The 61,236-nt window shown below is 33.1% G+C and overlaps 8 protein-coding genes and 1 pseudogene across 10 annotated transcripts; 4 read left to right on the forward strand and 5 right to left on the reverse strand.

Annotated features, from left to right (window-relative positions):
• Positions 1-11,369: 11,369 nt before the first annotated feature.
• Positions 11,370-14,491, forward strand: LOC102612322 (oxalate--CoA ligase). The gene is made up of 4 exons (XM_006490331.4): positions 11,370-11,715; positions 12,123-13,170; positions 13,535-13,638; positions 14,121-14,491. Exons 1-4 carry the CDS (start codon positions 11,515-11,517, stop codon positions 14,337-14,339), a joined length of 1,572 nt encoding a protein of 523 aa, XP_006490394.1. The 5' UTR covers positions 11,370-11,514; the 3' UTR covers positions 14,340-14,491.
• An 808-nt stretch (positions 14,492-15,299) lies between these two features.
• Positions 15,300-17,987, reverse strand: LOC102612022 (tubulin beta-1 chain). The gene is made up of 3 exons (XM_006490330.3): positions 17,478-17,987; positions 16,769-17,038; positions 15,300-16,254 (listed from the first exon to the last, which is right to left on the reverse strand). The coding sequence occupies exons 1-3, from the start codon at positions 17,869-17,871 to the stop codon at positions 15,578-15,580; spliced, it is 1,341 nt and encodes a 446-aa protein (XP_006490393.1). The 5' UTR covers positions 17,872-17,987; the 3' UTR covers positions 15,300-15,577.
• Positions 17,988-20,908: 2,921 nt separating this feature from the next.
• LOC102611732 (hypothetical protein) lies at positions 20,909-26,377 on the forward strand. The gene is made up of 7 exons (XM_006490329.4): positions 20,909-21,345; positions 21,451-21,592; positions 22,517-22,608; positions 22,825-22,918; positions 23,580-23,704; positions 25,487-25,746; positions 26,190-26,377. Exons 1-7 carry the CDS (start codon positions 21,037-21,039, stop codon positions 26,338-26,340), a joined length of 1,173 nt encoding a protein of 390 aa, XP_006490392.2. The 5' UTR covers positions 20,909-21,036; the 3' UTR covers positions 26,341-26,377.
• A 374-nt stretch (positions 26,378-26,751) lies between these two features.
• Positions 26,752-30,335, reverse strand: LOC102611146 (uncharacterized). Its single transcript, XM_006490327.4, has 6 exons — positions 29,739-30,335; positions 28,353-28,939; positions 28,054-28,246; positions 27,903-27,967; positions 27,589-27,799; positions 26,752-27,269 (listed from the first exon to the last, which is right to left on the reverse strand). The coding sequence occupies exons 1-6, from the start codon at positions 29,928-29,930 to the stop codon at positions 26,907-26,909; spliced, it is 1,611 nt and encodes a 536-aa protein (XP_006490390.1). The 5' UTR covers positions 29,931-30,335; the 3' UTR covers positions 26,752-26,906.
• Positions 30,336-33,092: 2,757 nt separating this feature from the next.
• LOC102610840 (uncharacterized) lies at positions 33,093-36,854 on the reverse strand. Its single transcript, XM_006490326.4, has 6 exons — positions 36,388-36,854; positions 35,225-35,802; positions 34,505-34,697; positions 34,296-34,360; positions 33,988-34,198; positions 33,093-33,715 (listed from the first exon to the last, which is right to left on the reverse strand). Exons 1-6 carry the CDS (start codon positions 36,556-36,558, stop codon positions 33,353-33,355), a joined length of 1,581 nt encoding a protein of 526 aa, XP_006490389.1. The 5' UTR covers positions 36,559-36,854; the 3' UTR covers positions 33,093-33,352.
• A 2,176-nt stretch (positions 36,855-39,030) lies between these two features.
• On the reverse strand, positions 39,031-42,878 carry LOC102610842 (uncharacterized; annotated as a pseudogene).
• Positions 42,879-48,269: 5,391 nt separating this feature from the next.
• LOC102610345 (heavy metal-associated isoprenylated plant protein 31) lies at positions 48,270-49,785 on the forward strand. 2 transcript variants are annotated; one of them, XM_015534012.3, is made up of 3 exons: positions 48,270-48,452; positions 48,573-48,654; positions 49,324-49,785. In XM_015534012.3, the coding sequence occupies exons 2-3, from the start codon at positions 48,576-48,578 to the stop codon at positions 49,644-49,646; spliced, it is 402 nt and encodes a 133-aa protein (XP_015389498.1). In that variant the 5' UTR covers positions 48,270-48,452; positions 48,573-48,575; the 3' UTR covers positions 49,647-49,785. The 2 variants fall into 2 exon arrangements, with proteins under 2 accessions (XP_015389498.1, XP_006490387.1); XM_006490324.4 differs by having other exon boundaries at positions 48,272-48,456.
• Positions 49,786-51,517: 1,732 nt separating this feature from the next.
• Positions 51,518-52,389, forward strand: LOC102609619 (heavy metal-associated isoprenylated plant protein 39). 2 transcript variants are annotated; one of them, XM_006490321.4, is made up of 3 exons: positions 51,518-51,672; positions 51,757-51,838; positions 52,008-52,389. In XM_006490321.4, exons 1-3 carry the CDS (start codon positions 51,664-51,666, stop codon positions 52,211-52,213), a joined length of 297 nt encoding a protein of 98 aa, XP_006490384.1. In that variant the 5' UTR covers positions 51,518-51,663; the 3' UTR covers positions 52,214-52,389. The 2 variants fall into 2 exon arrangements, with proteins under 2 accessions (XP_006490384.1, XP_006490386.1); XM_006490323.4 differs by having other exon boundaries at positions 51,541-51,672; positions 51,760-51,838.
• Positions 52,390-55,748: 3,359 nt separating this feature from the next.
• On the reverse strand, positions 55,749-59,591 carry LOC102609350 (pentatricopeptide repeat-containing protein At1g55630-like). Its single transcript, XM_006490320.4, has 2 exons — positions 57,597-59,591; positions 55,749-56,464 (listed from the first exon to the last, which is right to left on the reverse strand). The coding sequence occupies exon 1, from the start codon at positions 59,183-59,185 to the stop codon at positions 57,722-57,724; it is 1,464 nt and encodes a 487-aa protein (XP_006490383.1). The 5' UTR covers positions 59,186-59,591; the 3' UTR covers positions 55,749-56,464; positions 57,597-57,721.
• Positions 59,592-61,236: the final 1,645 nt, after the last annotated feature.

The raw sequence follows: 61,236 nt of genomic DNA on the forward strand, positions 1-61,236 counted from the left end.
TAATAAATTATTTGTAAAATTGTAATAATTTCAAAAATCTTAATATCAATATTAATTATGTTTGAATTGATAAAGTTGGGTTTAGTGTTCCATGAAATTGCGTTTGAATTTTTTTTTTTGAAAGCTCCATCTAAATCGTATATTAGTTTTAAATATTTTTCTCAATATTTTACAAGTTAAATATATTCACAATTTCTTATTCTATTCACGTATTCCAACCACAAATTAAATATTTTCTCTTCAATTCAAACTGAGCTATCAATTGTAACTAATAGAACATTCGCAAATCGCACAGGCTATATAAACGGGAAAAAAAAATCATATAAGTAATTATCTTAGGGCGGTACATTTGGGATTGATTCTAAAAAGTTAAAAAGTGATTTTAAAAAATTAAAAATTAATTTTTATTTTTTTATAAATCACTTTTTGACAGAATCACTTCGTTCTACATAAGATTTTTAGAAGGTAAGATGGAGTACCCTTTTAAAATCTAATTTTAAAAATTAGTTTTGTACTTAGGGCCCATTTGAGATTGATTTTGAGAAACTTCAACGTGATTTTGAAAATCTAAAAGTTAATTTTAGTGTTTGGTAAAAAAAAATCAAAATTACTTTTGTCAAAATCAGTTCCTTCTATAGTTGATTTTGAAAAGAATGGAAGGAGTAGTTTTTATATTCTGATTTTAATACTCAATTTTATCCTTTAATACAATTTCGTAAATATCCTTAAAATTATTACCTAAACCCAAAATTATCCTTATTCAAATTGGAAACAAAATCAACATTTTAATAAATTTTTGTTATAATTCATGTATATAAATTTATTTATATCAATTTGTTGGTCGAATTATTATTAAATTTACTTTACTATATTATAAATTTAATCATAAATTGTTTTAAGATAAAAAAAATTAAAATCAATATATTATAGATTTTATTTTTAGTTAGAATTATTATAATACACGATTAAAAATGTTTTACGTTCATGTTTTTATATGTATAAGTAAAATTTATCCTACATTATGTACATTTTAGTCATTTGTTTTCTCTTATCAGTTTAATAGTAAAATTTACCAAACTTTCATAATTGCTTTCAAAACTTACAGTACTTTTGAAAACAAAATTTACCAAACACTTAACTGATTCTCTTCATAGTTGATTATTTTTACAGCACAGCTAACACCAATTATTTTAAAAGTTACAGCATTCCCAAACTGACCCTTAATACAATTCTACGTATATCCTCACCTCATATATATTATAAAAATCCAAAATCATTCTTATTAATTAGAAAATAAAATAATTAAGTTTAAAGAGATTATCATCATCATGATCATGATCACGATCGTCATCGTCATCGTCATCATCATTATTATTATTAACAATTATTTTTGAGTCTACAAAATAAAAAAAATTAATATTATAAAATATGCATTTTAGTTATCAATTATTATATAATCAATAAAAAATTTTATATAGATGTTTATAAATGAGTAAATAAATTTTATTCAATATTATGTTCAATTTAGTCATTTACAATCTTACAATAGTTTAATAATAAAATTTACCAAACACATAAAACTGTCTTTAAAACTCATAACACTTATAGAAACAAATTTTACAGAATGTTTAAATGATTCTCTTCTTAATTGATAATTTTTATAGTACCACTAATAGCAATTATTTTAAAAACTACAATATTACCAAATCAACCCTTAATCACATCCACTTTATATGAGCCTGAGTATAGTATTAAAATTTTCTTTTAATACCGTAACAAATTAAGTTTTTTTTTAAAAAAAATGATTTATTGAAATAAATTTAAGAATAGAGGAAATGCATGCATTATGTATGGATGCATGCATCATGTATGGTTTCCTTTCTTGACTTTATCAATTACCATGAGTTCATTGTTTCCTTTCTTGACTTGATCAATGCATGCATTAATTATGTTTGAATTGATCAAGTTGGGTTTAGTGTTCCATGAAATTGCGTTTGAATCTTTCTTCGAAAGCTCCATCTAAATCGTATATTAGTTTTAAATATTTCTCTCAATATTTTACAAGTTAAATATATTCACAATTTCTCATCCTACTCTCGTATTCCAACCACAAATTAAATATTATCTCTTCAATTCAAACTGAGCTATCAATTGTAACTAATAGAACATTCGCGAATGGCACATGCTATATAAACGGGAAAAAAAAATCATATAAGTAATTATCTTAGGGCGGTACATTTGGGATTGATTCTAAAAAGTTTAAAAGTGATTTTAAAAAAGTAAAAATTAATTTTTATTTTTTTATAAATCACGTTTTGACAGAATCACTCCGTTCTACATAAGATTTTTAGAAGGTAAGATGGAGTACCCTTTTAAAATCTAATTTTAAAAATTAGTTTTGTACTTAGGGCCCATTTGAGATTGATTTTGAGAAACTTCAACGTGATTTTGAAAATCTAAAATTTAATTTTAGTGTTTGGTTAAAAAAAAAATCAAAATCACTTTTGTAAAAATCAGTTCTTTCTATAGTTGATTTTGAAAAGAATGGAAGGTGTAGTTTTTATATTCTGATTTTAATACTCAATTTTATCCTTTAATACAATTTCGTAAATATCCTTAAAATTATTACCTAAACCCAAAATTATCCTTATTCAAATTGGAAACAAAATCAACATTTTAATAAATTTTTGTTATAATTCATGTATATAAATTTATTTATATCAATTTGTTGGTCGAATTATTATTAAATTTATTTTACCATATTATAAATTTAATCATAAATTCTTTTAAGACAAAAAAAAATTAAAATCAATATATTATAGATTTTATTTTTAGTTAGAATTATTATAATACACGTTTAAAAATGTTTTACGTTCATGTTTTTATATGTATAAGTAAAATTTATCATACATTATGTACATTTTAGTCATTTGTTTTCTCTCATCGGTTTAATAGTAAAATTTACCAAACTTTCATAATTGCTTTCAAAACTTACAGTACTTTTGAAAACAAAATTTACCAAACACTTAACTGATTCTCTTCATAGTTGATTATTTTTACAGCACAGCTAACACCAATTATTTTAAAAGTTACAGCATTCCCAAACTGACCCTTAATACAATTCTACGTATATCCTCACCTCATATATATTATAAAAATCCAAAATCATTCTTATTAATTAGAAAATAAAATAATTAAGTTTAAAGAGATTATCATCATCATGATCATGATCACGATCGTCATCGTCATCGTCATCATCATTATTATTATTAACAATTATTTTTGAGTCTACAAAATAAAAAAAAAATTAATATTATAAAATATGCATTTTAGTTATCAATTATTATATAATCAATAAAAAAATTTTATATAGATGTTTATAAATGAGTAAATAAATTTTATTCAATATTATGTTCAATTTAGTCATTTACAATCTTACAATAGTTTAATAATAAAATTTACCAAACACATAAAACTGTCTTTAAAACTCATAACACTTATAGAAACAAATTTTACAGAATGTCTAAATGATTCTCTTCTTAATTGATAATTTTTATAGTACCACTAATAGCAATTATTTTAAAAACTACAATATTACCAAATCAACCCTTAATCACATCCACTTTATATGAGCCTGAGTATAGTATTAAAATTTTCTTTTAATACCGTAACAAATTAAGTTTTTTTTTTAAAAAAATGATTTATTGAAATAAATTTAAGAATAGAGGAAATGCATGCATTATGTATGGATGCATGCATCATGTATGGTTTCCTTTCTTGACTTTATCAATTACCATGAGTTCATTGTTTCCTTTCTTGACTTGATCAATGCATGCATTAATTATGTTTGAATTGATCAAGTTGGGTTTAGTGTTCCATGAAATTGCGTTTGAATCTTTCTTCGAAAGCTCCATCTAAATCGTATATTAGTTTTAAATATTTCTCTCAATATTTTACAAGTTAAATATATTCACAATTTCTCATCCTACTCTCGTATTCCAACCACAAATTAAATATTATCTCTTCAATTCAAACTGAGTTATCAATTGTAACTAATAGAACATTCGCGAATGGCACATGCTATATAAACGGGAAAAAAAAATCATATAAGTAATTATCTTAGGGCGGTACATTTGGGATTGATTCTAAAAAGTTTAAAAGTGATTTTAAAAAAGTAAAAATTAATTTTTATTTTTTTATAAATCACGTTTTGACAGAATCACTCCGTTCTACATAAGATTTTTAGAAGGTAAGATGGAGTACCCTTTTAAAATCTAATTTTAAAAATTAGTTTTGTACTTAGGGCCCATTTGAGATTGATTTTGAGAAACTTCAACGTGATTTTGAAAACCTAAAAGTTAATTTTAGTGTTTGGTTAAAAAAAAAATCAAAATCACTTTTGTAAAAATCAGTTCTTTCTATAGTTGATTTTGAAAAGAATGGAAGGTGTAGTTTTTATATTCTGATTTTAATACTCAATTTTATCCTTTAATACAATTTCGTAAATATCCTTAAAATTATTACCTAAACCCAAAATTATCCTTATTCAAATTGGAAACAAAATCAACATTTTAATAAATTTTTGTTATAATTCATGTATATAAATTTATTTATATCAATTTGTTGGTCGAATTATTATTAAATTTATTTTACCATATTATAAATTTAATCATAAATTCTTTTAAGACAAAAAAAATTAAAATCAATATATTATAGATTTTATTTTTAGTTAGAATTATTATAATACACGTTTAAAAATGTTTTACGTTCATGTTTTTATATGTATAAGTAAATTTTATCATACATTATGTACATTTTAGTCATTTGTTTTCTCTCATCGGTTTAATAGTAAAATTTACCAAACTTTCATAATTGCTTTCAAAACTTACAGTACTTTTGAAAATAAAATTTACCAAACACTTAACTGACTCTCTTCATAGTTGATTATTTTTACAGCACAGCTAACACCAATTATTTTAAAAGTTACAGCATTCCCAAACTGACCCTTAATACAATTCTACGTATATCCTCACCTCATATATATTATAAAAATCCAAAATCATTCTTATTAAATAGAAAATAAAATAATTAAGTTTAAAGAGATTATCATCATCATGATCATGATCACGATCGTCATCGTCATCGTCATCATCATTATTATTATTAACAATTATTTTTGAGTCTACAAAATAAAAAAAAAATAATATTATAAAATATGCATTTTAGTTATCAATTATTATATAATCAATAAAAAAAATTTTATATAGATGTTTATAAATGAGTAAATAAATTTTATTCAATATTATGTTCAATTCAGTCATTTACAATCTTACAATAGTTTAATAATAAAATTTACCAAACACATAAAACTGTCTTTAAAACTCATAACACTTATAGAAACAAATTTTACAGAATGTTTAAATGATTCTCTTCTTAATTGATAATTTTTATAGTACCACTAATAGCAATTATTTTAAAAACTACAATATTACCAAATCAACCCTTAATCACATCCACTTTATATGAGCCTGAGTATAGTATTAAAATTTTCTTTTAATACCGTAACAAATTAAATTTTTTTTTTAAAAAATGATTTATTGAAATAAATTTAAGAATAGAGGAAATGCATGCATTATGTATGGATGCATGCATCATGTATGGTTTCCTTTCTTGACTTTATCAATTACCATGAGTTCATTGTTTCCTTTCTTGACTTGATCAATGCATGCATTAATTATGTTTGAATTGATCAAGTTGGGTTTAGTGTTCCATGAAATTGCGTTTGAATCTTTCTTCGAAAGCTCCATCTAAATCGTATATTAGTTTTAAATATTTCTCTCAATATTTTACAAGTTAAATATATTCACAATTTCTCATCCTACTCTCGTATTCCAACCACAAATTAAATATTATCTCTTCAATTCAAACTGAGCTATCAATTGTAACTAATAGAACATTCGCGAATGGCACATGCTATATAAACGGGAAAAAAAAATCATATAAGTAATTATCTTAGGGCGGTACATTTGGGATTGATTCTAAAAAGTTTAAAAGTGATTTTAAAAAAGTAAAAATTAATTTTTATTTTTTTATAAATCACGTTTTGACAGAATCACTCCGTTCTACATAAGATTTTTAGAAGGTAAGATGGAGTATCCTTTTAAAATCTAATTTTAAAAATTAGTTTTGTACTTAGGGCCCATTTGAGATTGATTTTGAGAAACTTCAACGTGATTTTGAAAATCTAAAAGTTAATTTTAGTGTTTGGTTAAAAAAAAAATCAAAATCACTTTTGTAAAAATCAGTTCTTTCTATAGTTGATTTTGAAAAAAATGGAAGGTGTAGTTTTTATATTCTGATTTTAATACTCAATTTTATCCTTTAATACAATTTCGTAAATATCCTTAAAATTATTACCTAAACCCAAAATTATCCTTATTCAAATTGGAAACAAAATCAACATTTTAATAAATTTTTGTTAAAATTCATGTATATAAATTTATTTATATCAATTTGTTGGTCGAATTATTATTAAATTTATTTTACCATATTATAAATTTAATCATAAATTCTTTTAAGACAAAAAAAATTAAAATCAATATATTATAGATTTTATTTTTGGTTAGAATTATTATAATACACGTTTAAAAATGTTTTACGTTCATGTTTTTATATGTATAAGTAAATTTTATCATACATTATGTACATTTTAGTCATTTGTTTTCTCTCATCGGTTTAATAGTAAAATTTACCAAACTTTCATAATTGCTTTCAAAACTTACAGTACTTTTGAAAATAAAATTTACCAAACACTTAACTGATTCTCTTCATAGTTGATTATTTTTACAGCACAGCTAACACCAATTATTTTAAAAGTTACAGCATTCCCAAACTGACCCTTAATACAATTCTACGCATATCCTCACCTCATATATATTATAAAAATCCAAAATCATTCTTATTAATTAGAAAATAAAATAATTAAGTTTAAAGAGATTATCATCATCATGATCATGATCACGATCGTCATCGTCATCGTCATCATCATTATTATTATTAACAATTATTTTTGAGTCTACAAAATAAAAAAAAATTAATATTATAAAATATGCATTTTAGTTATCAATTATTATATAATCAATAGAAAAAATTTTATATAGATGTTTATAAATGAGTAAATAAATTTTATTCAATATTATGTTCAATTCAGTCATTTACAATCTTACAATAGTTTAATAATAAAATTTACCAAACACATAAAACTGTCTTTAAAACTCATAACACTTATAGAAACAAATTTTACAGAATGTTTAAATGATTCTCTTCTTAATTGATAATTTTTATAGTACCACTAATAGCAATTATTTTAAAAACTACAATATTACCAAATCAACCCTTAATCACATCCACTTTATATGAGCCTGAGTATAGTATTAAAATTTTCTTTTAATACCGTAACAAATTAAATTTTTTTTTTAAAAAAATGATTTATTGAAATAAATTTAAGAATAGAGGAAATGCATGCATTATGTATGGATGCATGCATCATGTATGGTTTCCTTTCTTGACTTTATCAATTACCATGAGTTCATTGTTTCCTTTCTTGACTTGATCAATGCATGCATTAATTATGTTTGAATTGATCAAGTTGGGTTTAGTGTTCCATGAAATTGCGTTTGAATCTTTCTTCGAAAGCTCCATCTAAATCGTATATTAGTTTTAAATATTTCTCTCAATATTTTACAAGTTAAATATATTCACAATTTCTCATCCTACTCTCGTATTCCAACCACAAATTAAATATTATCTCTTCAATTCAAACTGAGCTATCAATTGTAACTAATAGAACATTCGCGAATGGCACATGCTATATAAACGGGAAAAAAAAATCATATAAGTAATTATCTTAGGGCGGTACATTTGGGATTGATTCTAAAAAGTTTAAAAGTGATTTTAAAAAAGTAAAAATTAATTTTTATTTTTTTATAAGTCACTTTTTGACAGAATCACTCCGTTCTACACAAGAGTTTTAGAAGGTAAGATGGAGTACCCTTTTAAAATCTAATTTTAAAAATTAGTTTTGTACTTAGGGCCCATTTGAGATTGATTTTGAGAAACTTCAACGTGATTTTGAAAATCTAAAAGTTAATTTTAGTGTTTGGTTAAAAAAAAAATCAAAATCACTTTTGTAAAAATCAGTTCTTTCTATAGTTGATTTTGAAAAAAATGGAAGGTGTAGTTTTTCTATTCTGATTTTAATACTCAATTTTATCCTTTAATACAATTTCGTAAATATCCTTAAAATTATTACCTAAACCCAAAATTATCCTTATTCAAATTGGAAACAAAATCAACATTTTAATAAATTTTTGTTATAATTCATGTATATAAATTTATTAATATCAATTTGTTGGTCGAATTATTATTAAATTTATTTTACCATATTATAAATTTAATCATAAATTCTTTTAAGACAAAAAAAATTAAAATCAATATATTATAGATTTTATTTTTAGTTAGAATTATTATAATACACGTTTAAAAATGTTTTACGTTCATGTTTTTATATGTATAAGTAAATTTTATCATACATTATGTACATTTTAGTCATTTGTTTTCTCTCATCGGTTTAATAGTAAAATTTACCAAACTTTCATAATTGCTTTCAAAACTTACAGTACTTTTGAAAATAAAATTTACCAAACACTTAACTGACTCTTTTCATAGTTGATTATTTTTACAGCACAGCTAACACCAATTATTTTAAAAGTTACAGCATTCCCAAACTGACCCTTAATACAATTCTACGTATATCCTCACCTCATATATATTATAAAAATCCAAAATCATTCTTATTAAATAGAAAATAAAATAATTAAGTTTAAAGAGATTATCATCATCATGATCATGATCACGATCGTCATCGTCATCGTCATCATCATTATTATTATTAACAATTATTTTTGAGTCTACAAAATAAAAAAAAAATAATATTATAAAATATGCATTTTAGTTATCAATTATTATATAATCAATAAAAAAAATTTTATATAGATGTTTATAAATGAGTAAATAAATTTTATTCAATATTATGTTCAATTCAGTCATTTACAATCTTACAATAGTTTAATAATAAAATTTACCAAACACATAAAACTGTCTTTAAAACTCATAACACTTATAGAAACAAATTTTACAGAATGTTTAAATGATTCTCTTCTTAATTGATAATTTTTATAGTACCACTAATAGCAATTATTTTAAAAACTACAATATTACCAAATCAACCCTTAATCACATCCACTTTATATGAGCCTGAGTATAGTATTAAAATTTTCTTTTAATACCGTAACAAATTAAGTTTTTTTTTTTAAAATGATTTATTGAAATAAATTTAAGAATAGAGGAAATGCATGCATTATGTATGGATGCATGCATCATGTATGGTATCCTTTCTTGACTTTATCAATTACCATGAGTTCATTGTTTCCTTTCTTGACTTGATCAATGCATGCATTAATTATGTTTGAATTGATCAAGTTGGGTTTAGTGTTCCATGAAATTGCGTTTGAATCTTTCTTCGAAAGCTCCATCTAAATCGTATATTAGTTTTAAATATTTCTCTCAATATTTTACAAGTTAAATATATTCACAATTTCTCATTCTACTCTCGTATTCCAACCACAAATTAAATATTCTCTCTTCAATTCAAACTGAGCTGTCAATTGTAACTAATAGAACATTCGCAAATGGCACATGCTATATAAACGTGAAAAAAAAATCATATAAGTAATTATCTTAGGGCGGTACATTTGGGATTCTTAGGGCGGTACATTTGGGATTGATTCTAAAAAGTTTAAAAGTGATTTTAAAAAACTAAAAATTAGTTTTTATTTTTTAATAAATCACTTTTTGACAGAATCACTCCGTTCTACATAAGATTTTTAGAAGGTAAGATGGAGTATCCTTTTAAAATCTAATTTGAAAAATTAGTTTTGTACTTAGGGCCCATTTGGATTGATTTTGAGAAACTTAAACGTGATTTTGAAAATCTAAAAGTTAATTTTAGTGTTTGGTAAAAAAAAATCAAAATCACTTTTGTCAAAATCTGTTCCGTCTATAGTGGATTTTGAAAAGAATGGAAGGAGTAGTTTTTATATTCTGATTTTAATACTCAATTTTATCATTTAATACAATTTCATAAATATCCTTAAAATTATTACCTAAACCCAAAATTATCCTTATTTAAATTGGAAACAAAATCAAAATTTTTATAAATTTATTAATATCAATTTGTTTCCAAGTGAAATTAAAATCAATATTTTAATCAATGTATATAAAATTATTACCATGAGTTCATTGTTTCCAAGTTGAGCTGATCTTCAACCACCCCCCCCCCCCCCACCCAACCACATGAACTTCTCTGTAATTAAGGAAGCAAAATTGTGTTGTGCCGCTGACCGGAAAAAGCAAAAAATTAAAATGAAAATTAAAAAAAAAATTGATGTGCTTATTATTTTTTGCGCTCATAATCATAACAGTAACACTATTCGCGAATCATTTGCCGCCACATATGCAAGCAGTCCCCACTTCTGATAATTTATTTATTCAAAAAAGGTTTGCGCGTCACGCATGACAGCAACAGTTTCGGATGAAGAAAACGACACGTGTAAGCAGTCCACCGGCTAAAAGTGCAACTCTCGAGGCTTAACCGAATAGTTTCTGATCACATTATCATCGCCTGCCCCAATCTTCTACTACGCTTCCTACCTTACACCTCCTGACCTCCCTCAAACATGCATCTTAGAGCTGTACTCTTCACATTGATAATTCTACAAAACAATTATAAATTAACATATTTGTTTTAAAATAATTTGATTAAAAATTCACCCATTTAGTTGGGAAAGCAAGAAAGTTACTTAGGCCAGCAAGATCTTTTTATAATGTTAAACAATTAGAAGCTTATTTTGCCATAATAAAAATTTAAGGAGATTGAATAGAATCTTTTAATTTCTTTTATAACACATTTATTATTATTACCACTAAAATATTTGAGCGTAAAAGTTACCGATACATTGACTATTAAATTGTATAAAATCAATTCCATGGATGATAATTTAGCATACTTGAGGATCTATTTCTCACTGAAGCCACGAATTATAATTTGGCAATTTTCCTAGAGTCGAACGTACAAAGATAAGAAGCACAAAACTTTCCTCCTTATAGTGAGCAAGGCAGCAGCAAATAGAAAAAGAAAAACAAAAGTAGCAGCCAATATAGACTAACCACGTGGTAAACCGACCCCTACTCTGGCCTACACCGAAAAGATAGTAACCAAAAGATTAGCCAACGCGGACAGACTCAGAGACCCCCCACTTATGTAATAAGACGTGCTCGCCTTTGCCAAATCCTCACAGCTCCTAAAATTCTCTTCTTTAACATATATCGGTGCTCTCATCTCTTTTATCGATCAAACAAACGCCGAAAATTTAAAAAAAAAAAAAATCAAATCAAATGGAGGGCGTTACGTTGATTGGATTGCTGAATCAGGTGATCGATCAATTTTCTTCGAAGAGAGCTCTGTCAGTTTCGGGGAAATTTGATTTAACGTACTCAAGGATTCATGAACTCGTCGAACGTGCCGCGTCGAGGCTTGTTGCGGCCGGAATTAACGCCGGCGACGTCGTTGCACTCACCTTCCCAAACACCGTCGAGGTTTGAGTTTTTTAATTTTATTTTATTTATATTCATAATTTCATTGTATTTGTTCAATTTAATTATTCAAAGTTCTTCAAACCGTCAAGCGCATGTTACGTGTCGGTCCTATCTATTACAATATTTAAAAATAAATAAATAAATAAATACATAAAGAATTTATTAAATGTTTACGTTATTCATATTAGTAATTATTTTATGTCGAACCTAATTTAACAATCGGGCGTTTTCTGTCCTTTCTTCTGGAATCGAGTTGGGTACTTATTTGTTTTTTGAGAAGAGAGTTGGGTACTTATTTGATACAAATGTATTATGTTTGTCCTAGTCTGAGAAATCGTAAAATTACAAGGCACATTGTTATTATTTGAAGAAAAATGACGTAATTTATTTTCTTATGACAATTGCAGTTTGTAATTATGTTCTTGGCCGTAATTCGAGCACGAGCCACAGCTGCGCCGCTCAACGCCGCTTACACGCCAGATGAGTTTGAGTTCTATCTATCGGACTCGGAGTCTAAGCTCTTGTTGACCCCAGCTGAAGGAAACGCGGCGGCTCAAGCCGCGGCTTCAAAGCTCAACATCTCACACGCCACGGCTACTCTCCTAGACGCCGACTCGGAACTCACTCTTTCCCTCGCTCACTCCGAGTCAGACACCAACGCGATCAGCAAACTCACCAACGACCCGTCTGACGTGGCGCTCTTTTTGCACACTTCGGGCACCACGAGCCGTCCTAAAGGCGTGCCGCTGACTCAGAATAATTTGGCTGCTTCTGTTAGCAACATCAAATCGGTTTATAAACTCACCGAGTCGGACTCGACCGTTATAGTCCTCCCCCTATTTCACGTCCACGGCATGTTAGCCGGCTTGCTGAGCTCTTTTGCAGCGGGAGCCGCTGTCACTCTTCCAGCCGCTGGCAGATTCTCGGCTTCAACATTTTGGCAGGACATGATTAAATACAACGCAACGTGGTACACCGCGGTCCCCACCATCCACCAAATCGTCCTTGACCGCCACGTGGCAAAACCGGAACCAGTTTACCCAAAGCTCCGTTTTATTCGGAGCTGCAGTGCCTCGTTGGCGCCGGTTATATTGTCTCGGCTCGAGGAGGCATTTGGCGCGCCAGTATTAGAAGCTTATGCAATGACTGAGGCAACCCATTTAATGTCATCCAATCCGCTACCCGAAGATGGCCCGCACAAGCCCGGATCCGTGGGTCGACCCGTGGGTCAAGAAATTGCGATTTTGGATGAAATTGGTGTGCCACAGGAGGGAGGAGCTAAGGGTGAGGTGTGTATTAGGGGACCAAATGTGACTAAGGGTTACAAAAACAACCCGGAGGCCAATAAATCCGCTTTCCTATTCGGGTGGTTCCATACCGGAGATATTGGGTATTTTGATTCGGATGGGTATTTGCATCTCGTGGGTCGGATCAAGGAGCTTATTAACCGTGGAGGTAATTTACATGAATCCATTTCTTTATTTTTGGCGAAATTTATCTAAATTTTGTCCTGAATTTTCTACTTTATGGCTTTGACTATCGAATGCAGTTTAGCCTTATTATAGTTGATCATGTGAAAAGCTCAGTTGTGATCCCAGAAATTCATTGCCATCTTGGTTAAGCTTAGGAGTCTAATTTGGTGAATAGTCAATTTAAGTTTTAATTGAATGTTTTAGTATTGTTATAATTGCACTCACCTGCCGATATGTTATTTCTATTTTTATTTTCTAATTTCATTAAAGTTACCTATGTAGAAACAGCTGATGCCCAATTGAAAATTATGAAAAAAATTTGACCTTTTGTTTACATTCAATATCAGGTGAGAAAATATCACCAATTGAAGTGGATGCAGTTCTCCTGTCTCATCCCGACATTGCTCAAGCTGTAGCTTTTGGAGTCCCCGATGACAAATATGGTGAAGAGGTAAAGCTTCTTAAAACTAAAAATTTGACCTACTCTTTTGTTTTGACAAATGTCTTCTTATATCATCAATGTTGATGACCCCACGCCAGCACAAGTAATGTTGAAGTGGAGCCACACACGTTGCTTGCACAAACATATAGATAAAATGGTGACAAAATATTTGAAGCCCCACTTTCATACATCATACATTCATACATTCGCCTGAAAGCAACCACAGTTCTAGAAAGTTAGTGGTTTTAAGGATCCGTGTGATTTTGTATTGTTATGAGGCAAGAAAGCTTTTTCGGTGTGCGGTGGTTCACCAAAAATATATATTCTGGCAGAAACTTTAGATTATGTCGAAGAATATTTTGAGGGTATATTCGAGCAAAGAATTTGTGAGGTCACTAAAAAAATAAAAATAAAAACCTTGTAGATTTATTCATTTAATTTAACGTATTCCTGATTATGTTTTGTTTCGGATGGCTGCCTGTCACCAACAGATAAACTGTGCTATAATTCCTAGAGAAGGATCAAACATTGATGAGGAAGAGGTGCTGAGGTTTTGCAAGAAAAATGTTGCTGCTTTTAAGGTTCCGAAAAGAGTTTTCATCACCAATGAACTCCCGAAGACAGCCAGTGGGAAGATTCAACGGCGAATTGTATCCGAGCACTTCCTCGCTCAGGTATCAGCAGCCAAGGTTCCCAAATTTGGAGCTTAAGCAGATATATGCCAGAAAGGGAGAAATTTTGCTTTACTCTTTGGCAGACACGCTTGGGAAATTTGATGTGATTTCTGTTCTTGTTCACTGTGTAATCATCACATTCAGAGAATAATTCATTCATTATTTAAATGAAGGTGAAATTCGTCTCAGCATTTTTAATTTTTTATCATGCAATGGAAAGGCCTACATTGCTTTTGGAATATTTATCCCATTATCATTACTTTGTAAATTGAAAGGACAAAACTAAGAACCATTGGAATTAAACGTCGGCATCTACAATTGAACCAGTCATATTGCAACCAAAACCCAAAGTGCCACTACAATAACACGAACAAAAAGAGACTTGTATCCTTTTATCCGAGCTTCTTCTAAATAAAATTTAATTTATTCAATATCAATCATAAATTTTTAATGTAAAATACACGACATAAGATCCAATCATTGTTTGCTATTTATATGCTTTAAGCCTTTAAGATCCAATCATTATAATTTGCATACATACATGACAAACAATAAATGCTCTAAAAATACCACCAGAGATCTTCTCCTAATCCTAATAAAAACCTGTAGCACCATAAAATACTAGAAAAAACTGGTATATTGCTAAGCTGCATAATGTGGTGCCCAATAACACAAAAGAGACAGCTACACTACACCTCAGTTATAGAATTAGCCATCCAAGAGGATTAAGGCCAAAGGGGGCGTTTGAGGCAGCTGCCCTTCACCCTATATTCTAGGGAATATTTCCCTAGAATATAGCACGGGGAGCAGCTGCGCGGTGGCAGCACAGCAGCCCCAAACGCACTAAAAATCCTGTTAAATAAACCTCCATCAACTAAAACACCAAGGAGATTATCATGGGAACCCAGCAACAAGAAATATTCCATGGAAATTACTCTGAGACATTGCACAAATAGCACACAAAAAGATGATGTAGAAGAAAAAAGCACAAGCATATAGAAGCAGAATATCATCTAATTGTAAATCCCACTTCACCAGCCAGTCACTAACTATGGTAAACAAGATTATAATTGATACTCTCTAAACTACAACACCATTACCAAACAGAAAAAACACAGGCCAAGAAGGCAGCAACATCCCCATAATCTAACACCCAAACAAGGTGTTCAGGTTAAAAGGGTTAAAAAAGGAGAAAAAAAAAAAAAAAACATAAACTCCACAACTTAAATTGCAACAAACTGAACGGCAATACACAGATCATATATCAAACATTATTAGACTTCCTCTTGTGCTTCCTCTTCATCATCATACTCATAATCCTCCTCTGCAGTTGCATCTTGATACTGTTGGTACTCAGAAACCAGATCGTTCATATTGCTCTCTGCCTCGGTAAACTCCATCTCATCCATACCCTCTCCAGTGTACCAATGCAGAAAAGCCTTTCTGCGGAACATGGCAGTGAACTGTTCACTCACCCTCCTGAACATTTCCTGAATTGAGGTGGAGTTACCAATGAAGGTGGATGCCATTTTGAGACCAGTCGGAGGGATGTCACAAACAGTAGACTTCACATTGTTGGGAATCCACTCAACAAAGTATGATGAGTTCTTGTTCTGCACATTGATCATCTGTTCGTCAACCTCCTTGGTGCTCATCTTGCCACGGAACATCGCAGAAGCAGTCAAGTACCGACCGTGTCGAGGATCAGCAGCACACATCATGTTCTTAGCATCCCACATTTGTTGAGTGAGCTCAGGAACAGTGAGAGCCCTGTATTGCTGTGATCCACGAGAGGTGAGGGGAGCGAATCCAACCATGAAGAAATGCAGACGAGGGAATGGGATCAAATTAACAGCTAGCTTCCGAAGATCTGAGTTGAGCTGACCCGGAAAACGAAGGCAACAGGTCACACCACTCATGGTGGCAGAAATAAGGTGATTCAAGTCTCCAACTGAATTCAAACATTAAAAAAAAACTTATTAGGTTCAATATAACTTTGACAATAACATTACACAAATAAAAAAAATCATGAACTGATGTAACTTCTATGAGAGTAAAACTGCAAGTCATTAGTAGAGCGCTAATACATGTTAACAGATAAATGAATCTTGTTTTTGGATACAAAAATTACCAAATTCTCAGATTCTTTATAACAACTAATTGATCAGAAAGAAAAAGAAAACTATCCACACATGTTACAATTGAGACCCAAGTAGATTCCAGACCCAAGATTCAGGGATCAACAAGTGGAAAACAACCATATATTTTTAATATGCCAACAAGATCCCACAAAAATTATTAGTCTACACAAAGAATTATGATTTTATGAGCCATCACGTTCATGAGTAACGAGAAACAGACAACAAAAAATTGACAACCGACACTAGGCACAAATCCTTCATCAGTTTCAGTAGCTATTTCAAAACACAACAGTTTACAGAAAAGAAAAATAACATAAAACTTACAGCTAGGAGTGGTGAGCTTGAGGGTCCTGAAGCAGATATCATAGAGAGCCTCGTTATCCAAAACCATACATTCATCAGCATTTTCAACCAGCTGGTGAACAGAGAGTGTTGCATTGTATGGTTCAACAACAGTGTCCGACACCTTCGGGGATGGAAACACTGAGAAAGTGAGCATCATTCGATCTGGATACTCCTCCCTGATCTTTGAAATGAGAAGTGTTCCCATTCCCGACCCCGTACCACCTCCCAGGGAGTGACACACTTGAAATCCTGAAAACAGCAACAAAATGCTTAGAATTCTACAAACTAACAAACAACATACATAAGTAGCAACCAGTTTATATTTATTCAAAAACTTGCTCAAAATTATTGTAATAATACAAAAATAAAAATAAACTTGCTCGAGATAATTATAATCGCACAATAGGGGACAATTGAACAATTAATTCTAAAATTCCTGTTTGGTTTTTCATTTCAAGGGAGAAATAAAAGCATTCAACAATGAAATAAAACTCCGTCCAAACAAGGCCTTAACTGAATGCATCTGTGACATAATTCAGGTAACAGAACTCCAATTTTCTTCAAAATAATCAATACACGTAGATCCACTATTTTTAGTTCGTTTTTTAAGCAAAATCAAGTTTTAAAATTCCAAACAAGCCTTGACCAAAAAACACGTTATACAAAAAGTACTTCCACTAAAAAGTACCTTGCAAGCAGTCACAGTTCTCAGCTTCCTTGCGAACAACATCAAGCACGGAGTCAATCAACTCAGCGCCTTCAGTGTAGTGACCTTTGGCCCAGTTATTTCCGGCCCCGGACTGCCCGAAAACGAAGTTGTCGGGCCTGAAAATCTGCCCGTACGGCCCGGATCTGACGCTGTCCATGGTCCCTGGCTCCAGATCCATGAGGACGGCGCGTGGCACAAACCGCCCGCAGCTCGCTTCGTTGTAGTAAACATTCACTCTCTCCAACTGCAGGTCGTTGTCGCCGTTGTACCTCCCCGTTGAGTCGATGCCGTGCTCGGCGCACACCACCTCCCAGAACTTGGCTCCGATCTGGTTGCCGCATTGGCCTCCTTGAATGTGAAGAATCTCACGCATCTTGTCGAGCGAGTGAGAGCGAAGTCGAGAGTTTTGCAATTTGGTTTGTTTGTTTTTTTGTTTGAGAGTGAAGTAAGCAATAGAAGAGAGATGACTTCTGCAGAGAGAGGAGAGAGGGGAGAGGGGGTATTTATGGTGGGGAGATGACGGAGTGAGGTTTGCCGTTAGTTTTGGAGTGGGTTGACGGAGATGGTGACCGGGACGTTATGTTTAAGTGGGAATTTTGAATTTTGAAATTTTCGGAATAGGAGAAATGGAAAATATTTTGGTGTGGTTTTAGGGGGGTTCACGCGCTCTGAAATGGGGAGTGGGGTGAACGCGATCGTAGCATGTGGGGAAAGGAAGGAAAGGAGAGTGGATGGGGCTTTATCTCTCTGTACTTGCACATGACGCAGCAAAAGCGGGCACGTGATTTATCATGTGACCAACACTTTGAATAAATTCTCAATTTCTCATAAAGAAGCAAGTTTATTATTCTTCTTTGAAAAATAAAATTATTTCCGTGAAATAAAAAAATAACAACGAATTTCTGTTCTCAACAAAATAAAAAGTTACATTATTACTCAGATATTATTAGAATGGGGTATTTTAATTAAGGAGTATTTTATAATTTAAATTTTATCAATTTAACGAACAATGATTCAAATTTTAAAGAGTCGCTGAATTAAAAATATTATACGTCGTCATTTTATTTTATTATTAGAATATTATAAAGAATAAATGGACAGTTGAGAATTAATGTTATTATTTTTTGTGCCTAAATTCATGTTGTAATATTATAATCCTTTGATCCGTTAGGTCCATTTAGTATAGATGTTTTTTTTTTTAACCATATTTTATATGATAAAGATATCATATTTTTAAAAAAAATGTAGGACAACGCATGTATTATTAACAAAAGAAAAATGATAACAAATAAAATGAAAATAAATGCACATTAATAAAATAAGAGTTTTTATATTTAAATTTAACTCTTGTGGTTACCATTTACTTCAACTCATAAAATATCTTAGAATGGTATATAAATTATGCGATTTGAATTCTGTTTACATAAAGATGATAAACATTTGGTTTTTACCTATAATGCATGAATGATTGACCCCAAAAAAAATCATTGAATAGAAACAAAATCTTTTTAATTATTTGTGGGATTACTATTTAGTAATGATTAAATTATTCTAAGATACAGTATAAATCATAATTATATATAAAAAATAATAAATAATAAAAATATATATTATAATTTTAATTATATAACCATGAATACGTGTTCTACTTTAAAACGCTTTCAACGTAACGGACCCTTACTATTTTTTAAATAATGAATTGATTGCATCATTTTCTTTAGACATAATACAAAAGATACATTTAGTTTGTGAAAAATAATAATAATAATATAATAATCAAAAGTTTATGATACCTTTGACAAAGACATGTAAATAGCAGCTTTATGGAGGAAAACACCATGCCAAACGTGTCCTTTACTCGAGCTAGAATTGGCTAAGCGAAATGGCTGTGGGCCTGACGGGAAGTGGCCCACTGTATTCAGAAATTAGAAGAAAGCAAGGGCTTGCTTCAATGGACAAAAAAAACAGAAGCAAAGTTGTCATCAATTCTGACGTGAATCAAGTGAGAGCAGACGTATCCATCGCCGTAGATGCCTTCATCACAAAGCTAAGAATGTCACCCTTCGTAAATGTTTCTAATGATGGCTTCATCTCCACAACTTGACTACTTGAGACCATCATTACCGCAAAAATTACTTAATTTTATGATTAAATTTGTATCTAGTTGAATTACTGTTGAATACTCAAATCTCTCTCTCTCTCTCTCTCTCTCTCTGTGTCTGTATAATGAATAGAGGTTTCGAGGTTCCATCCATCACTGCCACGTCCAATTGGCCATGGCTGGTGAACTATTACCACTTTTCTATCATTGTGGCGTATCAAAGATTCTTTGAATGCACGACATTGATTTGGGACCCTCCATGCTTCTAATATTAGTTAAGTTCTAGTGCAATTCGAGCAACTAACATCTAAGTGCATAAAAGGCTGGCTCGTACTCTCGTCTATAAAGTCAATTTCCAAGAACTAAATAGAGATTTAAGTGTATTTTTATATCCCATTAAGAAATCCCACTTGAATTTAAATGAAGCCAATCAATTCATGCGATTCGAAATCCAACTAAAAATTTATGCAAGGAAATTTCTTGAGCAGAGAAATAATAAAGCTGCCCAATACGATTTTATTTCCTGAAAGATATCACAATTTGAGTCATTTAGATTTCAGAGCTTGGGGGACTTATTTGATCGGGACTAAGATGTTTTGGGTCTTTACGAATTTTAACAATTTATAGGGACCAAATCAGTAACTAACCAAACTTAAAGGTCAGTGCCTCGGGGGCAAAGGCATTTATTTGTCTGGATAATTTTTAAAAATTTCCCCTGAGATTTGGGTTTGTTGCAAGTAGATGGTGATAATTTATTTATTTATAAAAAAATTTTTACCGTCAGTTAATTTTAACATTGACCGTTAGTTGACTGTGCAAAGATAATATTACCCTTAACAACAGTTTGTAGACGGAAATAATTATAAAAAAATTAAAATTATTGACTATTTTATCCTCTTTAAATTATTGATATTTTCTTAAAGTTCCTATAAAAAAGATAAAATTAAAAACTTGAAAATGAAATAGTTATAATCTTTACCTATGATATTATAAATCTTTGAAATTGACAAAGATAAAATTGTCAAAAAATAGGATTTATACTTTTTGCACCAATAATTTTAATTTTTTTTAGTTATTTCCGTCTACAAACTGTTCTTAAGGGTAATATTATCTTTACACAGTCAACTAACGGTCAATGTTAAAATTAACTAATGGTAAGAAATTTTTTACAAATAAATAAATTCTCGCCATCTACTTGCAACAAGTCCAAACCTTAAAGGAGGTTTTAAAAATTACTCTTATTTGTCTAAACTCCTGTGCAACGATTAAGATCTTCGAAACGCGGACGCATACAATGAGATCATCCGTAGACGATTTCCCCTCATCTCTAAAACCCTTCCACTCTCGCCTCCACTCGAACGAACTAAGCTTTGCACCAAACCCCTCTACCGTTCCAAGAGCTTCGAGCCCTTCAACGCATCACTCTTTCAAGCCAAAATGGTGAGCAAGAGACAGAGAGAAGCCCGCAAGCGATTCAAAGAAGTCCACCCAGAGCTGTTCCCAAAGCCAGAGCCAACAGCCCCAAAAGACCCGAGCGAGAAGAAAAAGAAGAAAAGCAGCAAATTCAAGCGCAAAAAGGCAGAATCCAAAGACCCAAATCGTAATGAAAAATCCATGAAAAGGGTTTTTACAAGACACCCACTCAGAGTTCCTGGAATGAAGCCCGGTGAAAGCTGCTTTATATGTAAAGCTAAAGAGCATATTGCCAAACACTGCCCTATGAAAGCGGAGTGGGAAAAGAACAAGGTCTGTTTTTTGTTTTGAGTTTAATTCATCTTGGCATTTTAAGAATCAAAAGTGATGGCATATGATTGAATTTGTTTCTTTTTGTGTGTCTGTGATGCTTCGCAGATATGTTTGGTTTGTCGGCGACGTGGGCACACTCTCAAGAATTGTCCTAGTAAGAATGATGAGACTGAGAGCACCAAGTTGTGTTACAATTGCGGCCAAGCGGGGCATTCACTTGCTCAATGTCCCCAGCCACTTCAAGATGGTATTGTACAAATCTGTCGGTTTAAGGATGCTCTATGTTGCTTTACATTTGCCATTTGATGTGGTTAGCAAATCATTTTTATTCTGAATGGACCTGTAGTTAGTCTGTGTCGCTACCCCAAACAGTTCAGTTGATTGCTTGTTAGTGAATGCAGGATGCAGCAGGAAATTGTATAAGCAATAGCATATATTTAAAGATTATGTAAAAATCATGGTCAGAAAAAATAATTCTGCGGTGCTTTGGTCATTTATGTTCATAAGATATGCTTTGCTGGAGGTCTTAATTGTCATTCATTAAAGCTTGATTCTTCATTGATGGCTAACTTCCAGATAAACAATATACTATAACTTTTTTTTACCCCTATTTTTGAACGTATGAATTAGCTGGAATGAATAGTTTCAAGAGCTTATGCAAATAAGATTGTTTTGAATAAATAATGTAAGTTTTTAAAGCATTTGTCATAGATGATATCATTCCAAGAATCACTTCTCTTGCGTGTTCATATGAAACTTAACACCCTAGAAATTGAGCATGATAAGCTTTCTTGTATGCGGGCAAGAATACAAAGCAATGCTTTCTTTAAGCAGATGCAGATTTCATTTCAGTCGTAGGTTGCTAGGGCTTGAAACGATATCCTAAATCATGTGGCAATCTGAAACATGAGGACACTATTTTGGTCTTAGAAGGAAATCTTTTTAGGAAAGTTGGTAGGGGAAATCTTATGGATGAATTTTCTAAATGGAGGATTTCGTCTCTCTTTTTTGCTCTTTCTTGCTCTATCTGTTTTATATTTGGGGTGGCCTCTAGTCATAAAAAATGTTGATTAAGTTCTTTGTTTACATTCTTATCCTTTTGGACACTATTCAAATTTAAGTTCTTTGTCATTTGTTGATGTGGAAAATGGTCTTTTCTTTGTTGATGTAGGTGGAACCAAATTTGCTAGTTGCTTCATTTGTAAAGAACAAGGACACTTAAGCAAGAACTGTCCTCAAAATGCTCATGGGATCTACCCAAAGGTAAGTTGTCCATTGGATGTTAGTTATATTATAACAGAGGATGGACCATGGTCTTGTTGAGTGACCCATCAAACACTTTGCCTAAGTGGACTATAACTTGGCTACGGTTTCTTTCGTTTGAATGAAGACCATCATATTTTTGCTAGAGTGGCTACGAGCAACTTAGCATTCTCCTTATGTTGAATCTTAAATATTTGGACTATGGCTTTTTCTTAGGGTGGCTGTTGTAAGATATGTGGTGGTGTAACACATTTGGCAAGAGATTGTCCTAATAAAGGCATCCAAGGTTTTACTGCTTCTAGTAAACAAGGTAATGCATTCAACTTCTCATTCCTATTTCTAAGCCTAATCCCGATTATGTTCAATCGAATGTTACATGCATTTACAATAATACACTTCCGAGTATGACAAGTAGCTATCCAGAGATGTTGACACAATTTTGATTCAATGATCTACAACTTTTGGGGTACTGCAGTGTATAAGTTGAAATTCATGTCAATTCTTTAATGAGTGTTCCTAATGAATTTTGCTTGTGTTCTTTTACAATAATGATTTATCTGGCAACCAAAATCCAATTTACTTATGAATTCAATGTAAGGTTCCCAAACTGGAAATGTTGAATGTTATATGAGAATTCAATCGGATAGATCATTGTATGACAATTTATCCTCAAAGAAAAGAACTATTGAGTAAATTGATTGGAAATTAGTAGAATTTTCAATTTCTTTCCCTTCTAAAAAAGCTACCAACCGTAGGGAAAATGAAATTCCTTAAATATAATCTATAAAGAATTTTAGAGAGCAACTTTTCTGTTATAACCTCAAGTTATAAGGCAGAGGAAGTCAAATCTCTTAACTATTATTAAGTCCTGCTGAGCTTTCATGTCTACCAGTGTCATTTATGAAAGCATCATGTTTTCCGTTTCCTACGATATGACATGTTTTTCAATTGGGTTCATCTCTTGTTTTCAGCAATGGCAGGAGGAGAAAGGCCGACAGGACAGGTGACCAAATTTACCAGCGGTGACGATCTTTTAGATGACTTTTTGACAGAAGACGCAAATATTGGTAACAAAGACAAGTCTTCTATAGCAAAAGTTGATTCTACATCCGATTCAACCAATGCCAAAGTAAAACAGAAGAAGAAGCAAGGGTCTAAAGTGGTGAATTTTGTTGGATGAAAACCATCTTGTGAAAAAATTTACAAGCCTCTTTATGATCTGCTGTAAGAGTTGATAGCTGTATTCATGACTACATTAGAGTTTAGACACTTACAGAAATTTTGATCGACCCTATTCACCTTTACATTACATCAATCTTAGTTGATCCGATTGTGATAACATCATCTGAACTTTCTATCGATTTATTACCATGTATTCAATCTCATTCAGGAGTACAACGCATGATCTGAATTTCGAACTTACTCATGTCTCAAATGTTCTGTTCTCCAAAAAAATATTGGTAACAATAGTAATAACATCTCATTTCTTTACACCTTTGAAAAAACAAAAAAAATCTCATTTCTTGTTATATTGGGCGGGACTTCAGCTGAGGTGGTACACACCAAATTTTATATTAAGAAATGCTAGTTACAATATATTACATAAAATTAATTTAGCGGAAATATATTTTGGAATTTGGACATGGAACCTTCCAAGAGTTGAATAGTAGAGTAAGAAAAGATTTGAGTCTCCTGGGGTAGAAATTAATAGACATTTTGATTGTGCAACGAGAGAGTTGATCCGATAAATTTCAGTGGATTTCCGATTACAAATATTAATAAATTTGTAAGGTAGTATTAATAAAAAAAAAAGTACTTTAGATGGGAGTGTAAATAATAGACCTTTTGAGATGACATGAGACAATCAAGTGAAGGCCATTTATTATGGTGATAAAAGCAATCAACCGAAAATAGTTGGCCATGCAGTAGTCTCATAAGGTACATCATGTATCGTTTCTATATTAGATTATATATATATATATATATATAACAAGAACATGCATAAGTTGGGTCCTGGCTATGGACATAATCAGAGCCCTGAAAGCTCAAAGAATTCTCAGCCCTTGTTTTATCCCTCAAAAATCTCTAATTCCACCGCATTCTCCTCTAACTTTCATGTCTCCCTCAAATTAAGGATCTTTGTTATCCTCTTCTCCTTTTTTCCACTTTCATATTTATCTTCTTCCTCATTTTTCACAAGGTGCCTGTCTCTTATCCCCCAGACAAGCAACATGGTACTTCTCTTCTCTCTCTCTCTCTCTGTCACTATCTTCATTTTTGCATATATATATATGAATTTGATCTTGCTGATGACTGGTAACAAATTAAAAGAAATGCACAAAATTTACAATTCATGAACATTGTTGAGTAGAAATAGCAGATCTCAATTACATTTGATTTCAACGCGATCGTATTCTAAATAGGTGATAAATTTGCAATTGCATTGTAGTTTGAAAGCTGCAGCTACGATGACTCTTCCCTCTTAGGCGGGGACAGAAATATGTTGAAACTTAGGGAAGATAAAGGTTTAAGCTGAAATTTATGTCAATTTCGGTGCACTTTATTGTGTGACCCTTATTACTTTTACACCGCTGCACCCATTGAACCAAATTCTGGTTCTTCCTCTAAGGCTACAGATTGGCATTTGCATTGTTCAATGCCATTCAGAAATTTCGGATTCGCTATAGATATAAATCATTGATATATGGAACTTGCTTGACTATTAGGAAATGAATTTTCAAATACTAGAAATTAGAATCAAGTAGTCACTTTTACATTATGTTTAAACTTTGGGATTCATACATTTCATTATGTGTTTCAAAGGAAAAAAGACATTGATCTTACGTTTATATGTTGGTGACATGTGAAAATTGGTTAGGCGAACGCAGCATCTGGAATGGCGGTGCATGATGACTGTAAGCTGAAATTTATGGAACTAAAAGCAAAGAGGAACTATCGATTTATCATATTCAAGATCGATAATCAGCAGGTTGTGGTAGAGAAACTCGGTAGCCCTGGCGACTCTTATGATGATTTCACTACGTCTCTTCCAGCCGATGAATGCCGCTATGCTGTCTATGATTTTGATTTCATCACTCATGAGAACTGCCAGAAAAGCAAAATTTTCTTCATTGCATGGTAACTCAAATTTGTAGCAACTTTTCAATTACCTATTCACACACACATAAATGTCTTCACTCTTCTTTAATGGGCTTTTACACACAGTATTAATGTACATGAAATCACTAATTGTGAGATATAAGTTGATAGATGATCTGTAAATGATAGCTGCCAAGTGAAATGTGTTTTTACTAAAACTTTAGCAATCGTGTTGTCAAGGTGGTAACACATTTCCTTTTTAGGTTTCTTTTCAAGTTTCTTATAATTCATAATTGTAATGAATTGGAATCACTATCAAGTATACATATATGATTTGCATGCATTAGCTGCTACATTACTTAAAAAAAAAGAAAAAAAAAAAAGATTTTGGTAAGATCTAGTTGACGTGTTTTTAGAATAAGTAAAAAACACAACCATTACAAACATACTCGAGGTTGATTTTGTGGTATTTGTAACTGTAGGTCACCGGATCCATCAAAGGTGAGAAGTAAAATGGTATATGCAAGCTCCAAGGACAGATTCAAAAGGGAGCTCGATGGGATTCAATTTGAGTTGCAAGCAACAGATCCTAGTGAGATGAGCCTTGACATTATAAAAGAGCGAGCATTTTAGACCGCTTTTGCCTAGCTCCCATTTCTTATCTTTCATATCCAGCATAAGTTTTTTTTCTTTTTTTTCAATCAGTTACCATTTTGTGATCATTGTTTCTTATTTTTCTTTTTACTTTTTCCCCTTTTGGTTGCATGCGTTTTAAACTACGTAGTTTAATGTATTATTATGAACACCATCTATCATGTGAAATACATTTTGAATCTTTTGTACTCTTTCATCTTTGTTTCATGTTGTTTATTCTGTTTTATATCAGAAATTAAAAGAAGAAAAATTCCATTAAAAAAAGGAAGGGATTCAGAACCGTCAGCTATTTATCGAACCAATGAGTTTAATGCAAAAACGAAACACTAATAAGAGAATAAATTACTATCGGAATAAAATAAATAATGGGAACTGAACCTAAAATCTGACTAATTAAAACAATACTTCAAACTCAAAGAAAAATAATCTGAAAGAATTTCTACACAGTAGCTAGGTATATATTATTGACAGAATGAATCTAATAATATAAAAAGGTAGGCATTACAGCGATGTATTTGATATTAAATAAAATAAATTAAACCTTCCTATGATTGCTTTGTCTGATTTTCCCAGTAAGCTCTCTGCCATGATTCTACTTGCAGTATTGAATTTTCCTTTTTCTGAAGAACATCATTAAGAGACGAAGGATCATAAGAGGGAGGCAATGTGCATGGACTTGTTTCTTTAGGACTTTGCACCAATGATTCCTCCATAAACTTCCTCGCTGGTCCTTCCTCGGCGCATGCCAGTCTCTCTGCACAGTATTCAACGGCTTCTGGGGATACTGTGGGCTGGTATCTCAAGAGCTTAGAGTACTGATTTAAGAGATGAAACATATAGTCGTACACGTAATCTAACTTCAATTCGTCTTGGATGAATTTGCTCGCTGCCCTTCCCATGGCTTTTGCCTGATAAATTTGCAGAAAATATACCACTGAGAAAAGCAGAGTCACTTCAAAATGTAATCTAAATCAAAATTCTAGTACTTGTGCACTTAATCTAAATGCAAGTAAGTTCCTGTTGATTCCCCTTATGGTAGTTGTTGCAGTGAAAATTATTGGGTTCATACAACAGCGACATACTGGTAACGTAATTCCATCATCAAGAATTCAACTGTTCTATATAACTAGATGGCAAGACTTCCAATGACCTAAATTGACTGCAAAAGTGAAGCTTCTTAACTTTCGATGAAGAAAAGTGGGATCATACTATAATACGATTAGTTACCTTTTTCTTATGGCTGTTACCCCAGTCGACAGCAAACTTAATTGACCTACACTTGTCATGGTCATTTATAGGCCAGTAGTGGTGCAATGGCATCAAACCTCGTGTGTAAAAATCATAGTATTTGGGTGTCACAATTAAGGTAACAGAATCACAGGCAAGAATGTATTTCTCGCTAACGGACCAGGCAGACCCTTCAATATAGATCTTGAACCTGCAGAAACCGTGGAATTGGAGAAACTTAATTGATCGAATTAGTTACAAGGAAAGCACAATCTTATACGTAGATTGAAGCTAAGGAAGTTCAAAATGTTCACCTGTCTCTGCATTGGCTGGCTAAGTCAGATTGCTTGTAACCTTCCTGCTGTTCTTTGATCCAATCCTGCAGAAAATTTTGCCAGGTGTCTTGTGTGAAAATCAACAAAATAGTACAATGTAAAGCGAAAAGAAAACAGATATTATTATTACCTGGGCAAATACACGAGCATTCCACTCTTGTCCCTCTGAGACATTGCATTTCATAAGGTCCTGTCTGGTGGGAGCAACAGTGGGATTACCCTTCCAGTAAGCATAAGGTTCCCTATCGCTCCATTTTATTCTTCTGTTTCCTTCTTCTAGGTCCTTCAGTTGCGGCTCCCAAGACTTTATGTTGACCTCGGGCCTGCACAATCATCAGTTTCACAAAATCGGGCAACTCTCATCATGTGCTGTCGTGCACCAAAAGCATACACAGATAGTACGTTGGTTAAGCATAGAATAGTCTTTACCATCCCCAAAACGACCAATCAGGGAAGACAATATCGTATGTTTGATCATTGGCACAGTATCGAAACAGGGGAGGCGGGGCCGGAGCATCAGGCGCACAATAGGCGTTTCTTAGAACAACCGGCCAGTCAACGCAATCAAACATAAGATCCAAGTCGGGAATTCTGCCAGGGTACCTCCTTAACAACTGTAGGATACCCCATAGTGTAAAAGTGTCCCTCGACTGGAACGCCTTAGTATATGTCTCCACGTAAGCCTTGCCTTTCACTATAACCAGTCTAAAATTTGCAGTTTTGCGGGCTCTCTCGACCATTTCCCTCGTGATCCCTGTGCGGGCCCATGGCCTTAGATCTTCGTGTATCCAACGGAAGTATTCTGGACACGTAGAGGGCGAGGTAGCGTCATTATCTTCTTCTGGTGCGTAGCTGGTTGGGTAGGTTCCGGGGCAGGATTTTGTGTGAGTGTGGCTTCCAGCTGCAGTGCAGTTAAGCGGGTATTCTACTTTGTTGCGGGGCTTTTTTGTAATTCTGGGGTCAAATGTTAGGCTTTTTCTATCTGTTACTACCCGATTTGCGCCGCCATCCAGAGCCTGCAATAGCACAAAGCACAATGTGAACAAAATTCGGAAATTGTTATAATCTCACCTACCACGCCCAGCACTAGAGTTAGCATATAATGTACAAAAATTGGGGGGGGGGGGGAAGATCACAAAATTATCTCCATCCAATATCATAAACCTAAAGCATTTTATTAGTTACAATTATTACTACACATTCTAGGAAACCCCACTCATATAAGAAATTGGAAATGATCAGAGTGCCCTAACAAGAAGCAAAAGCTGCCAGCAAAATATGCATGCTTTTCGTTAACACGAGGGCAAATTTTTGCAATGATTTTTCAGGCTATCAGATCACTTTGCAAGCCGCAAACAACACCACGGTGACACAAAACTAAAACACATGTAATTATTTACGATTTCGTAAAAATGTAGGGACTCCAATGTTATTACCCCATATAAAATAAAGTAAGGACTATTGATGAAGATGGCAAGGAGTGCATGATGCGAGCGAGCATCATGCGGTGCAAATAAAGTCACGGCGTAGGCCCAGAAACGAGACCATGATCACATGCAAAGCTGTTCGAATCATGGTGTACGTGTTCCAATTGGGCGACCAGACTATCTTTTCGAACAAAGTTTGGTGAACCGACAACCCCGGTGGGTGTTCGGCTTTTAGAAGCTTCCGCCAATAAGACACGGGCTCGTGTCCAAAGACACAAGGCACCGTAAGTCAGCACGACGTCGTTTTGTCAACAAAGCGAGCCAATCGAGAAAATAATAATGGATCTAGCCAGCTAGAAGTGGGGGTTTTTTTTTTTTTTTTACTTACAGCGGAGTCGAGCAGGCGCGTGGAGACCAACGCGCCGAGGAAGAGGACGACGATGAAGGAGAAGAGAACGTAGGATTTAGCTGGTGACATGACAAACTGCCGCCAGATCGTGTCCGTGAAGTGACCAGAATGCCCCGATCCATGTACGCTGCTTAAATACCTGTGCTGCACCTGCATGTTGTGCTCTTTCATTCTCCGCAACACTTAATTTTCCCTAAGTTTTAAGCTCTGACGACGATAGCAGAAGCTTATTTACCGAAACGGGCAGCTGAGGCTTTTGCTGTTTTGAGCTCTCTTTGCCGCTGCAGAACTTAATTTCTCATCAACACGAAAATCTTTTTCAGCTCGGCTATAGTGGATTCAGGCGGCCAATAGAATCTACAGGGGCATATCGAGGGAAATGAAAAAGCGGAAACTGTAGCTAGACTTAAAAGAAAAAGGAAAGTGGAAGAAAAATAGAGAGTGTAGGAGAAAAAGCTTTGACAAGCGAATTTTTGGAAAAGACTGAAAAGGGTGTTATAGAACCCTCGTCCTCGCGACAGTGCGGGTACTTATGCTTGATTTTTTGCCCTTATATGTAAATATAGTAAGCTTAGGCCTTTGGCTCACCCCTTTTTTCATAGGAGGGAAACTGGAAAGAGGACAAATCAGTTTATTTTACTTGGCAGGCCCCTTGTGATTTGTGAAACCGAAAGGTGCCATGTAACGTGTTGAACAGAAACCTTTTGAATAATAGGAGCTGGCTAAGTTACAGATTCTGTAACATACAGATCCAACTTAGCCAGCTCCTGATTGGTTAGTTAGCTACCAAACAAAAATAATTGCATGCTTTTTCTCCATATGCAGGACAGGTGTGGTGCATGTATTGGGTGCGTAACTGCGTGTGTTACAGAATCTGTAAGGTAGACAGGTCCTGAATAATATTAATAAAGGATTGTGTTGTCAGGAAGGCCTGGGCCAACGGCAAATTCAACAGTTTTTTTTAGTTTCTACAATTAATTAGCTTGCGTATTCGGCGGTATATTGGTGAGAAAAATAGGGTGTGACTAAGGTGTACCAGCTCTATAGTGCAGCCGCTCTCCGATTTAGCCTTTTTGTCATTTATTCGCGTTGTAGAATATATATTACCGAACATTTGTTACACGTAATGGTCATATCATTCACAAAAAAATTTATTATCAAAGAATTTTGAGGGTGTACAATCATACAATTATTGCATAGTAGTTGGACCCATGAAATTAATTAGTTGTGGCGGTTGATTTTTCCAATTTTGGTACTAAGGCGGCTGTGATTTTAGGCTTGCAAATCAACTTTAAAATAGTCTACCAAGACCTTGTAGTTTTTGTGAATAAAACATGTCTGTACCGAAAATTAGTACAAAAATTAATTGAGTGCCACTATTTGCACCCCTCCAAATGCTTATTAAAATCAATTTAACTATTTTATATTTTTATTTTTATAAAAATTACATAATAGAACAATTTTTAATTAAATTCTCACTCAAAAGTCAAATTTTTTTCTTAAAAAAATCTAACATTTTAGAAATTAAAAAAAAAGTTACTTTTTTTTCTCTAATTTTCAAGTGATAAATTTACTACCTATGTATGAAATGGAGAGAATAAAACTTTTTATTTTTTTTCTTTTTAATAGAAGAAAATGTTGTTGAAATGAGATTAAACAATATAAATAAATAAAAATTAGAGAATATGGTTTACACTAATAGATTTAGGGCCAGTTTAGTAGTGCGGTTGAAATTATTTTTATAAAAATAGTGTTTGGTAAATTTTGTAAAAGCAACTTATTTCATAATTTTTTATATTTTGTCAGCAACTTTTAAAAGTAGGTAGGGAGTTACTTTTCATAAGCAGCTTATTGAATAAGCTACCACACCTTTTTAAAATTCCTATTATAACCATATATTTTAATAAAAAGACAATTGTATCGCACTTATTCATAAACCCTTATATATAAATTATCAGATATCATATTACCACCATAACCAGATGCATTCTCTCTAGTTTTGATCCAGTAAGTTCATATTCTAATTTCATAACTATGGCTTTTAAAGTTTAATCTATATTACATATTTAAGAAGAAAAAAAAGACATGTCTAAACAATTTATTAAAAATAATCTATAAATAAAAAGTAATTAAAACTTATATTTATTTTGGTCATTATATAATAAAACAACACTTTGGTAATAAAATTTACTAAACGCACATACTCTACTTTTCGAACTCATGGAAACCGCAACAACACGGTTTACCAAACACCAAATTACTTTTTCAATCAGCAACTTATTTCATCTACACAGTACAAATAGCTTATTTTATCAGCCTCCGCAATCCCAAATTAGCCCTTAGTTAAGAGTGTTTTTATTATTGATGGAAGTATTAAAAGAATTTTATAATTTTTAAAAATATTTTAATGAATTAATAAAGAAAAGAAGTGTTAAGAGATATTTAGAGAGGAAAGAATAGTCCCACTCAAATTAATTTTAGATAATTTTTTTTCTTTTGTTATGTAATAATGGTGTGCTATTTCAATTTTCCAAATCAACACGATAGCTTATGCCCCCAACTAAACCTCTATTTCTACCATCAAATAAAGTAAACAAAGCTGACCACTTGACCACTACTTGTATAATTTCCACTCATAGACCTAGACCACTTCGATTACGGGTAACAATGATGCTCATAAATGTCAATTTTTTGTCTTTTTTAGTACAAAACGGGTATCACCGGCTAGCTGGATTCTGAGCCACAGAATCAACTACAATATATGCCCCTATGGGCCATAGTTTCGATTCCAATTTAAAAAAGCTCGCTTTTGCCTTAAATTATGACAAAATTATAGTGCAACTGTGGTACCATACCACAACTACATCCATTTATTGGATTTAGTTATAATGACAATTGTGAATTAAATTCAATAATTAGATGCAGTTATGGTATGATACCACAGTTACACCATAATTGAACCCTTAAATTAATGCAGCATAACTGAAAGTTGCTGGCCCATTAAAATTGAAAGATTTCAAGTTGTTTTTGTCCCCTTAAATGATCAGCTATAAAGAAGCCAGTCTCACAAGACCAGTGTTTTCTGGAATTAATGTTATTGGTTTCTCTTTTTAGTATTTGCACGAAGTACGGACAACGTATTTAATTTATGCCACTTTAGGTAGATGGCTCATCATAAATCATATCTACATTTAAGAGAAGTCTAACTAATTTTCTCTTTGTGGGAGCTGGCTTAATCATCGAGATTCAGGCACATATTCAAGGAGTTTAATGCTCATTAATAAGTAGGAAAGCTCAGTTTTGCATGAGTATAAAGCAATCGAAGAAGAAGAATAAACAAAGTGTCAGAATTGGCTTGCTGAACTGTTTATATTATATAGCACTCCTTTTGATATTATAAAGAATAAATTAAACCTTCTTACGACTCTATTTCCTTCTCCCAATAACAAAAGTAGGGATAGTTTTGTTCTCTAAAAATATAACCGGCATTAAAATGTCCATCTCGGAGATAGAAACCTGAGCTGTACCACGACATGAATGATTTAGCTCGTCCAATTCGGCCATGTCAGTATTTGAAAAGAAAAAGAAAAATCCTATGACTGGTTTGTTTGATTTTCCCAGTAAGCTTTCACCCACGATTCTACTTGTAATATTGAATTTTCTTTTTCCCGAAGAACATCATAAAGAGATGAAGGATCATATGGGGGAGGCAAGGTGCATGGACTTGTCTCTTTAGGACTTGTCTCCAATGATTCCTCCATCAACTTCCTCGCCATTCCTTCCTCGGGGCAAGCCATTGTCTCTGCACAGTATTCGACGGCTCCTGTGGGTATCGTTGGCTGGTATCTAAAGAGCTTAGAGTACTGATTTAACAGATGAAACATGTAGTCATACACGTAATCCATCTTCAGTTCCTCTTGTATGAATCTGCTCGCTGCCCTTCCAATTTCCTGTGCCTGATAAATTTATGGAGAAGAGATGAATGAGAAAACTAAATGAAACATGTAGCTGTACACGCAATCTCAATGGAAGTTTCGTTTAAATTCCCTTATGGTAGTTCTGGAATTGAAAAATATTAATTTGGCATACAGTGGCAAAAAATAGTACTAGTAATGTAATTCTAGCCTGCATGCATCAAGAATTCTAACACTTCTACGTCGGCTGCAAAAATGGAGTAGCTTTCTGTTGAAGAAACCCGATATCATACTACTGTATTATGATCAGTTACCTTTCCCGTGTGATTGTTGCCCCAGTCAACAGCAAACTTAATTGACCTGCACTTGTCGTAGACATTTATGGGCCAGAAGTGGTGCATTGGTATCAAACCTCTTGTGAAAAAATCAGTGTAATTGGGTGTCACATATAAGGTGACAGAATCACAGGCAAGAATATATTTCTCACTAACAGACCATGCAGACCCCTCAATGTAGATCTTGAACCTGCACAAACCGTGAATTAGGAAAAACCAAAATGATCAATTACAAGGAAAGTACAATTTTATAACTAATTATAGCTAAGAAAGTTCAAAATTTTCACCTATGTTTGCATTGGCTGGCTAGGTCAGATTGCTTGTAACCTTTCTGTTTTTCTTTTTTCCAATCCTGCAGATGAAAAGTTTCATATGAAATTGCAGTATACTCACTACAATGGCATACAACATATACTGGTTTGATTTCTTTATTTCACAGAATTAAACTAACAATAGTATAATGTAATTAAAGTGCAAAAGAAAATAGAGATTATGCCTGGACATATAAACGAGCATTCCACTCTTGTCCCTCCGAGACATTACACTTCATAAGGTCCTGCCTACTCGAAGCAACAACTGGATTACCCTTCCAGTAAGCATAAGGTTCCCTATCGGTCCAATTCATTCTCCTGTTTCCTTCTTCCAGGTCCTTCAATATTTTCCCCCATGACTTTATATTAACCTCGGGCCTGCATAATCACCAACTGAACAAAATCAGGCAATTATCATCATTTATACCACAACCATACCAAGATACATGTTATATATTGAATGGCTGTGCGGTACAACACAGGCCTCCAAATTTTAGTTACATATCCCAAATCGTTTTTACATCTCAAACTCTTTAATGTTTACCAGCATATGCGTTATTTTTAAAGAAACTTGGGAATTGGGAAATACAAACAAAAGCCAAGACATGTAATGAAAAATTCACAGGATGTATTACATAGGACTGTAAAATCCGGGTATAGTACTCCGACTCGCAGTCAACTGAAAATCCTCAAGTTTTAGAAGTTTTACTGTTTCTGACTCCCAAATTTTCATTCATGTCCCACCGGCTTATGATATATAAGTAAACTATTATAAAACTTATGTAGTCAGCAAAAAGATTTGGGGCAAAACAAAAACCTGAGATTTCCAATTAAGAATGAGTAACATTGTACCAAATAACGCTGCATTGTGGATATACTCGATGTAAAGATCACATTAGTCATACCATCCCCAAAATGACCAATCAGGGAAGACAATATCGAATGTTTGATCATTGGCACAGTAGCGAAACAGCGGAGGAGGGGCCGGAGCACCAGGGACGCTATAGTTGCTTTTTAGGAGGATCGGCCAGTCAACGCAATCAAACATAAGATCCAAGTCAGGAATCTTGCCAGGATACCTCCTCAACAACTGTAGGATTCCCCACAATGTAAAAGTATCTCTTGACTGAAATGCCTTAATATTTCTCTTCACATAAGCCCTGCCTTTCACTATAACTAATCTAAAATTTGCTGTTTCATTGGCTCTCTCAACCATTTCCCTAGTGATCCCAGTGCGGGCCCATGGCCTTAGATCTTCGTGAATCCAACGGAAGTAATCAGGACACGTGGGGGCGAGTGGACTGTCATGATCTTCTTCTGGGGTGTAGCTCGTTGGATAGGTTCCCGGGCAGGTCTTTGTGTTGTTTCCATCAGTGCATTTAAGTGGGTATTCTGTTTTGTTATAATGCTTTTTTGTAATATCAGGGGCGTCTGTTTGGCCTTTTCTATCTCTTAGCTTCTTATTTGTGCCGCCACCAAGAGCCTGTAAACATGTGGAATAGACACATGCATTTAAGTCAGTGGGTACTTGTTTGTTAATAGCGACTATCAGATCACTGTGCATTTAACCAATGTATGTAAGGATGATTCAGAAATGAATTTTTGTTAGAAGAAAATTTACCGGAAGGGATGCATATGCAAGAAAGTGAACCATAAGTACTTGTTTGTTAATCTATTGATTTTAATGGATTTATTCGTTATTATCGCATATGTACTTGTATTGGCTATTAATGGATTGATGGGAAAGAGTCAAAGAATACATGCCAGCATCTGGGCGGCAAATAACTCACAGCGTAGGACCGAAATGGGACCCAAAATCACATGCAAGCTGTTGAATCGTAGTACAAGTGTTCTTGGGTGACCAAACTATTCTTCTAACAATTTACGCTTTCTATGGAATCTTCCGCCGGTGAGACACAGGCTAGGGTCCAGGACCCAAGACACCATAAGTGAACACGACATCATTTTGGATTACTCAATTAACAGCATTGTGATTTGTGAGATTTTCTGGAGCAGTACAGTGCACAACGCGGAGAAGGATGAAATAATAGGGTAGCGGTATACTTACCGTGGAGTCGAGCAGGCGCGTGGAGATCAATGCGCCGACGAGGAGGAGAAAGATAAAGGCGAAAAGAGCGTAGGATTTAGCTGGCGACTGGATAAATTGCCGCCAGATCGTGTCTGTGAAATGACCAGAGTGCCCCGGCCCATGCACGTTGCTCGATTGCCTCTGCTGCATGTTTGAGTTCTCTCTTTCAATTACATTTAAAAAAATTTCCCATGTTTGCCTGAAATGGGTACGTAGTTGAGACTTGCCGTACAAGTTGAGCCAGCTCTCTTTACAGAGGAATCTTTACCCCAAAATTCAAATCTTTTTCAGCTCAGCTGGTAATTGATGGGTGATTGAATCTAGAAGTAAACAGATCTAAATGAGAACCATGATGATGAAATAGCTTAATTAAATTATTTTATGCAAGAGAAAGAGGACAAATTTAAAGAGCTGTAATTACTAATTAAGAGGCGTGAAATGGAGGAAGAAGGTGGCAATTTTTTGCAACAGTTCTATTCCGTATTTGGCGTTACGTTGGTTAGAAAATTAGATTCAGATGACTTTGAAAGTTAAAGATTATTTAAATTCATAAGATAAAAGATTTATACTATTTTTATTATTTTTGTTACAATTATTATTTAAATATCATATTTATTATATATTATTAAATTTTTATATTATAATTATAATTTTTTCACAATAATTATATCTTAAAAATTATAACATTTTAATACCAAACAATATCTTAAATTAAATACCTCTCTTTTCAGTGGCATTAAACCCTTAGCCTAGTGGTGAGCCTATTGATCAGTCCATACCTCTAATTAATTCAGTATCACATCTATATTAAACTGGAGTCTAGCTAATTTTCTCTACCATCAGAATTCTAGCATAGGTAAATGTAGGTTCAATGCTCAAAAATATTTAATCGGTAGAGAAGCTATGTTTCTAAAAGGGTAAACGCCTTTATTTATTTATTTTTTAACTGTACGTTAATCTTTGTAGATTGGAATTAATTTGCGGTTGGCCATTATAGTTTTAATTATATATATATATATATATATATATAGGATTGCGGTTAAAATTTTTACAGAAATATTTACAATCCATAATTAAAAAGTAACAATTGATGTTTAATCCTACAAGATTGAAGGCTAAGGCCCCATTTAGAATGGGGTTAAAATTTTATAATCAACTTATTTAATAAGTTTTGACAGAAATTGTGTTTGATAAATTTTTTAAAAGTTGCTTATTTCAAAAGTTTCTTCATTAAAAGTAGATAGAGATTATTTTTCATAAACAATTTATTAAATAAGCCACCACACCTTTAATCTTTGTTTATAATAACCTATTAACCGTAATATTTTAATAAAAGGACAATTATGTCTTACATATATATATATATATATATGCTTTTCAAATTCGTAACAACCCTGAGAAGAACATAATTTATGAAATACTGAGATGTTATTTAATCACCAACTTATTTCATCTATATAGTAGAAGTAGCTTATTTTATTGGCCACCACAATCTCAAACTGGCACCAATTTACTCTTTTGAAAAATATAAAGATATCAATAAACAAACTGTAAATTATTTTTTTTAGTATGGTTGATATTAATGTTGAATAATTTGTATACGAAATGAATTATTTTTTTAATTTTTTTTCAAAGTCGGTATCATCAAAGCTATATATTGGAAAAAAGCAAGATGCCATGTTCTGTGGCATCTATTGATTTATATCAACAAAAAGAATGATGACAATCTATTTATTTATTTATTTATTTTTGAAAAAGAGGGACTAATGAGAGGATTAAATTGATAAAAGCATAAGAATCATGATATAAATGAGAGATTTGAAGCATATGTGCTAACCTTGACGAGTAATTGCTAATTGTCTCGATTACAAGAAGTACTCTCTCGTCTTCACGCAAGGTGTTATACAAATCGTGCCTTTCACACGTCTGGATCTCTACAAATTATTTGATAAACGGGTTCAAGAAACAAAAACTGAAGATTAAAATGGAAAAGAAAGAACCTACGATAAGTCCCTCGGTTTTTCAAGAAAAATAAAAAATGAAAGTGACATAGAAATGAAATCTCATGAGCTTGGTCAAAATTTAATAAGTTGGCTTGAAACACGGGTGATTTGCTATTTGCATGGCTATGTGTGTAATAAGCAAGATCTTAAGACGGAATCTTGCTTTTGCCCACTCCAGTCCTATTTTCTTTGAAATGGCCAAATGGGGAACCATCTGTTCCACTACAATTCCAAGATCTATCACATTTCGATAAAAATAAAACAAAGAACATAAAATATTTTATTAATATTTCATTGAGTTTTTTCCTTTAACGTTTTCTAACGTTATAAAAGTATAGTATTGAAGCCTAACTCAAAATTTTTTCTAAGCCTTATCTATATACTTAATCTAATCTAAGATTCATTCATTGCCACATGCATGAGTCATATTATTATTTTAAAAATTCATTAATTTTGTGCTTTAGTTAACGGTACTCACCCAACATGAAAAGTTATCACAAAAAATATTTGCACAAAGAATTCGTATTCTTTGTCATTACTTTGTGCAAAAGTGAGAATAGTCTTATTGTAAAAGTAATTTATTACAATTATTTTCTTCTTTCAAACCGTGCATGTGTTGAGGTTAAAGAATGATTCCAAGTACAAACTCAATTGATCTAATCAGGCACCAGCAATCTGAGCTTAAACAATATACAACACTTGAAGGTTAAGAAAATTTTTGCTAAAAGATTTGATATTATAAAGAATGAATTGAACCTTCCTACGACTACTGCTTTGTTTGAGTCTCCCAGTAAGCTCTTGTCCATGATTCTACCTGTAGTACTGATTTTTTTCCCCCCATAGAACATCATGAAGAGATATAGGATCATAAGGGGGAGGCAAGGTGCATGGACTTGTTTCTTTAGGACTTTTTACAAATGATTCCTCCATGAACTTCCTTGCTAATCCTTCCTCGGGGCAACCCAACGTCTCTGCACAGTATTCATCGGCTTTTGGGGGAATTGTGGGCTGGTATCTCAAGAGCTTTGAGTAATGATTTAAGAGATGAAACATGTAGTCATACACATTATCCAACTTCAGTTCTTCTTGTACGAATTTGCTTGCTGCCTTTCCAAGGCCCTGTGCCTGATAAAATTTTCAGAGAATATCTTTGTTTTAATGCAGATATGATATTAAACCATGTGGCCTAGTAAAATAATAATATTTAAGTTCATAGTTTTTACACTATGTTCCCGTAAGGGGTGGGCATATCGGGTTTTGGTTTAGATTTGGGTTTTAACCCGATCGGGTTGGAGAATTGAACCCAATCGAGTTGAAAACGCTGACCCGAACTGAACCTCGGTTCGGGTTTGTAATTCGGATCGGATTGAGTTAGTAATTCCGGTTAAAATTTCAGTTTGGGTTAATTTGAATTAGTTTGGGTTAGAACAATTCAATCTAAAAATTCGAGTTAGAATGGGTTGAAACAATTTAATCCACAAATTCTACAAAAAAAACCACTTAAAATCCAAAAATCTCAAATCCAAACATCCTTAACAACAAACATCAACTAAAATCATCCTTAACAACATTTCAACAAGTTTTTTTAAAGTTAACAAAACATAAAACATGTAGTCAAAGAGATTTTTTTTTATTTAATACATATATATTTTTAATTTTTAAAAGCCAAAACTTAAAAAAAAAAATCAACCCGTTCGGATTAAAATTATGTTCGGGTTCCGAATTTTAACCCAAACGGATCGATAGTTTGAATCCGTTCGGGTTGCATAGGTTAACCCAAACTAAACCGAACCCGAAATTCGGATTAACCCAATCCGAACGCCCACCCCTAGTTCCCATCAACTCGTCAAACCGTCAAGATTTCATACGCTTGCATAACAGGATTTCAAGACTTCCAATGATCTAAATCGAAGAAACATGGGATCATACTAGTGACGGAGCTACCCCATGTCCCAAAAGTTTCAGAAGATATATTCTGCCGTGTTCAGTAGAAATGATAAACTTGTCCTTGTTAGATTGATTATTTCATTAATTTAAGTTCAAATCTAAAAATATCCCACTTGTTATCATTTTTAGCCTAATTGTAAAATTTATACTAAGCACAAATACCTAATCGAATGGAATCTATTAAACTCATTAAAAATATATTTATATTTAAAATTGTATTTTAACTTTTCACGATTTAAGCATTTTGCTGCCTTTTTCTTGAAGGTTAAAGCTATGATTGATAGCTAAAACTCGCATACGATATATAAGCATCATCGTTTCTTCCTTTTCATTTAAATTATTTAAAAACTATTACTTCTGTGAATTTGATTTCCTGATTACGTTACTAATTCTATATATGATATGATTAATTAATTAGAGATTAGTTACCGTTTCGGTGTGGTTGTTGCCCCAATCGACAGCAAACTTAATCGACCTGCACTTGTCATTTTCCATTATTGGCCAGTAGTGGTGCATCGGAATCAAACCTCTTTGAGTAAAAATCATAGTAATGGGGTGTTACAAGTAAGGTAAGAAAATTACATACAAGAATATATTTCTCACTGACGGACCATGTAGACAAATTTTTCAAGTTAACTACAAGCAAAGAACAATCTTATCATAAATTATTTATATACAGATTAGAAAGTTCAAAATCTTTACCTGTCTTTACATTGGCCGGCCAAGTCAGATTGCTTGAAGCCTTCCTCTGTTCTATGTTCCAATTCTGCAGAAAAATTTCCATGTGTCGTATGAATGCCAAATAGTACTCCGAATGTCTTTTAGTGTCTAGATTGAAACATGTATATACGGATTTTCCTTGTTTTAGGGAACAACAATAACAATGTCACAACGTAAACTTGAAAAGAAAATAGAGCTATATTACCTGGGAGTATAAACGAGCACTCCAGTCTTGTCCCTCAGAGACATTACATTTCATAAGTTCCTTCCTGTGCCAAGAGACTTCATGATTACCCTTCCAGTAAGCACAAGGAAGGTTCCCAATCAGTCCATTTCATTCTTCTGTTTCCTTCTTCCAGGTCCTTCAATTGTTGCTCCCATGACTTTATATTGACCTCAGGCCCACATATTCAAACAATTGCACAAAATCAAGCAATTCTAATCATTTGTCCTCAACCTAGAGCTGGCAAAACGGGTCATCAGGTCGTGTTGGTGTTGTGTTAGCTTCGTGTCGTGTCAAATTTAGGTCGACCTAAACCCAACATGAAAAAATAATCGAGTTACCCTATAACCCGCTTAATATCTATATATTAAACAAAATTTACATAAGACATTTACACACTCTCATACAAATGTAAATACATACATAGTTTATCGATATTACAAAATGTACATATCTACCAAAATATTATACATTTACACTATTGAAGTTTTAATATATATATATATATACATGTCTAACAATATTTTACACATTTATATTATTAAAACTCTAAATGTATATAAAATTTAATAAATAAAATACTGTATTTATATTAATCTTTTCAAAAAAATAAAATAAAAGAGAGAATTATCTCTAATATTTGAGTTGTGATAACAAGAACCTACAAATTATTTTAAAATAAAAAATATAATCAGGTCATTGATCGGGTAAATGGGTCAAGAACTTTAACTCTAACCCGAACCCGACACGGAAAAAATCATGTTGACCTGAATTCAACCCATTTAATAATCGTGTTAAATTCGACGACTCATATCTATTTCTTCGTGTCAGATAATCGGATTGTGTTAAATTTTACCAGCTCTACCTCAACCTATTATATATTACGTGCATTGCTATAAAAATCAGATTTGTCAGGAACCAAAAACTTGAGATTTTCATCGGAAAAAGAAAAAGGTTGATGGTGTACTAAATGACACTCAATTTTAGTTGCACCGATCATAAAGATCACAGTGAGTCATACCATCCCCAGAATGTAAAATCAAGGAAGACAATATCGAGTGCTTGCTGATCGGAACATTAACGAAACAGGGGAATATGGGCAGGACCATCGGGCGCACTGTAGTCGCCCTTTTTAACGACCGGCCAGTCATCGCAATTAAACATAAGATCCAAATCAGGAATTTGACCAGGTTACCTACTTAACAACTGTAGGATCCCCCACAGCGTAAAGGTGTCTCTTGACTGAAACGACTTTTTAAGTCTCTCCACGTAAGCCTTTCCTTTTGCCATAAGTCCATAACCAATCTAAAGTATCCTGGTTCCCGGCCTCGCTCAATCATTTCCCTCGTGATCCCTGTGTGGACCCACGGCCTCAAGTCTTTGTGAATCCAGCGGAAGTAATCAGGACACGTGGAGGGAGCTGGACCGTTGTGATCTTCATCTTTTGTGGTGTAGCTCGTTGGGTAAGTTCCGGGGTTGGTGTTCGTTTTGCTTCCACCAGAGCAGTTAAGTGGGTATTCTCTTCTGTCGCGGGACTTTTTGGTCATTGGCCTCTCCTACTCCTCAGTTTGTGAACCATGCTACCATCGAGAAGAAACTGAAACACGAGACGGAGTGTGAACAAATTCAATAATTCCCAGCATTAGATCTGATCAATTAGCATAATGCCATAATGCACAAAAAGATTCGTCACAAAGTTTTCTGAGCCGCTAAGCATTTTCAGCAAAAATTACTATTACTACACATTCTCCAATTCCCACTCATGTTAAAAATTTGAGATGTGCCAACACATCGTAAATCATCGATTCATTCCAATCTTATCTTTCTCATTGTTTATTGAGTGCCTAAAATTAAATTTTGTATTTAACATTGACAATCAAGTCAATTATTTTCCTTAGATTATGAAGGGAATGAGAGACAATGAGGGGGAAAAAAAAACCAACTCCTCTAAACGTTAGGCCATTAAAACCATCAATTATGAATCATTGTCAGATGTTGGAACAAAAATAGAATAAGCCCAGTTAGGGTCCAAATAAATTTAGTTCTTATAAAGCTTATGAAGAGATAGATAAACGTCCTATGATAAATTAATTAGGTGGCAAGGCTTCAAAACTCAAAAGGAACCGATGTCCTAGGTTCCTATCCTAACAAAAACCACATAGGATAAATCAATAAGGTGGCAAGACTTCAAAACTCAAAAGGAGCTAAGGTCATAGGTTTCTATCCTAAGACAAACCACCTAAGATAAATCAACTAAGTGGCGAGATTCAAAGCCCAAAATGACCCAAGGTCCTAGGTTCTTATCATAAGACAAACTACTTAGGATAAATCAATTAGGTGGTAAGGATTTAAAGTTTAAAAAGTGTTGAGGTCTTAGGCTCTTATCATAGGACAAACCTTCTAAGTTTCAAGGCTTTTGTGATTCTAAGGTCTTAGTAAAAATAAAACTAAGGATAAAATGCTTCTTCCTTTAATCCGTAGACAAGTTTGCATATCCATGTGTCTATCAACATAGGTACTAGAAGACAAGTGTTGTCAAATATCACATAAACAATGACACTTATCATCAAAGTAACTAGGATTCAAGTCAAATCAATTTTGCCTATAAATATGTCTCTCATTCTCACTAAAAGGTAAGAAAAAAATGAATTCAAAAGGGGAAATATTGACTTTCACTCTCTAGTTATCTTTCTTTTTAAAGTTATATTTATGAAGATTCAATAACTGACTTGCCCGTTAGAGAGTTTACGCTGACAAAGCCGACCCTCCGATCCTTTTCTTGTGTTTGTAGAGTATCATTGGACGAGCACATTTTCATTGCCTAAGGAAGCGAACTCATAAGAAGGGATATAAAGGCCCATTAAGACCAACTCAAAGGGTAAATTCACCATCGTCAAATTCAACAAAGAGGAACCCCAATCCTAAGGGGTCGTCCTTAATTGTAATTTCTACATAATAAGTTAGGATAAAATTTGCACCAACATCAATAATTAACAGATTCTTACTATAATGCCTTATTTAAAGTCGTCTCTTAGCTATAGATTGTCATAATTTTCAATTATTATATTAATATTTTTGTTATCAACAACAACATTATCGTTACACCTCGCAAGTTTTTCATCATTTGATGCAAATTTATATGTACATGTAATGAAAAAGAAAATATGAGTAGTACTATACATCTCTAAATTTTTATCTCAAATGATTTATCATTTATCAATTATTTAGTGAAATAATATAAATAATTAATCTTGTAAAAAAAATCAACTACTCAATAAAGAACACATTATTAAAGATGAAATTTAGGATAAAAATTTCGAGTGTTTATCGTTACTCAAAAATTATTATCAATAATTAAGAAGGTGGCTGATATTATTTAAAGAGTTAGGGATGATCGAACGTAGTCATGTCGTTATAACAACATTTTGAAATTTTCTGTCGAGCAATGCAGTGCGGGGAGAAATAATTAGTGGATTACTTACAATGGAGTTGAGCAAGCGCGTGGAGACCAACGTGCCGAGGAGGAGGACTAAGACGATGCCGAGAAGAGCGCAGGCTTTAGCTGGTGACTGGAAGAATTGCCGCCAGATGGTGTCCGAGAAATGACCAGAATGCCTTTGCTGCATTAGCGCCCGTTTGATTTGATATTCAAAAACAGAATTCAAATTTTAAGATCCAGTATTTTATTCTTACTAATTTTAATATCTAAAAATAAAAGTGCAGCAAATGTTATTTTGCTCAATTTTTTACAGGGACGGATTACCGGTAAATTAACGTAGTAATTAGAGGATTAAATTGATAGAGCACAAAGAATTATGATATGATTAAGAGGCTTGAAGCATGCTAACCTTAATTATTATTTGTTATGGACTATGGTCTCAATTGCAAGTAATCTCTCACCTTCAGCTAATTATTGTTATGCAATTAAAATATGCTGGTTCAAGAAACAAAAGACTTGGAAAATGAAATGGAAAGAAAGAACATCCACTCGGTGTTTAGCTGCTTTAGAAAGAAAAAAGAAAGTGACCTGAAAAAGTCTGAAGCTTGGTCAAAATGTAATGAGTTGGCTTTAAAGACGGGTGATTTTCAAATTTGTATGGCTATATAAGCAAGATTATAAGTCGAAATCTCGTCCGCTCAAGTCCTATTTAATTTCTTTGAAATTAAATGGGGAACCATGTCCCGCTACATTTTAATCGTTGATGTTTGAGTTTTATTAAAACATAGATCACTAACAATTCTAATGAATTAAACTATGGGAGTTTAATCCATTAGAATTTAGCATTGCTCGATATTGCAATTAGGCGTATACCGAAAGTCCTTAAGTCATTACAATTGTAATATCTTAAGTTCTTAATTATACTAAGGCTATGGATTATTGTAATTATAGCATAAATCAGGGTTGTAACTGGAAATTTTGTACCAAATAAAGGGTTATGAATTAAGATTACGATTCTCTTCTAACCTGATCATGTACTAAGCAAATAGCCTAAATAGTGATTGATAGTTAATTAAAAAAAGATAAAAAAGTTAAATCTTATCTATATACTATTACCACTAAAAGACATATAGTAAGAGATTTTTAAAAATTCAGTAGAGTTCAGATAAGGAGATGATCTTATTCCTATAAATTAATATATTTTGAGGTCTACGGGTTATTGAGTATTTGAAATCATTAAAATAGTTGAGTGACGTTTTTTAAAAATCTCTTATATGTAATAAAAGAGAGAGTATAAAGCGCATCAAAGATATTACACTTAATTAATACATGTATGATAAGTGTGTACTTATTTCAAAAATAATAATAATATAATTAATAATTATATTTAAGTGTAATACCTCTTATTTACTCTAAAATTTCTCCTCTTATTTACTCTAAAATTTCTCATAACAAGAAGTTGAAGCAAACTTTTGTTCTTTAAGTAAACAATTCTCTACACTGATAGTAGTAAGTATAATGGGTAAAAGCTCGTTTAGTCCCTATATTTTGAAGTTAGTGCTCGTTTAGTCCCTATATTTTTAAAAATACCTCAAACCATCCCTACCATTAAATTATTGACACTTTTGCCATTATCTTTTGTTCCTTTTAACTTATTTTTATAATATTGCCCTATTATAATAATTTTTTAGACATTATTAAAAAGAAAAAAAATAACCCTATTATAATAATTTTTTTAGACATTATTAAAAAGAAAAAAAATAAATTACCACTTTAACACCAAAAAATAAAATAAAATAAAAAATATATATATTAATTTTTGTGGAACACACTCTTGAGTTAAAATATTAATTTTTCTAAAAAAATTGATAATGTAATTTTTTACGATATTAATTTTTTAGACATACGTGAGCTTCCACAAAAATTAATATATACCTTTTTTGTTTTTATTTTATTTTTGAGTTTAATTTGATAATTTAATTTTTTATTAATATCTAAAAAAGAAACATTATTATAAAAATGTAATATTGTAAAAGTAAGTTAAAAATAAAAAAAAATAATGGCATAAGTGTCAATATTTAGTAGCAGGGACATTTTGAGGTGTTTTTAAAAATACAGGGACTAAATGGACACTAACCTCATAATATAGGGACTAAACAAGCTTTTACCCTAAGTATAATTGTTGGTCGAAGTAACAAAACATCGACATTAATTATTATAATTATTATTTTCTTCTTTAAAACCGTTATTAACTGTGGGTCTCAGCATGAAGGCTGTCTCTAGCTCGGTAGCTCGAACAGTATAGTATATGGTGTGATGATGATGGTCCCAAATGAGCACTGCAAATTATTACAATATGTTTTTCTTTTACTGATCATGAAAGGACATGGGAGAATTATGATACTGCCATCCCATGTTTTCTTTTTTCATCTTCTTTAACCTCATGTTCGGCTTTATAATGGAATATTATATATGATGCAAAATTTTCACAAGGGGGTGTTTGTCTATCTGCAGGTTCACAGACCCATCTCATATACCCTCATTTATCTGAACAGTTATCATTTTTGTACGCTACATAGATTGTTCATAATCTAGTCAATTGGCGGTTTCCTTCGCAGCATATGTATAACTTTTACTTTTTTGAGATTCTTTTCTTTTGTTATGTTACAGTAAAAAAGTAGATTCCGTTTTCTATTTTGAGAATTCTTTTGCAGAACTGTCAACTGTCAAAGCTGATTCAGTAGTAAAGCTGCGTGGAGTGTAAACTGTGAGGTAGTCAAACTGTCAAAGGAACAAAATGGCCCGTAACACTTAGTTGGCGCGTTAACATGAGCATTGGCTTATGTTACATAAAATTTCACTTCCTGCAAGTGATTTAATCTCCCATTTCACTAGATTTTAATAAATAGAAAGAGTATCTAGGCAGGTCATTTGTCAATAAGTCATGATTGATGCATCTTATGTAATTAGAGCTAATTATGAAGGACTATGATAGCCATTTATCAACAATGTTCTTTAGTGGGGATTGATATTCTATTAAATATATGGAAAGAAACTCAAAGACTTATTTTGAGTATGCACTACACCATCAGATAATTGAGCAAAATCAAACATTTGGCCCTACTAGTTAGGTTAATGGGAAATTATATTATATATGTTTTTGGTCATGAATATATCTTGATTTGTGAGTGTCCATGCACGCACCATCATGAGAGAGAGAGAGAGAGAGAGAGAGAGAGAGCGTGGCATTATTTGAATTGAAGCATTGCGTCAACTGAGCATGCATGAGTGAGAGAGAGAAGGATTAGCAAGACTGGATTTGAGTTTTGGGGCCGGGGGGGCGGGGCACATTGATCATTGATAAAGCAAGCTAGCTAGTCACGCCTTTACTAATCCACCACGCGTGATCACAACTCTCACCATCTCATGCTTTCAAATTTCAAAACCCAAGGCGCTGCAGCTAGTACTGAAGCAGCCTCGACACTATTAAAGACGATATAGTACATAATTATTATGTGTATTATATAATTTATATATGGCAACTACAAAACCGTCCACTGTCTCAGTCTCAGTAGAGAGCCTTAAATGCCCTGCCCTCAAACTCAGCTACCTTGGAATTACTTCACTTGAATCAACTACATAGAGCTTTCTTGTTTCTTTACCTAATCAGTATCTTCTAATATCGCTCTCCATCGTCAAAGCTTCAAACCATGTCTGTAAGTCCATCTTTTTCCACTCACAAACACAATTTTTAACGGATTCATTAATTGATTAAGTAGTAAATATTAATAGATAATAATGGGGTTTGATAACAAATGTGTTCTGCATGCAGCTGATGGTGGAGGTTAGAGTTCCAAACTTGGACTGCGAGGGCTGTGCTTCCAAGTGTAAGAGAGCACTCTTCAAGCTCAAAGGTAATCCCTTTTTTCTTTTTGTTTAAAAAAAGAAAATGGTGCCTGGGGTTATTGGGTTACAGGCTCACTTGTTAATTTGTGGCTTTTCGTTTCCTTGTAAGCGTGATTTGGTCTCTATTAATGTTGCATTAGTTCTTGCTATTGGCAGGCAGCAATCAGCATGCATTGATGCTTACATGCACCCTTCGTTTTAATTTCCATTGTGCATATAGCTATCAAAAGTACTCAAAATTTTTCTATTGAGCATTGAGCAAGCATTTGAAGTTCTTAAAACTTACATCTCTAAGCATATCAATATCTCGGCCACAGCTTGTAAACTTACATCTCTAATCAATGTCTATTTATCTTATTGTGACTTCAATCCAAATTAAAAGAGCATGCGTTGGGTCAATTCTTTGTCCAAATTGTTGCCTGGGTGGCCTTTCAAAGCCTTGAGGGCCTGTACAGATTTATGAATGAAGGCCCAACAGAATTCTCTTTCAAGAAACCAAATCAAGCGGAAGGTCTCAAAGCTTAAGCTTCATATTGAATCAAACACATTCATCATGATAGATGTGTTTCGCTCATTCAGGCGCATACAGAAAATAGAAAACTCGTTCAAATTTAAGCAGTGTAAGAATATGATTCATCCATAACTTAATTAATTGGGTTTGATTTTATGATGTTTAGGAGTAGAAGAAGTGGAAATAGAAATGGAGGTGCAAAAGATCACAGTGAGAGGCTACGCACTAGATGAAAAGAAGGTGCTGAAAGCAATTAAAAGAGCCGGGAAAGCAGCAGAGCCATGGCCGTTTCCAGGATACGCTCATTTTGCCTCATTTTACAAGTATCCAAGCTACATTGTGAACCATTATTATGACACTTATGGAGCCACCAATGGGGCACACACTTTCTTTCACACCCCTGCTGTTTACTCTGTTGCCGTGGCCTCAGATGAGGCTGTTGCTTCGCTTTTCAGTGATGACAATCCGCATGCCTGCACTATCATGTGATTTGATCATGCATTTGCATTGATACATTGCTTCTTCTTCATGTGTTCTTATGCTTTTTGGTCACGTATTTGTCGAGTTAGGTACCTTACATACAAATTTTTGTTGTACTATGAGCAATGGAATTTAATTATTATCTTTATTTTTGACTCTGTAATTGCTTTGATTTGCTAGGGTTATAACTTTATACACAAGTATATAGTTCCGCCATTCCCGAATAATAATATGTTATGAATGCATTTATGTTAAAAAAATTGATAAGATTTGATACTTCATATAGAAATATATGTCATATGATGATCGTTAACTAATTATATTTTCTCACATATAAAAAGTGAAAAAAGAAAAGAGCTCCAATTTTCCAACCTACATTATATTTTCGAGTCATAAGATCTTCTGTTCACATGATAATGAAGATTTTCTTTTGTTTGTGCGAAGATCTGACCAATTGAGTGGTGATATTCAAAAATCTAGTTGGCTTTAATTATTGAATTTTCAATGGTAGGCAAGTCTTCGTTTTACAACATTCAAATCTTGAAAAAAGAAAAAAAGAAAAAGGGAATCTTGGAATTGAATAACAAGGGGGTGTCAATTTTGAAAAGGCTTGGCCAACTTTCTCATAACTTTTGCCCCTGAATCATAGACATTTGGCAATCTTTCTTTTGTAATGTAATAGAAAGAAAAATGAAGAAAAGGTGAAATAAAAGAACCCACTTTGATAAATGATAATCCTAGCTACTGCCCCTTTGTTTTGATGGGGGCAGAAAGTCATAAGGTTTCAACATCAATGACTCATCAGGATAACAATTTTGTTATGACTTATCAGTTATCCCTCAAGCTATAGCCTTTAAGGGGACAAGATCCCTTGCACGTATGATACTATATAACCAAAAATTTACTATCATAATATGAATCGTGTAACAACACAGTAAATTATTTTGGATATTAATGGCCGATTAGATGAAACTGAATTAAACTTTAGAGATTCTTCTTAAATGTAAGAGTTTGAAAATTTATTAATTTTATTTTTTTCACTTATATTTAACCTTCAAATATTTATATCAAAATAGAAAAAGTTAATTTCTGTGACTTTTATTTAAATGAAAAAAATCTAAATATGAAGTAAATATTATATTAAAAAATATCTCCACTAAATATACTTGTTTCATTAACTATAAAATCCAATATATATATATATTGACTTACAAGGACATTATTGTCAAATAATCATATTTACAATGTTTTATTTATAAAAACAAACAAAATACCACTTATGTTCAAATATTAAAAAAAAAGATATTATAATGATATTTATATTCAAATCTATTCACATTTCATCAAATTCTAACTTTTCAGATAGATTAAAAAAAATTACTCTAACATACCATTGACAAATTAACCATAATATTAATTTAAAAATGAAACTTGTAATAATTAGTCCATGAATATACCTTAATGAGAGTAAAATAATTTCAAAAAAATAAAAAGAAAACTAGAAGATGACATTGGAACTACAATCTTAAATTAAGACGATAAAATTAACCACAAAATCCAGCCATCAGATTTTCACTTAATAATATAGCATTAATGCAACTTTAAATTATATTTATATATATATATATATATATAGAGTTTATCTACAGTATTTTTAGCTATTACCGTAGTACAATTAGATAGTCAAATTTTATTAACGTTTATTTTATTTTTGACAATCTCATTGGGATTGTGAAGGAAAAATAGGAAAGGGGACCCATCGAAACGAATCAAGTACATCACAGTCATTCACCACGCCACCTTTTGTCTCTACAACAACCAAAACTTGGCCATGTGGCCCATAAAACGTGTTCAAAGAAACCACTTATTTCGTGTAAGTATCCACACCCAAATTTCACTCTCCCACCTGAAACCCGGCTTTCACATATCTCCCCTTTTAAATACTCCACAAGTTCCTATATAACCTTCACTTTTCGGATTTCTCAGTTCCTTTTTTTTTTTTTTTCCATTCATTAATCATCTTCAAATGGCGCAGGTACTCTTTCAGTCTCTCTCTTTGTTTCATCTTTACATTAAGAAACGCGTTTAACAATTTCTGGTTTGTAATTGAAACATGCAGCAGAAGCTGGTGTTGAAGGTTTTGACCATGACTGATGACAGGACCAAGCAAAAAGCCATAGAAGCTGCTGCTGATATCTTTGGTATGTATTTAATAATTTATTTATGTTATTGTATATATATATATATATATATTTTAATTCCTTCAACAAGATCGTTAACAACAAAATGATCAGGTTTCTGGGTTTCTTTAGTTAGCCAAAAATATTTTAATTCATTAATATATATACAATTGAAATGATGATGATCCAGGAGTTGATTCAATTGCTGCTGATTTAAAAGACCAGAAGCTGACAGTGATAGGGCAAATGGACACAGTGGCAGTGGTGAAAAAGCTTAAGAAAGTCGGAAAAGTGGACATTATTTCGGTAGGGCCGGCCAAAGAGGAGAAGAAGGAAGAGAAGAAAGAAGAAAAGAAAGAGGAAAAGAAAGATGACAAGAAAGATGAGAAAAAATGAAATCCCCTGTTTTCTCTCCCTCTTTTTCTTTTTCTTTTTTAATCCTTTTGCTCTAATAAAGTAAAAGTTAGTACTGTTTTATCATTTTTTTTTTCACCTTGGCAAGATATGTAATTAAATATGTTGTGAGAACCGCCTAATGGTATAAATATGCGAAGGGGTCGGAGTTTCTTTTTTTTTTTTCCTTTTTTTTTCCAAATATTTTGAAGTAAATTTGATTTATTTTATGCTTACATATCTAATTTTATCATTATGTTTCTCAAAAACCGAAAAAAAAAAAAGTGATGTGTGAAAGAGAAGTTTGCATATTCTGATTTATTTACTGAGCATTTTGCACCTGAAGACCATAAAACTTAGACAATAAACATGTCCATAAATTATAATAATACAAAAATTGTCATATTGCATTATCCTTCAAATTAAATTAAAAGCCTAAATGGCTACATGTGTGATTCTTTCTTGTTTGTTCTTTTGTATCTTTTCTGGGTTTTATAAAGCAGAGCGAAGGTGGTGAATTTTCGTGGGCTCAAATTAAAATTACGTGTATATTTGGGTTGCCTCACTCGGTGAAAATTATAGTGATTGATTGATAATAACATAAAAACTTTGTGGGTTGACTTTAATAGGCATCGCTGTCTCTCATTCTGCAATCATTTCAATCGGAAGATGATTTCAAAATGTTATTAAACGAAGCACTTCTATACTGCTTGGAATTGCTTCACACCGTTTCTTGAGTTCGCGATTACAAAAAAAAATTAAAAAAAATCTGTTAAGTATTGTTGCAACACCATGTAAGGCACTGGAAAGGAGATATAATTTAATTTTAACAGCCGACCAATAAGTGGATCCCGAAATATTAATTTTTTAATATCGAAAAATATTTCCCCGCACCCTTTGCCGCCTTTGGTTCGACGCTTTACCGTCCAATTCCATCAATTTGCATGGGGAGTGGAAATTTTGAATGGCGTTTAGTAGCCGCCACGTCGCAATCAACATTAGTATTGAGTTTTTGACAAACCAAAGTGGAATTTCCTGAATCCAACAAATTGTCTTGATTTTTAATAACAAACAAACAAATAAAGAAAGAAAGAAAGAAAGAATTGAAAGGATTGATATACGAGTGCCAGCAACAGTCGCTTATGCGAGCGACTGTTGCACTCGCTGCTTCTCTGAATGATACGTGTCTTAGAACGTGAATAAATGTGTCAGGTCATTAAATTAGAAAAGCACTCATATTTTATTTTTTTACACCCTCCACTTGAGCTAAGAAAATTACAACGCTACCCTGATCTTCTTAACATTCACAGTTACGCTGGCGACCACAACAGCTCATCAAGACATCCTTCGCAGTTTTTGTTTTTCAATTTTTTTATTAATTTTACACTGATTAGTTTTCACAAAAAAAAAATATTAATTATCTCAAATTTTGACCAAAGCCCCAACCCCCAATTCTTTTTTTAACCATTATTTTAGTAAAGCATTTAACAATTAATTTTTTTTAAAATAAGATAAAATTATTATAAGATTATGATATGTCTACAAATTTATTTAATATTACAAAGGTCCTAATAATGATTAATTAGGGATAGCTTTTATGAGACTGTATTTAATTCAAAAGAAACTTATTTTTTTTTTCATATAAAAAAATATAGAAATAGCAAGTGAGAGAAGAAAATTTTGAGAGACTAAATGATAAGGAGAGTATTAGATAAAAATAAAAAATGATAGTGATTTTCCTTATCATTAGTCCCCCAAAATTTTATTCTCTTACCTGCTTTTTCTCTATTTCCGGAATAAAAGGTAAGTCACTTTTGAATTAAATACAATCTATCTTTCTCTATTTCTGGAATAAAAGGTAAGTCACTTTTGAATTAAATACAATCTATCTGTTAATAGTGTTCCAAAGAGAGTTAAAAAATAATTGTAAAAATGCATTATTGTCCAATAAAATTTATCTACCTCTGCAATATTAAATAATTTTTTAGACGTATCATAATCTTATAATAATTTTATCTTATTTTAAAAAATTTAAATTGTAAATGCTTTAATGAAAATAATGATAAAAAGAATGTGGATTAGGACTTTACTCAGAATTTGAGATAATTTAGAGCAATTTCTTTTGGTGAAAACTAATAAGCGTAATAATTAATAAAAAAAATAAACCTCAAAAGATGGAAGCATAATTCAATCAACGAACCAATTAACCAAAGTTGATGAGCTGTTGTGGTCATCAACTAGCGTAACTGTGAGTGATAAGAATGCAAGGGTAGCGTTGTAATTTTGTACCTCACGTGGAGGGTGTAAAAAAAATAAAATATGAATACTTTTCTAATTTAAGGAACTGACACATTTGTTCACGCTCTAAAACACACGATCATCCAAGGAAGCGGCATAAGCGATTGTTGCTAGCACTCCTCTTGATATCAATGCTTAAGCGAAGTGCACAATAGTTGGCTAATGACAACAAATACTTGGTGCATTGACGTATTGGGATCATACGGACTCATTAGCATCTGTAGAGCTGTTGAAGAATCTAAAGAGGGGAAAAAAACGAAATAGACAAAAAAAAATTGATGCTTCTATTAAAAGGAATCATATGAATTAAAACTACTTGGTTTGTCTTGTTAGGCATTGAATTATGGCAGGACGGTTCATAAGACAATGCTTTGGACAAAAGAAAAGAATATCACACAGTAGAGTGCTTAGCTGGGATGACGATGATGGGAATAACAAAGCACAGGTCATGTATAGATTATTATAAGCTGTCATAACTCTATTTTCAAACCTTGGCCAACATGATTTCACACTAGGAGCCTTGGGAACTCTGGATTTCGTACCCCATTTACAGAAACAAAAACACACATGCATCCATGCTTGGACACACTCAGAATAAGATGATGAGAGTATGTATAATTGTTGAGAGCATAATAATAATGGTAGGATTGGCTACCAAATATATTTCATAAAGTTGTTTACACAACGTAACACTGAACGAACCCTGTTTGAGATTGAGATGTTGTGGCTCTCAAGTTTGAATGCACAACCATGCCTAAATGCAATCAGTAGTCCCAAGGGTTATATGGTAGTTTTTTCTACCTGCAGTGGTTTCAAAACTAAGCAGAAGCATAACAATTACAACCGGGCCACTAAGCGCTGCCGGACTTCTTGAGTAAAGCTCTAGAGCTTGGGTGGCCTATTTACCAATAAAAACTAGACAAATATCCAGAGAAATCTATAGTTTCAACCAGAACCAGCCAAAGGAAAAATCCATTATATTTCCAGCAGCGGGTCATTATTTTGTTTTATATCTGAAGTCCAGAATGTCGCATACCTGCTGTGTGCAAGAAAGTGTGGAACAACTATAATGTATAAAACTGTTGAGTCACTGGCTTCAGATAAGTAATGCCCAACACCTGAAAGGGCAAATAGCCTACAGGGAAAAGAACTATGGAAGAAGGAACATCCCAACTTGAGCAATCTATTTAGAAGTACTGAGAATGACCCAGTCATGGGTTACGAGTTATGACCACTACTATTAAGAATTAAGTTGAGTTTATACCAAAATAATTGAGCAAGTTTCTGTAGTACTCAAATCTAATTAACAAAATCTTACCCGAATCACTTGGGCGTCAGATACATAAGATATCGTCATCATTCTCTTTATCTGAGGACTGCTGCTTATGAAGAAGATACAAACAAAGCTAGGTGACAAGACAGAAAACTTTTTTTTGCAGAAAGGCAACTAAAAAAACTCTCCCTGTCAAGGAGATTCAGGCCAATAATCTGCTGATGAAGGTTTAAATCTGAAAGTCCTAAGTATGTCCTAGATTCTAGCATGAGAAGTTGGCAGCATTGCTCTCCACGCGGCATACTGCAGTCAAACAAGTAGGAAGTTAAGGACCAAACTTCAGAGGGGAACAATTATCCAAGCAGGTCTAATTTAGCTCCAAAGAGATAATGGTTATGGTTCCAGAAAACTGGCACTATGTCCACGCAATTCAGTATTCATTCTCTATAAAATGCTTCCTTCCATATAACTTCGAGAAAGAATGACAATGATTTTTCAGACAGCTCATTGCAGTCCTTCATAAAGCTGTTATCCTTGTGTAGATATTCTTGGGTTGAGCTGCACTGCTAAAGTACCAACAGCATCATCTGAGCTATGATGATTACAAGATGAAGCCATTGCAAGGGATAAAATAGTACTCTTTGAAGTTTCAGATACTTTATAGGCAGATCAAACACAGAAACCTGCAGAAAAGATGAGCAAACAAGAAAGTCATCATGTTATCTCCAATTTCAGAAGAACTAACCTCATGTTCCTTCAACAACTAAAAAGAAGAATTGCTAACAAAACATTTAACACCTTTTCCTCATGTTATGAGGAAATGGGAAGTACAAGGCATCTGAGATAAGGACCATCAAATGCCAGCATAATTGTCAAAATGAATGCAGTTGTCTACACTGGGAAAGGTACAGTGCTCGTCAAAGAGGAAGGGGAAGGGATGGTATTTAGAGATGAAGTTTTATTCTAACGTCGATAATTTTTAAGCCTTGCTCTGTTCAGAGTAAATGAAGGCTGGATTTTAAGAACCTAATTACTGAATCATGTTCTTTTGTACCAAAACTTTGATATTCTCCTAGTGTTATAAGGATAAGAATTTAAGTCCAACCACCAGTTATAATAAAATCCTCTAACAGTATCATTGCATCGGCATTGCTGCCAAAACTACTCTGTATCCACTTTGACTTCATGAATTTTAGTTTACTTCCCTACCACCACCACCACCTTCACCAATGTCACAACTGAAGGCATGCACAAATCAGTTTCTTAAACATGAAACCAAATTTTATTACAAGAAAACAAAGTCCCACCAGATTTTCAATGATTACATGGAAATATATTATCCAAGAGCTCTCTACATTGTAAATACTTCAACATCGAAAATGTAAAAATCAGCTTTTGTTTTACTTCCCATCTTCTACCAAACTTCCTTTTTTTATTATTCCAATCTTTCCGCATTATTCTTTTTTCCTTTGGATATCTATACTATTCTACTCTCCCATCATTTACCTACTTTCTTCCTAAAAGAGATACACCATGTATCACATGATGAGATTTACCATGTATCACATTATGAAGGATCAGAAGAATCTAATCTCTCTCACTAGTCAGAAATGATGGCCAAAAAGAAAAAAAGAAATTATGTAGTATCTTCGTGATAAAAATTAAGGATATTAAGACAATGCAATGATACGACTACTTTCATACTGCACAACATGCACAAATACACACACATATCAATTGGCAGTTTAGCTATTGAATGTATTGCAGTAACTCTGCATGAGAAAGTTTAAAAAGTTAAAGAGGTGACGATTTTACCATTTCCATTTCCACTGGGCCATCACAGGCAGCGGGTTGTCGTTGTCAACTAAGCTGGATCAGCAAGCATTTTCCAGTAAACAGTAAAGTTAAAACTAAAGAATTCTATGTTACACAATGCTGCTCTAGCATCTTTTATATCTTTTGAATTTTGAGACTAAATGGATATATTTCCCCTTCTCAACCATATGTCTAATCACTTCATGAGCTTCAGCTAGCTTTCCAGCATTCCGCAAATTGCTCACCAGTGTATTGTACACAAGGAAATTTGGATTACAACCTCTAGATTCCATTTCTTTCATCATCGTGCATGCCTCATCAAACTTCCCTGCCATACAAAAGCCACGGATCATGGAATTGTATGTAAATACATTTGGAAGCTGCCCCTTAGTGATCATCCCATCAAAAAGATCCTGAGCCTTCTCCAGCTCCCCTGCTGCAATGTAACTAGTTATCATAACAGTATAACATACCACATCAGGCATGCACCCCTTGTTAGCCATCTCATCAAAAAAATACTTGCATGCATCTAAATTTCCTGCTCGGCTCAGGCCATCCATCAAGGTGGTAAAATGAAGAACACTTGGATCAAAACCCACCTCCTTCATGTGATTCAAAAGATTAAGTGCTGCAAGAGGTTTATCTCCTTTGCCAAGAACATGCAGTAGGATGTTATATGTATGAAAATCAGGGGAAAATCCAGATCTACCCATTTCATCAAGCAATCTATGGAACTGATCTAACTTCCCCAACCTATATTTTGCACACATGACAATGTTATATGTTAGAATATCTGGGGCATAACCTTCATCAGACATCTGCTGATAAACCCACTCAATCAACTTGTACTGTCTTATACCAAGAAGCGCATGCAGAATTGCATTGTAGGAGTTCTTAAATGGCCTAAAATTGAACAATTTTGACTTAATAAACCTCTCCACAACTTTCCTAGCCAAACCAACCTCACCACACGTACAGATTAATATGTTAAACGTCCGGGCAGTAGTTGGGAACCCGTTCTCTATCATTTCATCAACTAGCCTCCACATAGCCTTAAATTCCTCACAATCTGCAAATATCTTCATTATTAAATGATATGAGTTTGCCGTGTGCCTAAAGTTCTCCTGCTGACCAGACCATACAAAAAACTTATAGCCCAATTTGGCACACTTGGTCTTGTCTGCATAATTTACACTCCTCAAAATTCCTGAAAGAACCTCCCTCACAAGTATCTCTGAAACCCTAATTCCAGACTCACTCAAAACCAACTTCGCATCAAATCCCGGACCATCATTTTGTAAAATCTCAAGTACCCTACTCGCATCAAATTTAACATTATCCAAAAACATCCTCCTAATGGAGAACTGTGCCTCAGCCGTTCTCTGATAATCATGTAATCCACCGTTTCCATTCATAGTAGCATCAAAATTTGAGCTTTCCCATATATCCGTTAAAGTCTCTTCAATACAACTAAACCCATTATCAGTTTTACCACCATCACCGCTATAATCACAAAACTTACGCGAAAGAACAAGAAAAAATGGAACTTTATTCACTATTCTTGAACCAAATAAAGCTACAGAGTTCATTATTAGTGTGTAACATGCAATTGGGTAATCCCATTATCTCTGTAATCTCCCAGCAATACAATATAAATCCACTAAAACCAGAACCTGATTCAGATTTTTGAACACGCAGAAATTTGAAAACGCTGTGCACTCAAATTGAGAGATACCCATTAAACCAAAAATACCCAATTGCAGAATACGATTTTTGATTGAAGAGTGAATGGCCAAAAGAGACGGCGACCAAGCACGTACTTACCTTGGCATTAAGCTGATTGCGGACGGGTTGTTTGGTCCTTCTAACTTGCCCCACCGGCCCGACCTCGCTTAACGCTTCGCTGATGTGAGTAAAAATAATGGAAAATGTTGAGGCGAGGGACTGGGGGAGTTCAAGGGGAGGATATGTTGACGCTTTGGGCCAGAGAGGAGGCGGCAATCTCATGTATTGCTTAATGACGTTTGCTATACAGGCTTCAATCATCTAATGCCACGTCATAAAATTATATTATGTTTATATCTAGAATAATGGGGTACACTAAGCACTGCTATTCAACTGCTAGATGCTACCATAAAATTCATCGTGCGTTTTTTCGAATAAAGGAATGGTTTATGATATGATTAATAATATATTAGCAATTGAGCCGATCATCAATTTTTAAACAGAGCCGGATACCTCATTTTATTGGTACAACGAAGACGATCATCAAATTTTATTCTTACCCACCATTGCAAAATTTTATTCTAAACAGTCCTAACTTTATAAGAATAAAATTTTGTCCTAAGAAGTCACTTTGGAGTAAACTTATGCAATGTTCGCACTTTTCTATTTTCCCCTAGTCAACAATGGATTTCAACATTGTAGTTGGCCGTTAAGTTACCAGTATGGGCAAATGTACTTAGGTTGATGATTGACGACATTATTGATTATAAAATTTTCTGCGTTTTCGATCTCCTGAAATTGACATTATCATAGACACCTCTAATCATCACCACTCCAAAAGAAATCAGTTACACATAATCATTTTTTTTTTTTTGATATTACATATAATCAGTTAAGAAGTCAATGATTGAAAAAAAAATGGTAATTATTATCTGCTAGAAGTATATATTTTAGAACAAATTAAACAACAAAACCTTGTACAAGTATTGAAAGAATTTCTCATTGTTCCCACAATCAAAATTATTGAAGAAACAAGATGAATTTGCGGGGATCGCAAAGCTGCCCCTGCACTGACGAACTTAAGAAGCAGAATGGAGGAATTGACCAAATAAAGGCCGCGGCCACTTCTATTCGTTTAACGCAAATCTTGCATTTGTTCGCAGAAGGCTTGGGAGTAAAAGCAGATAACTGGAGATTCACTCATTGGTAATAATACTCTATGGCCATGTTTGGCACGCCGCATTATAATGTATTAGTGCTCTGAATTGCATTAAAATATGACAATACAATGTTTGGCACTTTTCCGGTATTGCATTAAGAAAAAAATTAATGCATGAAACCCCGGATAACGGAAATCCGAGTGAGACTCGGGTTTATACTGCATTAGTTTCTTCTTCTTTGTCTCCTCTATTTCTCTCTCTTTTTTTTTATTTTTTTTTCCCTTTTCCCTCTTCTTCTTCGTCTTCCCTGTTACTCTCTCTCTCTTTTTGTTTTATTTTTTTCCTTTTCCCCTCTTCTTCTTCGTCTTCTCTGATTCTCACTCTCTCTCTCTTTTTCTTTTATTTTTTTCCCTTTTCCTCTCCTCTTCTTCTTCGTCATATTTGTTTCTCTCTCTCATTTTTCTTTTATTATTATTTTTTCCTTTTCCCCTCTTCTTTTTCGTCTTGTCTGTTTCTTCTTCTTCTCAGTTTCTTGTTTGTCATCTTCTCCTCCATTTCTTCATCATCTTCATCATCTTCATCATTTTGTGAAGGCATTCAATCTCATCTCAAACAAATCTCATCTATCACTGTCGTCTTTAACCAATCTACAAAATCAAACATAGAAATGGAGGAGAAGATGACAAACAAGAAACTGAGAAGAAGAAGAAACAGACAAGACGAAAAAGAAGAAGAAACAGACAAGACGAAAAAGA

This window comes from Citrus sinensis, chromosome 9 (assembly GCF_022201045.2).
Source record: "Citrus sinensis cultivar Valencia sweet orange chromosome 9, DVS_A1.0, whole genome shotgun sequence".
NCBI lineage: Eukaryota > Viridiplantae > Streptophyta > Magnoliopsida > Sapindales > Rutaceae > Citrus > Citrus sinensis.

What these genes read in the sequence shown, in the direction of transcription:
- LOC102612322 (XM_006490331.4), top strand. Translation starts at nt 11,515, where the DNA reads ATGGAGGGCGTTACGTTGATTGGATTGCTGAATCAGGTGATCGATCAA. An exon ending in GGAGCTTATTAACCGTGGAG is followed by an intron (nt 13,171 to 13,534) that starts GTAATTTACATG and finishes ATTCAATATCAG; the next exon opens with GTGAGAAAATATCACCAATT. An exon ending in ATGACAAATATGGTGAAGAG is followed by an intron (nt 13,639 to 14,120) that starts GTAAAGCTTCTT and finishes TGTCACCAACAG; the next exon opens with ATAAACTGTGCTATAATTCC.
- LOC102612022 (XM_006490330.3), bottom strand. Translation starts at nt 17,871, where the DNA reads ATGCGTGAGATTCTTCACATTCAAGGAGGCCAATGCGGCAACCAGATC. An exon ending in GAACTGTGACTGCTTGCAAG is followed by an intron (nt 17,039 to 17,477) that starts GTACTTTTTAGT and finishes TGCTGTTTTCAG; the next exon opens with GATTTCAAGTGTGTCACTCC. An exon ending in CAAGCTCACCACTCCTAGCT is followed by an intron (nt 16,255 to 16,768) that starts GTAAGTTTTATG and finishes GTTTGAATTCAG; the next exon opens with TTGGAGACTTGAATCACCTT.
- LOC102611732 (XM_006490329.4), top strand. Translation starts at nt 21,037, where the DNA reads ATGGTGAGCAAGAGACAGAGAGAAGCCCGCAAGCGATTCAAAGAAGTC. An exon ending in CGGAGTGGGAAAAGAACAAG is followed by an intron (nt 21,346 to 21,450) that starts GTCTGTTTTTTG and finishes GATGCTTCGCAG; the next exon opens with ATATGTTTGGTTTGTCGGCG. An exon ending in CTCATGGGATCTACCCAAAG is followed by an intron (nt 22,609 to 22,824) that starts GTAAGTTGTCCA and finishes GCTTTTTCTTAG; the next exon opens with GGTGGCTGTTGTAAGATATG.
- LOC102611146 (XM_006490327.4), bottom strand. Translation starts at nt 29,930, where the DNA reads ATGAAAGAGCACAACATGCAGGTGCAGCACAGGTATTTAAGCAGCGTA. An exon ending in GATTGGTCGTTTTGGGGATG is followed by an intron (nt 28,247 to 28,352) that starts GTAAAGACTATT and finishes ATGATTGTGCAG; the next exon opens with GCCCGAGGTCAACATAAAGT. An exon ending in GCCAGCCAATGCAGAGACAG is followed by an intron (nt 27,800 to 27,902) that starts GTGAACATTTTG and finishes CGGTTTCTGCAG; the next exon opens with GTTCAAGATCTATATTGAAG.
- LOC102610840 (XM_006490326.4), bottom strand. Translation starts at nt 36,558, where the DNA reads ATGCAGCAGAGGCAATCGAGCAACGTGCATGGGCCGGGGCACTCTGGT. An exon ending in GATTGGTCATTTTGGGGATG is followed by an intron (nt 34,698 to 35,224) that starts GTATGACTAATG and finishes GTGATTATGCAG; the next exon opens with GCCCGAGGTTAATATAAAGT. An exon ending in GCAACAATCACACGGGAAAG is followed by an intron (nt 33,716 to 33,987) that starts GTAACTGATCAT and finishes TAAATTTATCAG; the next exon opens with GCACAGGAAATTGGAAGGGC.
- LOC102610345 (XM_006490324.4), top strand. An exon ending in AGCACTCTTCAAGCTCAAAG is followed by an intron (nt 48,655 to 49,323) that starts GTAATCCCTTTT and finishes TATGATGTTTAG; the next exon opens with GAGTAGAAGAAGTGGAAATA.
- LOC102609619 (XM_006490321.4), top strand. An exon ending in AGCTGCTGCTGATATCTTTG is followed by an intron (nt 51,839 to 52,007) that starts GTATGTATTTAA and finishes ATGATGATCCAG; the next exon opens with GAGTTGATTCAATTGCTGCT.
- LOC102609350 (XM_006490320.4), bottom strand. Translation starts at nt 59,185, where the DNA reads ATGAACTCTGTAGCTTTATTTGGTTCAAGAATAGTGAATAAAGTTCCA.